Raw genomic sequence first — 72089 nt, forward strand, 5'->3', positions numbered from 1 at the left:
GCCTGGGATGTGTAAGTCTGTACCTTGGATGGAAACCTCAGGAACTTCAGGTAAAATCTGAAACTGGCCCCTGTACAGAGAGCAAGGAGAGACCACAGAAAGAGGCAGCCATACCAGATTGGCAGGTAGCCACTTTAATTAGTAAGGACACTTACATCTGAGGCTTGTTTTGGGGGGCCATAAGATGAGCAGACCTCACCATCACCCACCAGAATCTAAAGTTTATGTAGAAGCTTTATATATCGCTATGTCCTTGAAATGGCTTCAGCTGTGGAAACAGTCGGCACATTCCAAGGACAGGGGAGGTATGAGGAGCCTCTGATAGCCTAAGTCCACTTCTTGGGTCATCCAGCAGTCACGTCCTCTTGATGATCACCCCCAGCAACTTTTTAAAAATCTATTGGGGAAAAAAACATACACACACACACAAACACCAAAAGACTCCAACACTTTGTATACTAATTCCATGTTTAGGAATCTACCCTAAGGAATAATCTGAAATAGAGATAAAATATTATGGGTAAGAAACATCAAAAATCATGTCATTAAAAATCATATTTACAAAGAGTTTTAAAAGCACAGTATTTTCATTATATCCTGAAGTCAAAAAGGCAATAAACAAAACATGTTTATCATATGACTGACTGAAAAATTATGTAGGTAGAGAAACTAATGGAAAATTAAACCAATGTTCACAGTGACTATCCCTGGGAGATGGGGTAATATTTATTTTCCTCTTAATACATTTCTGAATTTTCAAATTGCCTATAATAAATATAATCTTGATAATCAAAGGAAAAGTTTTAAATTCTTTTTAATAAGTTACTTGCCCCTTTGTTGTATTTTTCTCAGAAGTATCTGGATGCTTGAAGAGCGCAGAATGCCACAAATTCAAAGGGTACTATTATTGGAAGGGCTTCAGAGGTGATGCAGATGAATATCTCTACCACAGCTGTCACATCCACAGCCTCTCTGGCAAGCATTCCTTTCCTATTGGAAGACCTGCAGTGAGAGTGGGAGGGATGAGGCACACAGCTCACTCACATTCAAGAGGGCTCCTAGCCCTACGCAATAGAGAGTTCTTCCGTATATTGACCCAGCATATCATGCTGAATTTCCTTATGTGGACTAGCCTCTTAGTAACTTCAAATCATTAACTGCAGTTTTACTCTCCGCAATAATAAAAATCATACCATGGGAAGATCACATCTTTACCGTAAGACAGACCAAAGTTTGAATCTCAGCTATACCACTGTACTAGTGTTATGATCCTGGGCAACAACACTGAGCCTCTGTTTTCTCAACTGTAACATGGAGATGATGACACACATCTCTCAGACAAGTAAATGAAATCCTGTAAATACGGGAAGGAACCTGCAGTTCGGTGAGACTGAGAGAAGAGGCGGCCACGCAGCTATCTGCCCATTACCTGACATGCCATGGATGGATGGCTTTCCCAAGGCTCAGCAGACACAGCCAAAAGCTGCTGGGTGCTATACCTCTTCCCAAAGAAGGTTGACCACCAAGAAAGAGGATCTCAGTGTTGGGGTGGACAACTTTTGGAGGGGCTAAGAGGGTGGAAATGGTAAAGCCAGATTATCTCGCATAGGGAACTAGGCATTAGAAAGGGAAGGACTTTGGCGATGGAGTCACATATGAGAGGACCAACAACTGAACACCTGCCACACTGAAGGCACTGATGATTACCTTGAGCCACACAAATGAGGACAATTAACCAAGCAGAGAACTCAACCTCACCATGAGAAGTTAAATACGGAGATGTTTGCCCTTGTCTTGGTTCTACATCACATGAACAAGGTAGAGAAACTCCTGGGCAGAAAATAGAGGAGGGAGAAGTCAACTCTTTGTAGAATGAAGGGAGGGAAAGAGCTTTGAATTTAATTTAAAAATAAAATTTTGAAACAACAGCACAAGACTATTCGAACAATTATGAGAGATGGGGCCTTCTCTAATCTAGTCTATTTATTATTAAGGCACCTGTTATTAATTGTCTACAAGAGAAGAGTAATAATTGGAAAGTTATACCCAAATGAATGGAAATTCTTCAACAAAAATGTATTTAATTATATCTTCCCATGCACTGATCTTCTTTTAGATGAGGACAGTAGATTGTCACTATTTGATATTCTCTCCCTTTTTCTCCCTTGTCTGGATTACACTGTAGTTACACACTCAGGATACTTAATGCCTTTTGGTTATCCCTTATGGCAGCACAATAAAAGTGACTTGAAAAAAATAATCTGAAGTAAGAGTCCTTAAAGGGTGCCTATTCTACATTTGCAATGCAAGAATTCAGATACACCAAAGGACCTCTGTGTAGACTACCCAGGATAACTGCAGGGCCTTCCTCAACAAGCAATGACTGGTTCAAGTAGAGATGTGATTACATACACATTTAGAGAGAACAGCTTGGAACTCCTCAGCAGTATGAAATGTGGAGGGAATTCATCCCAACTGGAGGTTCAAGATGCCTTTTTCAGTAGAGGACCAAGGGGTTGATTTTACACAGAGCACCATGGGCCAAATCATTTGTCATATTTCCCATAATAACTTGTACCAAATTCCACTACACAGAATAATGTATAGGAAGCAAACAAGGTGAGAAAAGGATTATTCAATCAAAATGAATTAAGAAATCAATAGAACATCCTTAGAAAACAAAAACTCAAAATCAGATTATTACATCAAAATGAATTAGGAAATCAATAGACATACTTAGAAAATAAAGACCAAAATCATATTATTGTAAAAAAGAAAAATAGTTGTACCTGGTAGAAAAACAGTTCTTCCCCACCTCTCCAGAGTAACACCAACAGCCCTATAGGGTGACATACTCTTCAAGAGCTGTGCCACTGTAAGGCAACAATGAATCCTGCAGCCTGCATGAAAGTTAGCCCATCTTACCAGGAATGTCAGCCTAAAGAAGAGATGCTAGAGGGCAACAGAACACAGACTGGCACAGAAAAACATGCTTCATAAATAGCTGTTAAAATGAGACTGAATCATGGAATAGGAAGACTTTTAGAGACATCAAAGAGAACACGAACTACAGCGAAGACCCTGCCAAGAAGAGAGATCTCATAGATTACAGTGGTAGGGATTTATAAAAAAGAATACTTCCATAATGCTTCCCTTTGTTATTTATTAATCTTACTGTTTTGATTATAGTGGATCCCCAAGTTAATTGTGGTCTGGATAATTTAATTATTCAAAATTAAGGTAAATATCACTGGTTGAAAACAGCACTTGTATTTTAACTGGACTTTCAATATCTTAGATCAAAGTCATAAGTTAACAGGAATTTGAGGCACTACTTCAGGGAGGAGATGAGCCTTTTGAGGATAGACTGGGTATTTATAAAATTCATGATATTGTCAGCCTAGTACTATACATTGATATGCCATTCCTCTACAAAGCTGATATTTCTGGCCAATGTTATCAAGGGAAATGTTTTTGAGTTTTTCTTTTTTTTTTCATCATTGGTGATAAATTTGAGCTGATCCAACACATGGCTCAAACCTCCTTGGGACTACAGACTAAATGAAACAATAGCCTCATAATGCTTAGGTCATACTGTTCTAATTTTTTTAAAGTCTTACATGAAATTTTCTATAGCCAACAAATAAAATTAATTTGGCAAGTTCTGTTTCAGAATACTCCAGCTGAATATTTCATATCCAACTCTTTGTTATGAAGCCCTAAAGTGATATTGGAAACTCTAAAGTAATAACTTTTCCATTTTGAATGTTTTGCTTTAAAAAAGAGAGGAAGGTGGATCTGCTACTACAGGACTAATAAAAAGTTGAAATTTACTGATTCAAAGCTGAACATTACTTATTAGTTAGGAATTCAAAATATCTGTAGATGATAGTACTTTTCGGAAACTAAACAAAAGAATTGGACTGGGACACCATATCTAGCTTGACTAGAAACAGCACAACTGCAAAGCAAATAATGTGCACTTTCACCCCTAACAACCTGGGAAATAAGCACAGACAAAATATTCAAGGGCTTAAAATTTAGCTATGGGAAATATACTGCAGCTAAACAGAGAAGAAAACGGCTGATCCCAGGAGAAGCAAGTAGATGGCAATGTAGGATGCAATTAAGAGCAGTGCAAAGTCAGTCACCAATACCATTTGTTTAATTCAGTCACTCTGAGCAAAGGGAGCTACAATGAAGGGATGGGTCTCTCTACTCAGGTATCTAGGGAATTCAGAGATTTCTAGCACAAAGACCCATCAGTTGAAGGGCGATGTGACAGAGGATTCAGGGATGCTGGCTGGCTAATGGACAGGGGAATAAATTCTCCCAGAACGCTCCCTGTTCAAACCATTGGAAATGGAGTCGCCCTTCAGATCATCTGTATGCCTGTTTCTTTTTTCCATTTTCAATTTATAATAACAATAATGACCTAGACATAGGACATTTCCTGGGCTTTAATGACTGTCTGAGGTTAATGGCCCTCAACTACACCTCAGGCCATCAACCCCTCCCACCTGGTCATTAATCTCCAGGAAATATCCTGTTCCAGGGTCATTATTGTTTCAATATCAACTATACCTTAAAAGCTTTATGGATCCTGCAAATACAGATCACTTGCCAATAGACGTTATAAAACCTGTTTAGAATTTCAAAACTATCTTGAGTTTGACCTCTTAGAGATGTTTTGTTCAAAACTAAAATTGGCTTAAGAAAACATTCGACTTTATCTTTACTTATTTACATTTCCTCTATTAAATATCACAAGGACCCAAACAAAAATCAATAAATATTGGAAGAAAAAGATCAGTTTTAAAGGGGAACACCCTCTCTCCTGAACAGTAGCATAACTCAGTCTTTGAAAACAGTTATTTGTGAAAAGAATTCCCTAAAATGATTTACATGTTTAAATGTCACCAGACTATACCACTTGCACAGAATTTTCAAAACATACCCTAATTCTAAAATCTCATTTTTAACTTGCCTAAAAGTACTCCAATTTAGACATTAGAATTATTACAACAAGCATTCTATCCACAGTAAAATATTCCATATGAGGAAGCATTGCTGGGTGAAACACACCTTCTAGAAAGGGCAACTATTAGATTCTGAGTCATCAGCAACAGGGAGGAGAGATGCTCAAGAAGCATTTGAGACCTAGAGAGCTGGTAGAGACAAAGGAGGGGGCAGGGTCAGTGCTTAGAACCAAGAAAATACAACAAACGATAATAGGGCATGCCCCAATGAACCATAGAAACACATGGACTTGGGCAGGCAGGACCTTGGTGAAATGAAGAAGCACTGAATGGGCCCCAGCTCTGGGGAAAAATTTAGGGTCAGAGAGCCATGCATGGAGGTTCTGACAAGAACAGAGTCTAACTGCAGAATTTGCCAGAACTGAATTCCCAGATAGCCTTGTGACAATCAAGACCCTGAAACTGAGGAATAAAATAGTATACCGGTCACAGGAATGAAGTACAAGCTCAGGTGCTAGACTGAGAGCACAGAGTCAGAGAAAACAGGAGGTGGGCTGACTGGATTCTACCTGAGTTAGATTTCCATGATAATGAGGGAGTGATTCCAGAGCTTCGCACAGAGCTGAATCTTGGAGCTGTCAGGCCACGGGGCAAGAAACAAGTCACACAGAGCTATCCACTCATACTACATTTTTAAAAAGGAAAAGAAACAAACCTTTTCTTTGAAAGTCCACTTTAAGATTTTACTCTACATCATATAAATGTGAAAACTGCAAGGTATCAGGACTCAAAGAGGGTAGTAAACGAAAACAGTAACTTCCTAGAATTTTCAAAATTAACACCTCATCACAAGGAAATGAATTATTTAACTCAGAAGATGAAATGACATATTATTGTTTTCCTACCTGACTGCTATTACAGTACTTTCTGTAAGCACCAAAATTGGCATATTAATTGCTACTGGAATATTTTAACAGCGAAATCAAGAAAGCATAAGATGAAAGATGAATTTGAAACAGACCCTGAGATAAGGACTTGAATGTAAATAGTTTCTTTGGAGAACTTCTTAGATGATTCTTAAACTTCTCACCTACTTTTAGAGTTAATGTTGAGCCAAGTTGGAGGAAAGATTTGTTCAAAGGGCTATGCTGAAAGCCTATACCCACAAGGCGGACAGTGTATAACCTAGTGAGACCTGAAGTCCAAAGGGAAAGATGGGAGAGCTGTCTCTCTCTCTCTGCATCAAGATAAGTGAGGTAGGCTAAATATGGACCCCCCAACCCATGCCCCACCAAACACGACCATGTGCTGACTCCCTGTGAATATGTTACATCACATGGCAAAGGGGCTTTGTAGATGTGATTATGGATCTTGAAATGGGGGTATTATCCTGGAGTATTTAGAGATAATCATTAAGTGTCCTTGTAAGAATGAGGCAGGAGGCTTCAGAGTAAGAGAAGGCAATGTGACCAGGGAAGGCCAGAAAATCACAAAGAGATTTAAGGTTCTACATTCCTGGCTTTGAAGGTAAAGGAACAGGCTACGAGCCTAGGAAAGCAGGTGTCCTTTAGAAGCTGGAAAAGGCAAGGAAACTAATTCTTTCTTGGGGCCTCCAGAAGGAATGCATCTCTGTTAACAATTTGATTTTACCCAGTGAGAGCCATGTCAGACTCTGACCTCCAGAACCATAGGACAATAAATTAGTGCTATGTTAAGCCACAAAGTTTGTGGTAATTTATTATAGCAGCACATAGAAAACTAATACAACAAAAGAAAGGTTTTAGAGAGTCCAACAGATGTGTCCCCTAAATTTTAGAGATACTAGGGACTGCTGTATGGCTCCTACCTAGAAAATCTGAGGGCATGATACAGGTTAGCTAACTGCTTTGACAGCAAAGAAGCAGGAATCAGTCTATGTTCCAGAGCCTGTTTAAACAAAGAATACGTGAGATGTCCTGCCTGCATAGGATGTCTTACATCTTATTCACAAGAGCAACCTGCATGGCCAGCTTCATGGACATGGGATGTGTGCAGTCACATGAACCTACACTCAGAAGGAATCTCTGATGAGTTTAATGTCTGCAGTAACTGGCTTGAAATTCTTAGTACTTTTTGAGAGAGGGGCCCCTATCTTCTGTGAGTTCTACACTGAGGGAAGTCAGTACATGGAGGTCTACAAATTATGTGGCCACTTAAAAGGGCAAGAGACCAGCAAAGAGAAGCTGACAGGATAACAGAAGTCTAACTTGCTGAGGGGGAAGCAAACAAACAACTGGATTTGAAAGGTCAGGGCTAGAGATTCCAGTGATATTCTGACAGTGGTTGTGCAACTTTCAAAAACTTATTAACAGCATCTGCAAGAGAAAGAATCAGGTGTGAACACAAACCAGGCCCTAGAGGACAGGGTGCTAGGGCACAACAGAATTAAAGAAGGCCTTTAACATTCCCCTTATCTCCTTCCCAGTAGGTGTCTGAAAGGGTAGCCAGTAGAGTGGGAAGGAGAAGTAGATAAGCTCAGTGTGGAAAGAGGTGAGTCAACAAGCCCTTGCTCAGATGCAGCCTGAGGCCCACTGTGGCCTCAGCTGCCAGAGGGCAGAAATCTCAACTCCATACCAAGTGAAGAGTTCTGATTATGGGATGGGACTGGATCCTTTGACTCCTGAACTAGACACTGCTTTGTGGCAAATGCAACCAGAAAATATGGGACTGCCAAATACCTACTTGGAAGAAGAATTATCCCAATGAAAATCATTTAAAAGAACAGGGGAGGCCAGATAATCTATGGATTTCAGTTGTTCTAGGCAATTGTTTCATAGGAAAGGAGGAGAAGTTAGGGATAAAAACTCTCATTGCCAAGAGAGGATTAAAGATGGTGGCATGAGAGGTGAGACAAAGACCTCCCCCTAAAACCATGTATAATACAAAAGTATAATTAATACAACTAATCCTGAAAAAGAAACAGGAAAGAGGACTGCACCAGACTGCATATACCTGGAGAAAAGAACAAATCTCACAGAACAGAGTAACATAACAAAGCCATGACCCAAGGGGACCCAAGCCCTTCCCCAATTCCAATTCACCAATGGGAGGAAGAGAAATGGAGTGGGAAGAGGGTAAAGGCCTGGACTGCTGAAAACCCAACTCTGGAGATCTGCTTTGGGAGTATGAACCTACATTGCATGATGCTCTGGTGATTAGTGGGGTTAGAAAACTAAGACAGGCAGAATACCTAGAGAGACTCAGACTCCAGCTACTGGAAAACAGGGATCCATATGCGGCTGCTTTGGACAGGCAGTCTGAGAGACTTCCTAACAGTGAGAGGGCTGGTAAAGGGGAAAGGACTGACAAAATTGTATGGGTACACTGCCCAGCAGGTTGGGAACTTTCATGATCTTCAGGTACTCCATTCCTCTGGCTGGCTATGAAGCTCCAAGGCCCCTCACTGTGATATGCAGCCTGCTGTGCCTTCCTCCTGGCCAGCCCACACCTGGCTCATAAACTGGCAGTCCATGCCCTGATGTCAGACAAGCCACAGGGAAGCCCTGTCTACATCAGCTACAAACACAAAGCATAGATGCTTACACCTCTGTGTTCAGTCCACTGGCTCTGGCAGTGGAGACAGGCATAGCAGCCGGAAAGCAGGAAACAGCTCTTTCCTTCACCCAGCCACCAGCACCGGTCCCCTGTGACCCCCGACATCACTCCAGGGACTGAGAAGCTCCAGAGAGTAGAGCTTCTGGGCACTACAAGGCACCACATACAATTATGAAACATCAAAGGAACCTGGTACAGACCAAAATCTCACAAACCCCAGAAAAAGGGCCAAAAGAAACTGAACTCTCCTATCTTCCTGAAAGAGAGTTCAAAATAAAAATCATAAACATGCTCCTGGAGGTACAGAAAAATATTCAAGAACTCGGGAATGAATTTAGGGTGGTGATCCAATTGTTAAGGAACACAATGAAGGGTTTTAAAAGAACATTAGATATGGTAGAAGAGACAATAAATAAAATAGAAATTAGAGAAGAGGAATACAAAGAAGCTGAGGCACAGAGAGAAAAAAGGATCTCTAGGAATGAAAGAATATTGAGAGAACTGTGTGACCAATCCAAATGGAACAATATTCATATTATAGGGGTACCAGAAGAAGAATAGAGAGAAAAAGGGATAGAAAGTGTCTTTGGGGAGGTAATTGCTGAAAACTTCCCCAATCTGGTGAAGCAGATAGTCTCTTAGGCCATGGAGGTGCACAGATCTCCCAACACAAGGGACCCAGGAAGAGAACACCAAGACACATAATAATTAAAATGGCAACAAGGATCAAGGATAAGGACAGACTATTAAAAGCAGCTAGAGAGAGAAAAAGATCACATACAAAGAAAAACCCACCAGGCTATCATCAGACTTCTCAGAAGAAACCTTACAGGCCAGAAGTGAGTGGCATGATATGTTTACTGCACTGAAACAGAAGGGCCTTGAACCAAGAATACTCTATCCAGCAAACTATCATTTAAATTTGAAGGAGGGATTAAATAATTTTCAGATAAGCAAAAGCTGAGAGAATTTACCTCTCACAAACCATCTCTACAGTCTATTTTGGAGGGAATGCTATAGATGGAAGTGTTCCTAAGGCTAAATAGCTGTCACCAGAGGTAATAAAGCCACAGTAAAGAAAGTAGAACAATTAATTACTAAGCAAATGCAAAATTAAATCAACTAACCCCAAAGTCAGTCAAGAGATAGACAAAGAGTACAGAATATGATACCTAATATACAAAGAATGGAGGAGGAAGAAAAAACAGGAGGACAAAGAAAAGGACCTTTAGATTGTTTTTTTATTAGCATACTAAGTAAGTTATGTAAAACACTTAGATAGTAAGGTAGTTACTCTTGAACCTTTGGTAACCACGAACCTAAAGCCTCCAATGGCAATAAGTACATACCTATCCATAATCACCCTAAAAGTAAATGGTCTGGATGCACCAATCAAAAGACATAAAGTCACTGAACGGATTAAGAAAAAAGACCCATCTATATGCTGCCTACAAAAGACTCACTTCAAACCCAAATACATGCACAGACTAAAAGTGAAGGGATGGAAAGAGATATTTCATGCACCTACTAGGGATAAAAAAGCAGGAGTTGCAGTACTTCTATCTGACAAAATAGACTTCAAAACAAAAAAAGTCACAAGAGACAGAGTAAGACATTACATAATGATAAAAGGGTCAATCCAACAAAAGGATATAATCATTATAAATATATATGTACCCAACATAGGAGCACCTACATAAGTGAAACAAATACTAACAGAATTAAAAGGGGAAATAGAATGCAATGCATTCATTCTAGGAGACTTCAACACTCTACTCACTCTGAAGGACAGATCATACCAGACAGAAAATAAGTAAGGAGACAGAGGCACTGAACAACACTTTAGAACAGATGGACCTAACAGACATCTACAGAACTCTGCACCCAAAAGCAGCAAGATACATATTCTTCTCAAGTGCACATGGAACATTTTCAAGAACAGATCATATACTAGGCCACAAAAGGAGCCTCATTAAATTCAAAAAGATTGAAGTTGCACCAACCAGCTTCTCAGACCACAAAGGTCTGAAACTAGAAATATATTATGTAAAGAAAATATAAAAGCCCACAAACACATGGAGGCTTCACAGCATGCTTCTAAATTACCAGTGGATCAATAACCAAATAAAAACAGATCAAGCAATATATGGAGACAAATGACAACAATAATTCCACACAGCAAAAATCTGTGGGATGCAGTGAACGCCGTGCTAAGAGGGAAGTATATTTCAATACAGACCTACCTCAGGAAAGAAGAACAATCCCATATGAACAGTCTAAACTCACAATTAATGAAACTAGAAAAAGAAAAATGAGTCCCAAAGTCAGTAGGAGGAACATAAAAAATATTAGAGCAGAAGTAAATAAAATCAAGAAGAATAAAACAATAAAAAGAATCAATGAAGGCAGGAGCTGGTTCTTTGAGAAAATAAACACAATAAATAGGCCCCTAGCCAGACTTATCAAGAAAAAAAGAGAGTCTATATACATAAACAGAATCAGAAAAGAGAAAGGAAAAAACCACTATGGACACCACAGAAATACAAAGAATTATTACAGAGAACTGTGAAAAATTATATGCTAACAAACTGGATAACCTAGAGGAAATGGACAACTTTCTATAAAAATACAACTTCCCAAGGCTGACTGACCCAGAAAGAAACAGAAAATCTGAACAGACCAATTACTAGCAACAAAATTGAATTGGTAATCAAAAAATAACCAAGAACAAAATCCCTGTACCAGATGGCATCACCACTGAATTTTATCAAACATTTAGTGAAGACCTAATGCCCATCCTCCTTAAAGTTTTCCAACGAGTAGAAGAAGAGGGAATACTTCCAAACTCATTCTATGAGGCCAGCATCACTCTAATACCAAAACCAGGCAAAAATACCACAAAAAAACAAAACTACAGACCAATATCCCTGATGAACACAGATGCAAACATACTCAACAAAATATTAGCAAACTGAATTCAAAAATACATCAAAAAGATCATCCATCATGATCAAGTAGGATTGATTCCAGGCATGCAAGGATGGTACAACATTCAAAAATCCATCAACATCATCCACCACATCAACAAAAAGGACAAAAACCACATGATCATCTCCATAGATGCTGAAAAAGCACTTGACAAAATTCAACATCCATTCATGATAAAAACTCTCCAGAAAATGGGTATAGAGGGCAAGTACTTCAATATAATAAAGGCCATATATGACAAACACACAACCAACATTACACTTAACAGTGAGAAGCTGAAAACTTTTCCTTTAAGATCGGGAACAAGACAAGGATGCCCACTCTCCCCACCTCTATTCAACATAGTACTGGAGGTCCTAGCCATGGCAATCAAACAACACAAAAAAATAGAAGGCATCCATATTGGCAAGGAAGAAATTGAACTGTCCCTATTTGCAGATGACATGATATTGTACATAAAAAACCCTAATGAATCCACCCCAAAACTACTAGATCTAATATCTGAATTCAGCAAAGTTGCAGGATACAAAATTAATACACAGAAATCTGTTGCATTCCTATACAGTAAAGATGAACTAGCAGAAAAGAGAAATCAGGAAAACAATTCCATTCACAATAGCATCAAAAAGAATAAAATACCTAGGAATAAACCTAACCAAGGAAGTGAAAGACCTACACTCTGAAAACTACAAGATACTCATGAGAGAAATTAAAAAAGGTACCAATAAATGGAAACACATCCCCTGCTCATGGATAGGAAGAATTAGTATTGTCCAAGTGGCCATCCTGCCTAAAGCAATCTACAGACTCAATGCAATTCCTATCAAAATACAAACAGCATTCTTCAATGAACTTGAGCAAATCATTCTAAAATACATATGGAACCACAAAAGACCCGAAATAGCCAAAGCAATCCTCAGAAGGAAGAATGAAGCTAAGGGGATTATGCTCCCCAACTTCAAGATCTACTACAAAGCCACAGTAATAAAGACAATTTGGTACTGCCACAAGATCAGACCCATAGACCAATGGAACAGACTAAAGAGCCCTGATATAAACCCAAGCATACATGGCAAATTAATTAGGATAAAGGAGCCATGGACATACAATGGAGAAATGACAGTCTCTTCAACAGTTGGTGTTGGGAAAACTGGACAGCTATATGCAAGAGAATGAAACTGGATTATTATCTAACCCCATACACAAAAGTAAACTCAAAATGGATCAAAGACCTGAATGTAAGTCATGAAACCATGAAACTCTTAGAAGAAAACATAGGCAAAAATCTCTTGAATATAAACATGAGCAACTTTTTCCTGAACACATCTCCTCAGGCAAGGGAAACAAAATAAAAAATGAACAAATAGGACTACACCATACTAAAAACCTTCTGTACAGCAAAGCACACCATCAGCAGAACAAAAAGGCATCCTACAGCATGAGAGAATATATTTGTAAATGACATATCTGACAAGGGGTTAACATCCAAAATGCCTAAAGAACTCACACGACTCAACACCCAAAATGCAAATAACCCTATTAAAAAATGTGTGGTGGATATGAACAGACACTTCTCCAAAGAAGAAATTCAGGTGGTCAACAGGCACATGAAAAGATGCTCCACATCACTAATCATCAGGGAAAAATGCAAACTAAAACCACAATGAGGTATCACCTCACACCAGTTAGGATGGCCAGCACAGAAAAGACTAAAAACAACAAATGCTGGTGAGGATGCGGAGAAAGGGGAACCCTCCTACACTGCTGGTGGGAATGTAAGCTAGTTCAACCATTGAGGAAAGCAATATGGAGGTTCCTCAAAAAACTAAATATAGAAATACCATTTGATCCAGGAATTCCACCCCTAGGAATTTACCCAAAGAATATAATTTCTCAGTTTCAAAAAGACATATGCACCCCTATGTTTATTGCAGCACTATTTGCAATAGCCAAGAAATGGAAGCAACCTAAGTGTCCATCAGTAGATGAATGGATAAAGAAGATGTGGTACATATACACAATGGAATATCATTCAGCCATAAGAAGAAAACAAATCCTACCATTTGCAACAACATGGATGGAGCTAGAGGGTATTATTCTCAGTGAAATAAGCCAGGCGAAGAATGACAAGTACCAAATGATTTCACTCATTTGTGGAGTATAACAACGAAGCAAAACTGAAGGAACAAAACAGCAACAGACTTACAGACTCCAAGCAGGGACTAGTGATAATCAAGGGGAGGAGTGAGGAAGGCGGGTGGGAATGGAGGGAGAAGGGGATTGAGGGGTATTATGACTGGCACACATGGTGTAGGGGGGATCATGAGGAAGACAGTTGAGCACAGAGAAGATGAGTAGTGACTCTGTGGCATCTTACTACACTGATGGGCAGTGACTTCAATGGGGTATATGGGGGACACGATAATATGGGTGAATGTAATAACCACATTGTTTTATCATGTGAAACCTTTAAAAGAGTGTATATCAATAATACCTTAATAAAAAATTAAAAACCTCTCAATGGCAAGTTTGGCAGAAATTGTTCACCAAGAAGGTTTAATATTGCCTTTATAAGCCCAAGAGAGAATAAATAATATGAAAGGGGAAAATATTCCAATGTATAATTTCCAGTAGGGAAAAAAAATTCATGATAAAAACTTGAGCCTCATAAGGAAAGGGAAAAAGAAAGGGGGCATTACAATTAGTATGAATAATATGTGTGGGGAGCATGGGGAGGGCTGTACAACACAGAGAAGACAAGTAGTGATTCTACAGCATCTTACTAAGCTGATGGACAGTGACAGTAATGGGGATTGTGGAGGGGACATGGTGAACGGGGGAGCCTAGTAAACATAATGTTCTGCATGTAATTATAGATTAATGATAACAAAATAAAAACAAACAAACAAACAAAAAAGATAAGCAAATGTGCATTGAGGTTCCAGGAAATAAAGGAACGAATAAATTGTGAAAAAAAAAAAACCTTGAGCCTCCATTCCAAATGGAAACATAATAGCAGCAAAACATTTATTGTCTCTCTTGTCTTTATATTCCTCACATGTAAAATTAAAAGCTGATATATTAAAAGACATTCAAAAATGGTAAAAATATAAATACATATCTGACAGTTTGCTTGTATCTAAAAAATGTAATGACTATATAAATCTATTCTTTTAAGTGCTTTTACTTGGGGGAAAGGTGGGGAAATAGCCTGAATGCTCATCACAGGTAAACATTTGTTGAACACCTCTTGTAGGCTGAGTTGTGTCCTACTAAAATTCCTATACTGCAGTCCTCATTCCTAGTACCTCAGAATGTGACTGTATTTAGAGATAAGGTCTTTAAAGAGGTAATTAATTTAAAATGAGGTCATGAAGGAGGGCCCTAATCCTCTATGACGGTGTCATTTTTTTTTTGTTTGATTTTTATACTTGATTTATATGTGAATCCCACATTTCTCCCTTATTATTATTATTTTTTTTAATAAACTGTTGAAGTGGTAGGTAGATACAAGATAAAGGTAGAAAATATAATTTAGTGCTATAAGAGGGCAAATGTAGATGATCAGGTCTGTGCCTATAGACTAAGTATTAATCCAAGCTAGACAAGGGCAACAAAACATCCACGGATGCAGAAGATTTCTCTCAAAACAGGGGGGCTGAGGTTCTAAGCCTCACCTCTGTTGATCCCAAATTTCTATGATGGGTGTCATTTTAAGAGGAGGAATAAGGACACAGACACACACAGGGATGCCTCTGTGAGGACACAGGGGAGAACACGGCCATCTGCAAGCCAAGGAAAGGGGCCTCAGGGGAAACCAGCTTTGCCAGCACCTTGCTATTATAACAGCAATACAATGAATTATAAAAGAAAATGCATACACATTTTGCCAGCTCAAACTACCATAGTTGTTTATTGGATATTAAATAATGGCAGAATGAACTAATGGTACGTTCCTTATTTTTCTTAACATTTCAGTCCAGTTCAAAGTTCTGCTTTTGAGAAAGCTATTCTGAGTATTTTAAAAGGGAATTCAAAGAGGTTTTATGAGCCTAAAGATTGCACAAAAATAGTAACTAAAAAGTAAGGACATAAGGAAAATCATGTATTTGATTTGTATTCGAAAAACAATGATCTACAATGACGTTCTAGAGTCTTGCGTAGTTGTGAGCCTCAAAACCAGGCTCATCTATAAACATACACAAGCAGAATCTGCAGAAGTGAAATGACAGGTGAGTCAGCAGGAAGGGCCGGGGCCCAGAAAGCCGTGTCCAGGGCTCGGGGACCTGGCCTGCCCCCTCACAGCAGCAGGGAGAGGGCCAGGCAAACAGATCCTGAGTGCCCAGCCTGGAAGAGGAGGGGATGTGTTCACAGCAGACTGCCACGCCAAGGCCAGAGTTCCCGGCCACAATGCAGCACAGTCTGATGTGTCTCAGTGACTCTTCTGCACAGGGCCCAGCAAGGCTTGAAAAAGTTACAAGGTGAGAACAGCTGCTCTAATGCTGCACTCGGTGTTAATCAAGCCACCTCTTGAATAGCAGCAATGCTCACCATCAACGACCTTCATTTGCCCCCAAGACCCTGTTTCTACCTTGATTCAGCAATTCTCAGTAATAGCAGTCTGTTGTCCTCGTCCCACACAAGGTCCCAAGCTGTGGGGTTCTGCTGCCCCTACAGGTTTGCCTTTTGTAGCCCCTCCAGGAGAAAAGCTCCCCAGGAAGGAGACAGAGCTTTATTTTTATCCCAGTTAAAGTCCCTATCCAATCCAATGCCTTGGTCCAGGGCATTTCCTGGAAAAGCTATATAACCAGCTGGGATGAATGAACTCTCCCTACTATTAAATCCTGGGAGAGGCCATTGGCCTGAATTGTTACTTAATTACTCTTCTGTGTACAGCTTCATAAAGGGAGATGGTAATGGGGGTCATCAGAGGCCGTTAATTTTACAAATAGTTTGTTAGAAACTACAGTATGTTAAGAAGTCACTCTGGTCCACAAATCAACTCAATACAGTCCTGAAGTAGAGATTCAAAACTTCCCAGGTTTCCTTGACTTAGGTGAAAAGTTACAAATTGTACAGAATGTGGCCAAAGTGTACAGACTCATGTATGCAGGAACATATTCTTTACATAGTGCAATTGATTTTATCTTCCCCTCTCCCTGCTCTGACTGAAATTGGCAGAAAATACAATGGGGCCAACTCGAGATATCATGGACTTCTCCCAGTTAAAAATCTCTATGGGCAATTTCTCAGTATTTCGGACAGATTCTCCCTCTCCAGAGTTCTCTTTTTTCCCAGAATAGCGGCAGCTGCAGGAAAAGCTACATATCCTCAAAGCATCAAAGGAGGAGCTTTGCGTCCTCACGCCTCCTGCTGGTGCCCTGGGCCTGCTGGCCCTTCGGCTGCGTGCTGGCCCATGCTTCTGGTGGCCATGGGCCTTGTTTGCTACTGCCCTTGGTCATGAGGCCTGAGGATTCTGTGCTCACCTCAGCACAACCTAAGGTTTCCTTCCCATTGATTAGGCCTCTTGACACATCTACACCACACTTCTGGGTCTGGCAATGCTCAGTGCGTTCTCTCCACCACCCTATTTAAAACTTCAATTCCCTCCCACGTAAACAGTACTCACTGAATTTCCTCTCACCCTCTTCACCTATGTTTCTTCATACCATTCTTCTTTTTTATCATACCAAATAAAATAAATGTACTCATTTATTGCGTTGTGTTACCCCTCCCACCCTCACATGCACACCCTGTAATGTAAACTCCGTGATGGCAGGTGTTTGGGCTGTTCTGTTCACTCTGTCTCCCTCATGCTTAGAACAGTGCCTGGCATCCATAAGCGCTCTTCTGATGTGTCAGTGTGTGTCAGATGAATGAGCGGTTATGGGATCAGACTGCTGCCTTAGGACCCAGGTTCCCATAGCCGCACTCGGGCAGAGAGGAAGCTCAATCTGCAAGAAAAATAAAACACAGGGACTACCCCTTCATACTACCCAGAAATCACAACCATTGAACTGACTACCACCAAACGGAAGACTCTGCCATAAAACACACACACCCATCTAGCCTTGGAACTCTGCATGAATGACCATTGTCACCCACCCCACTGTGACATGCTGCCCCACCCATCCTGTCAATAGCAGAGTCCTGACTCTTTGGAAGGTTCTGACACTCTACTGGTTGGTTCCAGTGGGGAAAGACTAGACTTCAGAAGCTGAGCGACTAAGGTAGAATCACGAAGCCATTTACAGAAGGGAGACAGAGTTTACTGAAGAATTGGAGAAAAAAAGGAATCTAAGGTACAGAATGAACCAAATTATCTACTTCTGCTTGGTTTTTCTGAGCCCTATTTAATACTGAAGATCTTAAAATCTGAAGGTCCTTACAGAGACCTGCCTAGAGGTCAGAAAGATTACTTTTCAGGGTGGTCATGCACCTACATTCATGCCCATGGGGCCTTAAGGAAAGCAGCTGGGCACAGAGCAAAAAGGGACTTCAGAGGAATGGATGACCTTTATTGATTCTAATTATCTGGAGCAAAGTTTGAAAGGGTTCTTGTTCTAGAGAACCATCTCCGCATATACCCATCTAGCCTTGGAACTCTGCATGAATGACCATTGTCACCCACCCCACTATGACATGCTGCCCCACCCATCCTATGTCAGTAGCAGAGTCCTGACCCTTTGGAAGGTTCTGACACTCTACTGGTTGGTTCCAGTGGGGAAAGACTAGACTTCAGAAGCTGAGCGACTAAGGTAGAATCACAAAGCCATTTACAGAAGGGGGACAGAGTTTACTGAAGAATTGGAGAATAAAAGGAATCTAAGGTACAGAATGAACCAAATTATCTACTTCTGCTTGGTTTTTCTGAGCCCTATTTAATACTAAATATCTTAATATCTGAAGATCCTTACAGAGTCCCGGCTAGAGGTCAGAAAGATTACTTTTCAGGGCAGTTATGCACCAACATTCATGCCCATGCGGCCTTAAGGAAAGCAGCTGAGCACGGAGCAAAAAGGGACTTCAGAGGAATAGATGACCTTTATTGATTCTAAGTACCTGGAGCAAAGTTTGAAAGGGTTCTTGTTCTAGAGAACCATCTCCGCATGTACCCACTAGAAGGACACACATTGAATTTTCCAGCATTATCCCTGTATCCTCACTGTATCCTTACCTGAGGTACAGTCAGATCAGGGACAGAAGAATCAAAGGGCTGGGTTTTGTCATGGCCAAAACCTGGGGAGTTGGAGGGAGGAAATCAGTTGACTTAATTTTGTCCCTATCCTTTGGGACTCTTGGCTAGTTACTCTGTGTTTAACAAATGGACCTATTTCCCCAATTCATCCAATACATGTCTGCTGGTATTTTAGGGAATCTACAATGGAAGAACCCAAGGAGGATCAGCTAGATCATGGGTAAGTATCATGATTACGCAAAGCCACATCCAAGGACCAAGGTGTGAAGCAGGTCTGCTCTTCATGACTTCCCTCATCTTCCCCCTGCTTCCTCCTACGCTCCTGTCTATCCAACCCCCTGCTGACACCACCCCAAACACTCCATGTCCTCCTGAAGTGACAACTATTGTAAGTAAGTCCTGCATCCAATCAGCCCTTCCAAGGAAGGACTTACTTTGTCAAAATCATCCCTCATTCCTACTCAAAACAAAAGACCTCTCCCTCACACTTTATTTCCAGTGAATCATTTCAAAGAGAAACCAATTAACTAACACACAACAAAAAGAAAAAGTTATTGAGAGCTTCCCATTTGCCAGGTACCCTTTCTAAACCACTGAGGTGTTACCATTATTACATTCAAATTTACTTCATAAAAGATGTTTGTATTCTTGAAAGTGAATGCCTGGATCATATCTGTGTGTGTACTCGGTGGAGTATCTCCCATGGTAGATTCTCAAGCTTTGTAGCAGGCAATGGAGAAGTTTTGAGATGGGAGGAGGGAGGGAGAAACAGAAGTCCCGTCTGCTGGTGGAGAGCTCTTGCGGCATAAGGCAGGCACCAACTCTAAGTGATGTGCCAGGTGCCTGGATGAAAATACTCAACGGAAGTGTATTTCATGAGCAGATTTTGTGCACCATTTGCCTGAGAAACCATTCTCTCCAATACAAGAGGCTATTAAGGAAACAAACTTCTCCTGGAACCAGGGAGGAGGTGTACTATTATATTGAGCACTTTGATCAAGAAAGCCTGGGAAAATCCTCTCTTGCTCACTGAGTTGAGAATTACTGAAACAAACTGTAAGGGCATGATTAAGAAATACAATTTCCTATGAAAAAGGAAAGGTGTGCTCCCAGAAACAGCCAGGTTGTTGAATTACATGTCTCCTAGATATCCCTTCTGGCCCAAAGATCACTGACCCTGAGATAACTGGCCCTTGTTCCTTTCGTGGGCTGAATCTATAGGTCAGAGGAGGTGGAGATCTTAAGACTGACCCAGTCAAACAGGAACCTAGAAAGTTTGAACACAGACCTTGAAAGAGACTTGCAAAGAATAGATGAAGCAAATCAGGAACTTCTTCTCCAAATCCACCAGAAAGATGATGAAATACAGAGGTGAGTGCTGGGTTTTCTTGAGGGAAGTTCCCAATCCAAGGGATGGGATAGAGGAGAAGAGACAAACCTGAATTTTCCTACTTGCTCTAGAGACCTATATCTTATGTAGCAGTTTCTTCTTCATTCTTTGGCATTTTCTGTGGCTCAAACCCTGAATTACAGCAAGTTTCAAAGAGATTCTTAAAGATTGGATGATATTCACCTGAGCTGAAAGAACACTAGGGTGTTTGACTTAGGACTCAGGTCAAACTTTGAAGGGATTTTTTTTCCTGCCTTTGAAGTGATTATGATGGGAAGGACCCAGGAAAAATGGGTTTCCAACTTGAGAGCCATATTTACTGACACTGAAGTAACCCTTAAAACTGATAGATGTGTTTTTCCAGTTCTGAAGCGGTCTGTTCCTCACACTATGTGCTTGTGTCATTCAGGCTGGAAAGTGAGATCACTCAGACTCAAGACCTGACAGAAGATGAGGAGTGGGAGAAGGAGAACAGTACCACCGTGGAAAGGGAAAGAACTTTGCAAGACCTGGAAGAAGAAATAGCCAGACTTGTAAGCAAGAAGCTGGGAAGAGCCATCTGATAGGTTTTATTCCTCAGCTTGTCTTTCATTAGTCATCAGATAAGCTAGTCTCCTCTTTTTTACATGCAAAGAATAGTCAAAAGTCATGGTAAAATATGTGTCAGTGGCACAGTTTCTTTGGTAATATTTAATATTGGGAAGCCCTGCATGTGGGCATGTCTGTCCTGGTGAGTTGGTATATACATATATATGTGGAAATCAAACCACAGGTCCTTTACCTGACAGTATGCAGTGAGGTAGAGTTACTGCAGGGAAAAAGGCACCAGGTGAAAGGGAGAACAATCAGCTGAATAAAGACGGGTGGTAGCAGGGAGCTCCACACCTATGCTCTGCTTCTTTCTCTCAACAGGAAAGGAAAAATGAGACTCTGGTGCACGGTATAAGAGAACTTCAAAAAAAGGTGGGTTGGGGCTCTAGTTTTCCCCACGTTCCCTGCAGCGGCTCCAGTTGTCAAAGACACAAGGGAGGGAAAATGATCATAGAGCATCCCACGTGTCAGAAAAGTTAGTGCTGGGGAAGGGTTCTACCCCTGCCACCCCTCTCCCGAGGCTGAGCCTTGTACCTGAATGCCATGGACTTTCCCTGTAAGCATCAGGTGAAGGGAGTGGGGGCAACATTTGGGCTATTTGGTGACCCCGTGGGTTTTTCATTCTATCACAAGAAAATGGAATCCACTGACAGTTTGTTGGAAGGTGAAAGGTTAATTTTATTTTCAACAGAGACTTTTTAAAATACTTAAATCCCAAGGGCTTCCCCTTTCCTTATACAGGCATTCACTCTACCTCAACTCCTGCTCAAAATACAGCGGGTTTCCTATGATCGCCCTACTTTCTGACCCATGCCTGCAACCCTCTGTAGCCCGGAATGGCATAGGGTTCAGGGAAGTACTCCTGCTTGTGCAGACTCTAGCTTTGGTGGCCAAGACTAGTGAGAAGAAGACGGAGGTAGAATAAAGATGTTTCCAAGGGCACCAAGTATCCATTAAGGGACAATCTCCTGGCAGCTTTATCAAGGCCATGTTATTGGCTCTACACACCAAACAGTGTGTTTGTCTTGTAGTATTTTTTGTTTGATGCATTTTTATTTGAAATACGTATTTATTTAAAATCATAGCTTACGAGGAAATCACAAAAGGCAACCAAGTGCGAACAAGGCCATCTAACGGGACCACTAGAAGAGACAAAGGTAAATGAAAAAGCAATCTTGAGTGGGTTTGGGTTACATAACCAGGAAGCAAGCTTTTAAGTGGAAACAACTATCAAAACTGGGATAAATTCTTTGTAGGTTTAGCCCATGTCAGACTTAAGCCTAGACTACTGAGTTCTGAATTCTTTTCTGCCCTTGGTAAGGAATTTCACTCTGAAGCCATATATTTTGTTTCTCTTCCTTTAGGAAGAGCAGAACACAATTGCACAATGCACATATAACACTGAAGTTCCTAGTTTATATCCTGGTCCCAGCACTTAGTGAGGTATATGAAGTTGGGCAATTTAATCAGCCCCTTCCAGCCTAAGTTTGAAAACTGAATGAAATTGTGTATTTTTAAAACTCTTTCCTTTTTTTGAAGAGTAAAACCTTGAAACATCACATATTTAACGTGATTATTTAAAAGTCTAGCTGAGGCAAATGTATGATTCATAGAGCAGAGCTAGGATTTGTCAATCTACTGTGTGCTAGGTAATTTACACACTCTATCACTGACTCCCATCCAGAAAAGGATTCATTCAATTTATCACTCAAATATTTAGTGACCTCTGCCTGCTGAGTGCATCATCATACATTGCTTAGCATTTCTCTAATTGTGTTCCAAAGATAAAAACCCGGCCACAACCACAATTCATCTGATCAAAGATGCAAAAAGGTGGACTTATTTTTTTATTCAGAAAGCAGGTAAAATTCTTACTTGATACTTTCTGTAGAATTCCATCTTGCCTTTGCCTTATTTCTCTTTAGCTTCTTAAGCTCACACTTAAGCTCATACTACGTCTGCGCAGCCCCTGCAGATATGGACACACTGAAAATAGAAATAGAAAGTGAAAAATAGAGAATTACTTCCCTATTTCCTGTCAGCCAAATTAGTACTGATGGCCACAAACAGGAAGTCCAAAGCCACCAAAACAGCTTGCTTGGCCATGCCTGTCCAGGAAATGTATCTGGAAAGGAAGAAATGTAGAGCCTGCATGTGCTTCAGGATAAATTTGGGGCTCAGGTTAGAAAGGCTTATGAAGCCCCTTGACTAGCCTTGCATTATAACTAACTGCATTTGCTTCCTTCTGCTCAAAACAAGTTTTCTTGACAGCAGCCCAGCAGAGCCCACGGCAAGGCTTTAAGTCTCGTGATGCTGTGTCACCTCAGCTGAGCAGAAAGACTATAGGTTTCCACGTATTGTCAGAACAATGGCCATTATTTTCCCAGAAGCTATTAGCCCACCTCCAAAGAACTCTAAAGCATTATTGACCCTTTAAATTACTCCCATTTGCCTACATGTGTTGTAGAAGTCTCATGTGATTTCTCTAATTCTATGAAATAAATAGCATCTCTTGCTTCTGTTCTTACATCCTGGCAATCAGCTCATCAGTTTAATGGTAGGCCTGCTGCACCTCTTTGTGTCTCAGACCACCGTCCTGAAAATATAGCCCTTAGCACGTTTGGCTCTTTGGCCCTCGGTATAATTGACTGAAGAGGAAAGGAACTGTTAGAAGTCTTCACATGTGAAACGATGGTACTAGATCAAAGTAGGAACAGAAGAGCTAAAAGTGGAAGGAAGGAAAAATGCAGGCTTGTCTGCTCTAACGAGGGAATATACCACGAGCACGTCTATTCCTCTGCTACATTACCCTTCTGCAAGCCACCATAAGCCCTTGCCTGGATGCCAAATCAGCCTCTTAGTCTTCCTGCTTCTGCTCTTACCCTTAATCTACTTTTCACACATAGAAAAGACTTATTCTTTAAAGACACAAATCAGTTTATGTCCTTACTACTTCGAGTTCACACCTGGCTTCTCACCGCAATTAAAATAAAGAACCAAACTCTAGAAGCAACAAGGCCCTACATAATCTCATCCATGTCAACCTTTCCCCACCTCATCTTCTCCTTCCCAGGTGTGTCCCCATGCTCCAGCCACATAACTTCCGCATACACACTAAATATGTGCTCTTCAACAGTCTTGGCTCTTGCTGCAACCCTGCATGGGACATATTTCTTCCAGATCTCCATTTGGCTAATATTTACCATTTAGATTTCAACCCAGTATCATCTCATCAGACAGGACTTCACCTATGATAGCTCTCATGCCATTGCTATCACTACATTTCTCTGTTTGTATTTCTTTCATAGTATTTATCATTATCATGGTGACTTATCTGTTAATGTCCCCAACTAGAATGTCAGCTCTGTGAGGCAGAGACTCTGCCTGTCAATCCTGTTCACCACTGTATCCTTTCTACTCTCATGGCCCTCTGCCCATCACTCCAACATAGCCACCAATATAGAATAGGCTTTCATCAAATAAGGAAGGAAAAGAAAGAAGAAGGAATACGGGGAGCAAAAAAGGAGTGAGCAGTAAGTATATAAAAGGAAAAAGAAGAGTGAAGTTTTTCAAGATTGATGTTTTCCCTAAGAGAAAGAGCTAAGAAGGAAGGAAGCTAAGAATTGTAGTTTAAGTGTGAGTGGAGCACTGATAAATGCTAAGGGCTTGGGAGTGTAGAAGGGCAGGTGCACCAGAAGGACGCTGCATGGTTTGACTCTCCTCCATTAAAAAGACATCTGATACCATACGTGATGCACGTCAACCATCTGTAAGATAACCTTTGAGACAGCATTTCAGAATGGAATCCTGCTTGCACCTTGAGTTATCCATCTCCTTCCCTTTCTGTAGGTTAAGTTACAACAGCTGGAAGCTTCCTGTGCTGACCAAGAGAAGGAACTGGCCAAGGTGATGGTAGTAATTTCAGTATTACTTCTCCTAGAGGAAGGAAAAGTTGATGTTCAGTTAGACGATGCAATATATTCTGCAAATGATTGAGTTATATATAATAAGGCTCCAGATCCAGAAGCATTATGGGGTTGAGGAGGGGATGAAGGAAAGGAAAATAAATGCAGTCTCCTAGGTTTCCTTCTTTTCAATAATTTTTACAGGATACATTTCATATCTGTATCTTCAACAAATTAGTATCTATTCTTCTCCCAACTGTCCCAAAATAAAATCCCCCCCAAAATAAAGCTTATCTATCCTCAAAAAAAAATCAGTTCATATAAACAGCAAAAACATATTTAGAACAATTAGAAAACTACATTTAGGGTCTGGGATTTAGGAGGAAACAAGTATACTCTTGTTCTTAGAGAAATTTCCTGAAAGAAATTTAAGACTGAATTTTGGTTTCCCAGATAATGGAAGACTATGCACCTGTGGCCCAGCTCTGCAAAGATCAGGTCTTCTGCATTAAGGTACAGTTTCTCAGTAATGGGACAGAAAAAGGTTTGTAAGGTACAGGATAATATGAAACCAGGCTTTTCAAAGAACACTTTCTAGGACAATATTAACTCTTCAAAGTGACATTACAAAGGGACTTTGGGTCCCTGACAACCCACCACCAATATCATTCTGTTACAGCCCTGGTCTCCTGACCTCTGTGCTCTTAAATTCATAATAAGCACTTCTCCTTTCATGATGCCAATCACCCAGGGACCTGCCTGGGAAGGTAGGAAGTGTAGCGAGTGATCCAGAGTGATGGTGGGTGTGGGGGCTGGAAAAGGAGACCAAACATTCATGTTACCATGTAATAATACATGCTTCTTACGATTAGAAAAAGTGTAAGGCTTCTAATTAGTAACTGTGGTTTCTTTTATTTCTCTTGGAAGAAGTACCAGGAAACTTGGAGGAAAATAGAAGAAGAAGCAGAGACTCAGCTCCTTGAGAGAGAAGTGTGAGTTTTGGCAAAAAAAAGGAACTTCTTGGTTTTAGTGGTAACTCCATCTCAGCCTGGGTCAGAGTAAACATTCCTCTGACCAATTCCTACTTGGGACTGACTGAGCCCCAACACCACATCTCTCTCCCTTCTGTTAGTGATTGTTTGACTCCCACTAAACCACATCAACTTTAAAATGCAGGTCCTTCTTCCATCCTTCCCCAAAAAACCACAGAAACACATCTCCCTTCATGCTTTTATCACATTTTCAATTATTCAGGTTTATATTAAGGGCAGGAACATCTGATTTTAAAAGGGCTGGTGGTCAGGCACTCTGATGAGTAGGACATTCCTACTTTCACAGAAAAGCCCTTTAAACTAATACCACCCTCATTTCCCCAAAAACATAGAGACTAAGCCATATAAGACAGGCATGAAACTAACCTCTAGACACACGAAGGCCATCATATTACAAAACTCAAACGGTATGCTATATTAACTACTAAACTATGACCATTAAAGGTTAGAAATGGTAAGACAAAAGCCCCTCCTTTCTGAGTTTGTCTAGAATTGAAATGGTGAGAAAACAAAGTCAAAAATCTCACTCCCATTTCTTGGCCCCTTTTTAGAAGTTGCATCTTAACTTAGTCAAGAAGTACTTACATTTATTACATATTTGAGAATCTTGGGATCGAGGAAAGAGACCCAAACTTCATACCGCCTCTAAATAGCCCTGGTATGCATTGTGGCCTGGGAGGGCCACAGGGTACCAGCTCTTGGAATTCTGAAGGATACCTTCAAGTTTCCTGAGAGCCTTCTTGAACATTAAGAATGGCTTCAGTGCTAAGCTAAACTAAGTTTCTAGAACAGAGCTGCCCAATAAATAAATAGCCAATGGCCACCTACTGAGTACCTGAAACATGGTTAGTGTGACTGAGGAACTGATTTTTTTATTTTAATTAATTTTAATGTTCATAGGTACATGTAGCCACTGGCTTCCATACTGGACAGCACAGCTTTAGAATATAAAACTTTTTAAATAATCATTATGCAGTATGAATATTTGAGTGTACTTTATTCAATCCCTATCTTGGTTCATTTCCCCCTAGATCAAAAGTCTTGACCATGAACTCTGCAAAAAAATATAACAGCCAAAATAATAAGGTGAGTGCTCCAACCTGTGTCCTCTCACTCAGTGCCAAAACACTATAAGCCACGAAACATACACAAATCTTCCCATGTGCATTTCCCAAGAACAGTACTAGATGTAATTTCAAAGCATTCCAACCTGAAACAAAGAAGACAACTGTCTTCCCTCTCTTACAGCCATGTAAATGGCCAGATGACCCCAACATGGTCCCGAATCTTTCAAAACACAGAGCACCAGGGTTATCTGTCACTATCTGATCAGAGTTGCCCCATGAGTTAACATAAGAAGTCATCACTTCTTTATGACAAAGCTCCAAGACTGTTCATATTTAATATCGTGATGTCACTAGCACATATGCAAAGGTCAGAAGGACATAGAATTGGATACAGAGCATCACGGCTCTTTGCCTGTTTGGCATTTTGGGGCAGCAAGTTCACTGGGATAAAAGATAAACTTATATTTAACTTTATTTTTGTAACGTATATTGGTTTTACAGGCAAGGTTGACATTCACCAGAAATTTTTTGGCATGAAATATATGGTCTTGATAACCTCAGAAAAAAAAGAAGTCTTCTTTTCCTAAAAAGCAAACATCAATAATCCACCATTGTCCCTGGGGTCATCCAGATGTTTGGGTATATGTCAGACATGCCCACAGTGACCATGACTCCAATTGTCCTGAGCAAGTTATTCTGGCCCCTCTCTTGCATATTCCACTCAGCAAAAACATTAACTGGACCCTGAAATTAACTGGACTCCCCCTCTCTAGGATGAAGCTTAGCACTTTCTGATATGTCCCATCATCTATCCCCAATGGTTCATCAAAGTATTCATCTGACTACCCATCAGAGGAAAAACGGAGTGTGTTCATCAATGTTACCAGAGTCCCATGACGGTCCCGCGCCCTGAGTCTGAGCCATCACAGAGGCGCTCCCTGAGCACTGATCAGAGGGCACTTCCCCTCATCGGACTCAAGCTATAGAACCAAATGTGTAAAACACAAAGTTTCTCATGATTCCAATTCTATGAGCCTTATTTACACAATTTTAAAATATTATCTTAATTCCTCCGTCTTTTTATCTCCCAAGGAAGTTAAAAGGAAAATGAAATAACTAAGGAAATATTTTATCACAGAAATTCAGGATATATCTTCATCTTTACATTTCTATACCTTTTAAAACTTATCTCAGAATATATTTGTGTGGTTTCCATAGCTTGTTCATTCAAAGAGTTATGAGAGCCCAGAATGTGGATTCCCAGAGGTCCAGGCTTCAGGCCTGGCCCTACCACTTACCAGCTATACAACCCTGGGCAACATACTTTACGTTTCTATGCCTTCCTTTATTCCTATCAGTATATAAGGAGTTGATACAAAATTATATATAAATATATAAGTGTATATACATATATATGTGTGTGTGTGTGTGTATAAATAATGCACACATATATGCATATATATGTATATACACTGTTTTTGAAAATTTCATGTTTATGCTTATGAAAAAAATTAGTATGGTATCTAAACATAACATGTAACTAATGGCTCACTGAATATTACTTGACAGTGATGAAATTGCTTACTTCTCAATGTCCTTTCTTCTTCTCCCAGGACAATTCTCTCCAAAAGAAGGGAATATGGCTCTGTAAAAGGCAAGTAAATATCTTTGACCAAACTTCCTGAAAACTGGGAGATCTACTAGCCATCCTGCAGACGACAAGGAGAACCTTGTATACACATTCACACATTCTCACACACACACACACAGAGTCAACAAACTAGTGTCATCAGTGACCACATTTCTCAGTTCTAATGCTATGACTTTTTGCTGAAAGGCAATTACTAATCTCATTTTCCAGTACTAGCAGCCAACAGCCTAGTAGAAATCAGAAATGGGAATCTTATCACCTAAAAGAGATGTGGCAAATCTCATACTTACTCCCTCGTCCCTTAACAATCTGAATTCATTTGATGTATCTGTATCCCCAGTAGAATCAGTAGATTAGAAATGGCGTTCATAAGCATAGTGATTGGGTTTTCACCCTATTGTATGAAACATGCCTCCCTCAAACCTTGTCACAATGTCAGCTCTTTACCCCCGACATGAAAAATATATACATACATAGGGAGAGAACTTCTAAATGCAAGTATACTGCTACCTAATAACAGATAAAAGAGGAAATGATTGTGAAAAAGAGATAAAGCACCTAACAGTATCCAGCACATCATAATTGCTCAAAAATATTTGTTAACCTGAGTAAGAACTCAAGATTCAAACAACTGAGTGCATATTAGTTCTGAAGGAATCACTGTGACAGCAAAAATCTGTATTCATGAAGTCCTTGCATTTTCAAGAAAAGGTCAAATTATGTTCAATATAATCTGTTTAAGAAGGCATAGAGAAATATATTCAAAGTGGTACAACATATGATTTAGAAAGAGTTCCATCAAAATGATTAACATAAAATTATTAGTGTTTAAAGGTAATTTCCAATTGCCTACAATATTGGCTTAAGGGGGATATCCCTTCATACAAGATAAATGAAGTACTACATATTTTGGTATCCCTAAATACAGTGTTCTGGAACAACTAGTAGAATTTTTCCTAGAAATCCTAGGACTGCCTTCACCTATACTTTTAATACCAGTGACCAGCATGGAATTGCCCATGTGGACTCCCAAGGACTGTCTGCCTTGAGTTGGTAATCTGCAGGAGAATGTACAAGTTCAGATCATCAAACTACAAATATCTTTCCTCTTGTTTTACTAGACCATTCTGTGGGGCACTGGTAGGCTGGTCATTAACTCAAGAGATTAAAAAGTTGGTTATTCCTAAGATTTTCCCTGGGAATGTCATTCAGAACCTCCTTATGAATATTGTATCCAGCTTCAAAGAGATTTGTAGGAAGGAGGAAGGAGGTTTGTAAAGGGCTTCTGATTCTAATTCTAAGATACTTCACTAGAATGGATCCTGGATCTGGGCTCTAAAATCAACTCTAGAGAAAAACTTAAGAGAACTGGTGAGGAAGGGTTCTCTTTGGCTAGTGAGTGCAGGTGGTAGTGAACTTGTCCTGGGGCTGGAGGCAGCCCAGAACAGCTGGATAAGGTTAACGTAGGAAGGAAACAGTGGAGGTTTGCTCATGCGAATCATAGTAACACAGCAAGGGCAAAAAAATTCATCATTTAAAGAAGAAATCAAGACCACTACAGGGAAATTTAGAGAAATGTATTAAGAAATATTAAAAGTATCATGAATGAAAGAAGAGAAATACCATGATCATGAATAGGAAGCCTTAATATCAGAAATATATCAGTTGTCTCCAGTTGATAGTCAATTCAATTCCAATCAAACTCCCCAAAAGATTTTTCATGGAATTGAATGAAATGATTCTAAAATATACTATATTTGGAGGAGTAAAGGGTCAGAGATAACCTAGAAATTTTAAAGAAAAGCAAGAGGTGGGAAATATGCCATTTCAGATATCAGAACTTACTATGAAGCTACAATAATTATAATAGTGTGCTATTGGGACCAGACTAGGAAAACTGAACAATGAAATGGAACAAAAAAGAGCTTAGAAACAGTGCACATTTAGACTTTTGATATGCAACACTAATGATATGTCATAGGGGAAGAATTGTTCAAAAATATGGTAGGGAAAAACGTTATCCAAATAAGACAAAAAATAGAATCAGATCACTAACATTCAGCATATATAAAAAGCAAGTCCAATGTGTTAAAGACTTAAATGTCCACAAAAGGAAAGGAATCTTTAAAATTCAACATGAGTTATCTATTCCCACTTAACAAATTACCCCAAAACTTACTAGTTTCAAATAATAAGCATTTATCATCCCATAGTTTCTATGAGTCAGGAATCTTTGAGTCATTTAGCTGGGTACTTCTAGCTCAAGGTCTGTTGTGCGCTACAGATAAGATGTTGGCCAAAGTTACAATAATTAGAAGGCTTGCCTGGGGCTAGAGGATCTATTTTCACACTGGCTTTTTTGCTGGATTTTGGCAAGAGGTTCAGTTCCTCATCACATGGACATCTCCACAGGGCTGGTTGTGTATCCTCGCAATATGACAGCTGGTTTTCTCCTGAGAGTAAGGAAAAAGCTGTAGTGTCTTTAGTACCTAGTCGAGGAAGTTATACACTGTCACGTCACTTCCACAATATTGTATTCTTTAGAAATGAGCCATTAAGTCCAGTCCACATCCCAATGAAGGGAAATCTCATAATGAGAGGAGTATCAAAGAATTTGTGAACATATTTTTAAAATGCTACAAACTCTCAATGAAGATAGAAGTATCTTTCAGGCCTTGGTGTAGGATATGGATTTTTAACACGACATAAAAAGGATTGATTCTAATTAAAGGAAAGGTTGATAAACTAGACTTGATTAAAAATTATTAACTTTTGCTCTTCAACACTTAGAGCAAGTGAAAGTTAGAAAGTAGAGGGAAGTTATTCATAGTACAGATGGAAAAGGATTCATATCAAGAACATATAAAGAATTTTTACCATTTAGTAAGAAAAGCTCAAACAACCTAGTAGATAAATGGGCAAAAGGAACACAGAAGACCAATAAACCTATGCACAGATATTCAGCATCACTGTTCATCAGGGAAATACAAATCAAGACCATAAAGAGAAATTACACCCTTTTGATTAGTGAAACTTTAAAAATCTGATGGTAAGTGTTGGAGAGAGTGTAGATCCATAGAAATGTATAGTCTTGCTAGTGGGGTATAAATTGGTGTGACTACTTCACAAGATAATTTCAGATAATGATAAATACTAAAAGAAAATAAAACACAGTGATGGAAGACAGTAACTAGCAAGCCAGCACTAGGGAAGGACCACATTTACAAGGGGCTACTGGGAACGGAGACAAGATTTAGTGGGAGACATTTGAATATCAAGAAGGAACCAGGTGTGCATTTAGGTATGACTTACTGTTTTGTTCCTGGTTTTCTAACATCTGGCTAACAGTTTCTTGGCTTTCTCTTTTCAGGATTTTTCAGTTTCTCTTTTTCATCACCCTATTTTTTATCACACTGCTGGGCTACTTGTTTTTCCACATAAGCTTCATAAATCCAGATCTCCTAATCGACATACTACCCAAGATACTGAACAGGAGCACCTTGTGGAGGCTAAGAAGCTTCCTCTCTGCATCTCTCACACTTCACACTGAGGTGTTGTTGCCCCACTAATCCCCAAAAAGCATCCTTGGAAAAAGAAGGCAAGTGGTACCTGACTATGTACACTAGGAGATGGTGGAACTTGTAGAGGGAAGATGTTTTCTTCAGTTTTTCCCTTGAGGTTTTGCCTACGGATTACCTTTCCTCCCAGGTTGCCTTTCCAAGATCGACCATGCCCAGTAAACAGCTCTGTCAATAGATTTCAGTGGCTATAGGATAAGCTAAATAGTATGAAATAGTAAGCAAAGTAGACCATTTTCAGAATAATGTCACCGATGCTAAACAAAGTTAGAGTCCATCAATACTTCTAGTTATCTTAAAAATGTAAGAGACTGGATCTCTGCAGTGCAGATGGCTCACTACTGATAATTAGGACTCTATAGCAGCAAGTGACCTTAACTTAAGCTAACTTACAAATTACAGCAAATAAAAAAAGATATTGCCTTATGGAACTAAAAATCTGAGGTTTCAGGCATGGCTGAATCCAGAAGTTTCACCAGTCCTCAGGGCTTCATCTCTCTTCCTCCTTTCTCTGAATGGGCATTGCTCCTTTAAGTGGCAATATTCTGCCAATCACCTAAATCCTATACTACCAGATTAGCAACTTCAGCACAATCAGTCTTTTCCAATAGCTACAGCAGGAAAGACCAAAGAATCTGTATTGGCTGAAGTCAATCACCTATCCCTGTCCCATAATCAGCTGATCATCCTTTAATGAAAGGCTTAAAGGCATCTTGTACCACAGATAAATATTTCAAACAGAAGTAACCAAATGGAAAGAAAAAATTAAGCAACCTTCTTAATCTGGTAAATTGCCTAGAATGAGTAAATTCTTTCTTAACCCCAGGCCTCAGAGAAAAAAAATCCTTTCCTCCTGGCAATTACGTCAAGTGGAATCTGGCAGTTTCTGCCCAGTAGGTGTGGCCTCAGTAGGTGTTTCATTAAACCAGACTCCGTTCTTGGCACAAGGGGAGGATAAGGTATGGCCAGCTCCCATGTACCACTGTCCTGCCACATGATAGAGCAAGAAATCCACTCCTCTGCACTCATGAATTTGAGACTTAGAATTATGAAAGAAAAAGAATTTTCAAACATTTTGATTTCAGAGTCACTTAAGAAAAGTTAAAAAAATTTTTCCCTTATGCATCTTTCATTATTCATCACTATGTTTTCTCTGCTCTAGCTATGTGAAATAATGCTGAGAAAACAGTTCAAAAGTTGTTAGGAAGGACACAAATCCCTAATAACATCTTTAAGTCCATAATTGCCCTTGTTGTTGGTTAAAGTAAAGGTAAGTGTTGACTATATCATTCAGGGTCACACCCAGAATACAAAATGAGAATTCAGAGTGGAGAGAACCAGCAAAAACAGTGGTTCCCAGAATGCTAAGTGAGTCAGCAAAAAAAAGTTTCCACTGTGTGCAATCATTCCTGTAGATGGAGATTCTGGCAACTTCAGATGGTTGTATTAAAAAGATGATGATGATGGAGGGGGGAGCAGGGAAGGGAGGAAGGAAGGAAGGAAGGAGAAAAAGAAAGAAAGGAAATGAGGCTGATCCCTTAGCAGTGTAAACTTCCAACAGTGAACTGCTGTTCTCTTCTACATGACTACTTCACTGCAGCCATTGACTCTGCTTCCTTTAATTTTATAATACTGAGAAGCAGAAGTTTTCTAAAGACAAGCTTCAATGGTTAAAATCACTGTTGTAAAAATTCCTTCTGCTAAGGAGCAAAACTAATGGAAGCTCTTCTGTGTTTGCAGCGAAAATAGGGAAGGAGCATTCACATGCAGTGTGGGATTAGAGCCTAGGAACAGATGTAGGGGAGGTAGGCTGCTGTGGCTGGGCTGTCTTGATTCTCCTGCTGAACATTTACAGTTGAGACTGGCAGCAGGTGCCAGGAGTTGGCATCCCAGTACCTGGACCATTGCAAACAAGGAGCAGCTTGCTTTGTGTCTGGAGCAGGGCACTTTTCCCTCATGATCTGACTATGGCTGAATGGCTCCTTCAGAAACAGCAGAGGGCACTGTTCCATGGTAAATGCAGGCTCTCCTCAGAAGCTGTTTCTTTACCATAGGTATATATTGTACCCCTGCAAAGTGCCAACCAGATGGGGACAGGTCTGTGCTAACAGCAAAACTGTCCCATTTTTCACAGGGTCATCGGCCAGATCTGGGTTTGAACATCAAGAGCACAGATGATAAAGTCTCCTACCCCAGGTGCTGAGTCACTACCTACAATGATCATCTGCCTAATATCTTCAGAATATGTGTTCTAAGTGGAAGGATTTCCTCACATGGTCTCTGCCCTTATATGTATGTCCACCATGGAGCAGAATTCCACAGTTTGATAAATTCCAAAAAGAGATATCACTCCACAGTGCTATTTATATTGTTTTATAAATAAATAAATTTAAGATTCATGGAGACAGAAAAAGGATGTATGTTGCTATTTGCTGTACAGACACTGAATCACACCCCCCTTGGTCATGTTTGTAGTTTCAAAATCCCCTTTCCTCCTGACTCTGGAATCCATCTGCCTTCCTCTTCCTGCACACAGCTTTTAAAAAAAATTGCTGCTAACGCCAGTTAGCTCTCCCTCTCAGGCTGTATTTTCCACTCAACAAAACCAATAAACTGTAAAATAAACTGAGTTCATCTGACCACACACACTAAGATGTCTCAGCAGACCCAGATATAGTTTGCCATGACACTTAGCCAGCCCTTTTATAACAAACATGGTGTTAATGACCATCAATTACATTTATTGAGCACTTATTATGTGCCAGACACACCACTAAGTGTGTTTCACTTGCATTATTATATTAAATGCTCAGAGTCTTCCAAGGTAGATACTATTATGCCAGTTTACAAACAAGGAAGCCAATTCAGAAAGCAAATAAACGGAAGTCATGAGTTGAAAGAACCAGGATTGGCTCCAAAGCAATAAAAAACCTCTATTGCTTTTTGATGGCAGACGTTGACTGAATACTTGGCCAGGGAGAGGTTGGTATACAGTCTGGAGTGGTGAGATGTTCACCCACCTGTGAAGAGGGGAATCCCAGCCATAGCTGCATTTATAGAATTACCCACCAGAGAAACTCCCAGACAAATCATTGAGTTGCAGGATTGACAGGGAATTTAGAGACTGTTCGTTCATTCAGGCCCAGTAAGATACTTATTTACCCCCCAAATCATATAACTTGCTAGTGACAGAATCAGGATAAGAACCTGGTCTCCTGAGTCTTTTTTCAGTAGCCCTTCTAGTAAACTAGCATTACCCAACTCTTTATGCTGGGGCACTAACATAATGGAGATTTTGTTGCAATTGTTAATTAAGCCCAAACCAATTGTACCCTCCTGTCTGCTAAGGTAAAGTCATAATTCTTACCTCTGGGGAAATGAACTACATTCCTCTCCCTGCTCCTATAGAAACTAACTGGGGATGGAGAAAAAAGAAAAGGTGACACTTGGAATACATGAACCTTTTTTTAGCAAAGCACATTAATAAATCTTGAGTTATGCAAAGTGTGAACTGTGGGGGAGGATAAGTGCTAGAACACTTTATAATAATAAAAGCTAGAGCTCTTTATAATAATAAAATACAAGGAATTTTTGTCACACCTGGGAAGAGGAGAAGCAGGAGAGAAAGCTGAATAACAAGATGAAACACTGAGATCCAAGTTGGTAGCATGGACAAGAGAATTTTTGGACACCAGGAAGCCAATATTCAACTTTAGATTATTTTCTAAGTAGCACTGCAATGTATGCTCCCACACACTTACTTCAGTCAATAGTAAAATCTACCACATACAGTTGTAGATATTTGAGCCTACAAGTTGCCTTTTGTTGACTCTTACAATTGAATTTTGGGAGAAAAGAAGCAGTCATGCTTCAAGTTTGAATGAATGTTGGATTGGATTAGAAATAAACAACCCTAAATTATTTAATGGAAAGGTAATTAGGAGAAAAGATTTGCAGAAATAGGAAAAGAACAAAAGGCAATCTTAGCTAGAATTCAAGAGTGTGGAGGCTCCTGGTGACACCTAGATTATAGAAGAATCTTCTACATTTCTTCTTTCCTCCTAATTCTCTCTAAAGAGACCAATGACAAGGAGCTTTCCCTAAGTTTTCTTCTAAAAGCTTTATGATTTCAAGTCTTACATCTAAGTCTTTTGAGTTGATCCATTTTGAGATTATTTTTGTGTATGGTGTAAGATAAGGGTCCAATTTCATTCTCTGGCATGTGGATCCCATAGTTATTGGCAATACTATTTCATTCACATTGTGCATTATTAGGGCCTTTGTCAAAAATTAGTTGACCATATATGTATGGGCTTAATTCTGAGTCCTCTATTCTGTTCCATTGATCTGTGTGTGTTTTTATGCCAATAACTTATGGTCTTGATTATTACAGCTTTATAAGACTGCTTGAAATCAGGATGTGTGATGCCTCCAGCTTTGTTCTTGCTCAAGATTGCTTGAGGTATTTGGTGTCTTATGTGGCTCCATATGAATTTCAGGACTGTTTGTTTCTTTTTCTGTAAAAAATGTCATTGGAATTTTGAATAGAGATTGCACTGAATCTGTAGATTGTTTTGAGTATTAATTCTCTAACCCATAAACATGAGTTTACTTCCATTTAATTGTGTCTTCTTCAAGTTCTTTTATTGGTGTTTCAGTCTTCAGTGTATAGGTCTCTCTCCTCCTTGGTTAAATTCATTCCTAAATAGTTTATCCTTTTTGATGCTATTATAAATGGGGCTGTTTTTAAAATTTATTTCTCAGATAGTTCATTGTTAGTGCATAAAAATGTAATTGATTTTTATATATTGATTTTGTATAATGCAACTTTACTGAACTTAGTTTAACAGTTTTTTTTGGTGACATTTTTAGGGTTTTGTATATATAAGATCTTGTCACCTACAAATAAAGACAATATTACTTCCACTGTTCTGATTCAGATTCCTTTATTTCTTTTTCTTGCCTGACTGCTCTGGCTAGGACTTCGAGTACTATGTTGAATAAACGTGGTGAGAGTGGGCACATTTGTCTTGTTACTGATCTTTAAAGAAAATCTTTCAGCTCATCACCCTTGAATATAATATTAGCTGTGGGCTTGTCATATTGGCCTTTATTATGTTGAGGTACATTTCTTTCATACCTAATTTGTTGAAAATTGTCATGAAAGGATGTTGAATTCCATTAAATGCTTTTTCTCCATCAATTGAGTTAATCATATGATTTATCCTTCATTTTGTTAATGTGGTATATCATATTTATTGATTGGCATATGTTGACCCATCCTTCTATCTCTGGAATAAATTCCATTTGATCATGGTGTATGATCCCTTTAATGTGCTGTTGAATTTGATTTGCTAATATTTTATCAAGGATTTTTGCATCTATGTTCAGCAGGGATATTGGCCTATAATTTTCTTTTCTTGTAGTGTCCTTTTCTGACTTTGGTATCAAGATAACGTTGACCTTGTAAAATGAGAAGAGTCCTCTTCTCTTCAATTTTATAAGAGTTTAAGTTGATATTCATTCTTCTTTAAATGTAAATGGTTGGTAGCATTTGCCAGTGAAGCCATCAGATTCTAGGCTTTTCTTCATTGTGAAAGTTCTAATTACTGACACAATCTCCTTATTTTTTATTGATCTATTCAGATTTTCCATTTCTTCTTGATTTAGTTTTGGTAGATTGTATGTTTTTAGGAATTTATCCATTTCTTCTAAGTTATCCAATTTGTTGGTATATAATTATTCATAGTAGTCCCTTTGATCCTCTATGTTTCTATGGTATCACATAGTTTTAATGTCCTGTCTTTCATTTCTGGTTTTATTCTAGTCTTCTCTCTTCTTAGTCTAGCTAAAGGTCTGTCAGTTTTGCTTATCTTTTCAAAAACCAACTCTTAGTTTTGTTGGTCTTTTCTATTGTCTTTCTAATCTCTTATTTCATTTATTTCTGCTATTTGTAATTTATTTCCTTCATTCTACAAACTGTGGGTTTTGTTTATTCTTTTCATAGTTCCTTGAGACACTAAAAGCGCAGAGAGCAAAAGCAAAAATAAACAATTGGGACTACACCAAACTCAAAAATGTGCATAGAAAGGGAAACAATCAACCAAATGAAATGGTAACCTACAGAATGGAATTACTTTTGCAAAACATATATATGATAAAGAGTTAATGTCCAGAAATTTTTCTAAATTTAAAAATGGGCAAAGGACCTGAATAGACATTTCTTCAAAAAAGACATAAATGGCCAACAGATATATGAAAAGATGTTCAACAACACAAATTATCAGGGAACTGTAAATCAAAAACTTCATACCTGTTAGGATGGCTATTAGCACAAAATCAAAAGTACTGGTGAGGATGTGGAGGAAATAGAACACTTGTGCACTGTTGATGGGAATATAAATTGACACAGCCATTATGGAAAACAGTATGGAGATTCTTAAAAAAAAACTAGAACTACCATATGATCCAGCAAACTGACTTCTGCTTACATATCCAAAGGAAATAAAATCATTATTCGAAATAGATTAGCTGAACTCCCATGTTCATTGCATGGTATTCACAATAGCTAAGATATGGAAACAAAACCTAAATGTCAGCCAACAGCTGAATGGATCAAGAAAACGTGGTATATACATAGAATATTATTCAGCCTTTCTAAAGAAAGAAAATCCTGCCACTTGAGACGACATGGATGAACCTGGAGGGCACTGTGATAGGTGAAATAAGCCAAACACGGGCAAATATTGCATAATCTCATGTGCACATGGACTCTAAAAAAAGAAAAAGAAGAAAGTTGAACTCATAGTAACAGAATAGGACGGTGGCTGCCAGGAGCTGGGGTACAGGGAAAGAAGGGAGATTTTTTTAATTCGGAAAGTGTCCTCTCTCACATCCCCCACATACACAGCAAGTGAATCATATGGATGGTTATAGAATTCCACCAGACATTAACTGTGAGGTTGGAAGGGACAGTAGTGTTCATTTTTCTTCTAAATTTAGAATGATTTTCCCTGGTTTTTATTATTGGGTTCCAATAATAAATACAATGCTCCTGTAAAAATATTTTAATGCAAATATTTTCTTTCATCCAAAGCCCATAATATTCATAAATATCTACTGGAGTTCTAGCAATACATCATAATTTTTAAGTTCTGTGGATAACTATAAGAAATGTTGTGCTCTACCATGACATAGAAATACTTTTTAGAAACTTGAAAATTCCTTTCATTCTATTTTTTAAGAAAAAATTAAGTAGGTTGACTTTTTCACCTCTAGAGACATCACAGAGAACCACACAATTTCAAGGCAGAATAGTGATCCATATTACCTTGGGTCCCTTTAAATACAGAACCTGTGTTCATTCAGATGTGTGTAGACTAAAGTACTGCCTTGCCCATCCCCATCTATTCATTGAAACATGGCTTCAACTCAGCTACCCTGTTATCCTCTCTAAAATCTAAGTTTTTGAAATTGCATTTATCTAAAATATATCCTGAAAATCAATTTCTTATGAATTTATATTAGGCTTCAATGTTAATCCAAATTTTACTACCTTCTCTGTAGAAAGAGTATGTATTGTCTGGAGCGTCTTCTACTCAAGACATTGATTATTCAGGAAGAAAGCAATACACCTTTATCATCCTTCAGCATCCAAAATGTGTAGGATTTTGGAACTAGAAAAAAACCAGGACAATTGAATCCCAGAGAAGTTATGTGATTTACTTTAGTTTACATAGATAACTGGTACTGGAAGGTAGAACTCACAGAATCATAGAAATTCAGCTATAAAAAGCAAAACATTTTTTATTATAGTAAAATACACATAACATAAAATTTACTATCATCCATTTTTAAATGTACAATTCAGTGGTATTAAGTACATTCTTGTGCAGCCACCTACACCATCAGAACATTTTCTTTCTCCACCAAGATTTTCAGAATTCTTTTGATCTTGAAAAACTGAAACACTATGCCCAATAAACAACGATTCTCTATTCTCCCTCCTCTCTAGACCCTGGCAATTCTAGGTGCCTTATATAACTGGAATCATACCACTTTTATCATTTTGTGACTGGTTTATTTCACTTAGCATAATGCTCTCAAAGTTCATCCATATTGTAGCATTTGTCAAAATGTCCTTCCTTTTCAAGACTAAATAACATTCCTTCTTATGGATATACCACATTTGCTTATCTATTCATCCATCAATAGATACTTGAGTTGTTTCCACATTTTAGCTATTGTAAACAATGCTACTGTGAACATGGGTGTACAAATACCTCTTCAAGACCCTGCTTTCAATTATTTTGGATATATGCACAAAAGTGGAATTGCTACATTATATGGTAATTCTATTTTTAATTTTAAGGACCTATCACATTGTTTTCCACAGCAGTTACACCATTTTGCATTCCCACCAAGAGTGCACAAGTTTTCCAATTTCTCCACATCCTTGTCAGCACTTGTATCTTCTGTTAGTATTTTTTACATAGTAGCCATCTTAATGGATGTGAGGTGGCATCATTTTGTGGTTTTGATTTGCATTTCCCTAAAAATAAGTGATGTTGACCATCTTTTCATGTGCTTATTGGTCATTTGTATAACTTCTTTTAAAAGTATCTTTTCAAGTCTTTCATCCATTTTTTGAATTAGGTTATTTGCTTTTCTGTTGTTGAGTTTTAGGATTCTCCATATATTCTAGGTATTAATCCTCTTTCAGAAATATGATTTGCAATTTTTTTTCCATTCTGTGGGTTGCCTTTTATTCTATTAACAGTGTCTTTGATGATAAAAATCTTAAAATTTCCTGAGGTCCAATTTCTCTCTTTTTTCTTTTGCTACCTGTGCCTTTGGTGTAATATCCAATGAATCATTACCAAATCCAGTGCATTGAAGCTTTTTTAGTACATTTTATTCTAAGAGTTTTACAGTCTTAACTTTCATGTTCAGGTCTCTGATACACTTTGAGTTAATTCTTGTATATGATGTTAGATAATGGTACAACTTCATTCTTTTGCATGTGTGTAATTGGTTTTCCAGGCATCATTTGTTAAAAAGACTGGCCATTCCCCATTGAATGATCTTGACATTCTGATGAAAATTATTTGTGTATATATTCACAGATTTCTGGGATCTCTCTTCTGATCCATTGGTTTATATGCATGTCTTTATGCCAGGACCACACTGTTTTCATTGCCATAGCTTTGTAGTAAATCTTGACATCAGGAAGTGTAAGTCCTTCAACTGTGTTGAAGATTTCTCAAGATTATTTTGGCTATCCACTGTCCCTTGAGATTCCTTATAAATTTTAGGATGGATTTTTGTATTTCTCAAAAACAAATCATTGGGATTTTGGCAGAGACTGCATTGAAGATATATCTCCTTTGGGCAATATTGGCATCTTAACAGAATTTATGAACATGAGATGTCTTCCCATTTATTTATACCTTCTTTAATTTCTTTCAGCAATGTTTTGTAGTTTTCACTGTATAAGTTATTCACCCCCTCCATTAATTCCTAAGTATTTTGTTCTTCTTGAAGCTATTGTAAATGGATTTTCCTCATTTCCTTTTCAGATTGCTTTATTGTTAGTGTTTAGAAATGCAACTTATTTTTGTGTGTTAATTTGATATTCTGCTACTTTGCTGAATTTATTAGCTCTAGCATGTCTTGTATGCATGTATGTGTGTGTGTGTCTGTGTGTGTAATCCTTAAGATTTTATAATCTATAAGATCATATAATTTGTGAACACAGATAATCTTACTCCTTCCTTTCCCATTTGGATGATTTTTATTTCTTCTTCTTGCCTATTTCTCTGGCTAAAATTTCCATTACTATATTGAATGGAAGTGGTGAAAGCACATCCTTGCCTTGTTTCTGATTTTAGAGGAAAAGCTTTCTGTCCTTTACCACTGAGAATGATGTTCTTTGTAGGGTTTTCGTATATTGCTTTTAATTCTGTTGAGATAGTTTCTATTCCTAGTTTGTTGAGTGTGTCTATCATGAAGGGATATTGAATTTTGTCAAATGCTTTTTCTGTGTCAAGTGAGATGACCATGTTTTCTTCCTCCATCCTGTTAATGTAGTATATTATAGTGATTAATTTTTGTATGTTGAGTCATGTTTGTATTCCAGGAATAAATCTCACTTGGTCATGACATATAATTCTTTTAATATGCTGCTGGATTTAATTTGACAGCATTTTGTTGAGAATTTTTGCATAACTTTTCATAAGGGAAATTGGGCTATAGTTTCCTTATAGTGTCTTTGGTTTTGATATCAGGTAAATGGTAGCCTCAAAGAATGAGTTAGGAGTGTTTCCTTCTCTTCAATTTTTGGAAAAGTTTAAAAAGGATTAGTGTTAGTTCTTTCAATGTTTGTTAAAATTCACCAGTGAAGCCATCAGGTTCCATGCTTTACTTTGTTGGGACCTTTTTATTACTGATTCAGTCTCCTGTTACAGATCTATTCTGTAGAAGTTTTTCTATTTCTTCATGATCTAGTCTTGGCAGGTTTTGTGTTTCTACGGTTTATTCATTTCATTTGGGTTATCCAGTTTGTTGGCATACAATTGTCTGTAGTATTTTTTCATAATACTTGTTATTTATGTAACATTGGTAGCAATGCCCCCACTTTCATATTTTAATTTTTGATTCTCTTTTTTTCAGTCATCTAGCTAAAAGTTTGTCAATTTTGTTGACCTTTATGAAGAACTTTTGATTTCATTATTTTTCTCTATTTTTCTATTTTCTGTTTATCTCTCCTCTAATCCGAAATCTGTGTTTCACATATCAACTGGCTCACCAAGCTTCCTGTCACACTTAAGTTTGATAAATAATCTTCTACAGAGGAGAGCTCCACAGCATATCCCTGAAAACTCCTTCAAGATTGGCAATGGCCCATATTCATCCACAAGAAGCTCTTTCAATCTGAATTTCCAAATATATTAATGTCTACAGCTGTAGGAGCCAATCTGGTTATGGGAAGGAGTAAAGTGGATGTATAAAGGCAATAGTGACTGGTGGGTGGCAATGACTGTTCTGTACATTTTCTTATCACTTTAGTAGCTCATCAAAGAGAAGAAATGTTAGCATATTTTGATTCTTCTTTTTTTTACTTCCCCAAATTTCAACAGGCAAAGCTTCCTCTTTTAAGCATTAATAAGTTTTTTTTTTCTTTTGGAGTTAGGGGACTAGGAAAGGAAAGAATAAGACTGGAAGAGTGGCCTAGGTATTAACACATTAGATATTAAATGGTGCTAGATCTTCATAAGCAAGAGCTCTCCCCACCTCTACCTATTAAAGCCTACTACCAACACATACTATCAGTCACTTTGGAAATGAAGAGTCAACCTCTCCAGGCCTCACCCTTCTCCAGAGATACTGGTGCCAGCTACACAGGAAAGGCTGCTATAGAGGTAAAGATCTTTCTTCTATTTTTGCCAGCCACTCCCTCAACCCTCTTAGGACTTAAAGACATAGTCAAGAGAGCATCTCAACATTGTTCTCTTCTATCCTCTTCATTCTCCCAACAGTCAAAAAAAATTCCACATAATTTTCCCTCCCCACAGGAGGTAAACTATATGGTTTGGTAAAATTCTCCTGAATCTTAAAACCAGATTTTCTTTCTCTTTCCTTCCTCTGATTCAGCTTGCATCCTTAGCAATAAAGGTTAGAAAACTGCCTCAGTAACAGGTCCTGGCATTTCTCACATGTCCAATTCAGTAACCTCCACTTGTGAGCTCAGTAGCTAACGCCAAATGAGATATCTAAGTCATACTCCACTCTGAGAATATTCCACTGTTGTTTTCCTGCATGCAGTGCAGACATTTTGTAGAAGCACAAGATCCTTGAAAGGCCAGCAGCGTGTGACACTGCTACAAAAAGTATTTTTATCACTATGCTGCTCTGTGATGACTCAGAGAACACATAAGAAATAGGTGAGAGATGGTAGTTAGATTTATCATGGAGATCACCTCGTAACATATATAAGTATGGAATCACTATATGGTACACCAGAAATTGATATAATATTGTATGTCCACTTCAGTTAAAAAAAATAAGAAATAGCCAAAGAGATAGCAAAGGCACATTTCCAGAGACACAATACTGGACTGTTACGCAAGCAGAAGAAAAGTCTGTTTCCACTTTATCCACAGGGTGGTGCTATCCTCAAAAAAATTGCCCAAAGGGAAACAAAACCAGTTCCACTTTCCTCTCCTGAATGACAAAGCTGCACACTGCTGAAGCCACCCCTTGTCTGGGCTATACATTAATTGTGCAAACAAGCATCTGAAATAGATGAGTTTGTCATAATCTTCATCCCCACCCTACTTCCCAGGGGAAATAAAAGGAATCAAATCACCATTCATTTGACCTCACTGATTCAATCTTTATGAAACTGGGGTCAAAAGAGTGACTCACACTGGGCTGCTGGATGTGTGCAACTCCTGGCATAGAACCTTATCACTCCTGAGGAGCTAGTGTGGCCAGGGAGAGCCAGTCAGCTAGTCATCTAAGGCTCTTCACTGGGTTCGTTTAAGTGCTGCTGGAGGAGGATGGAGGCAGCAGACGTTGATTAGTGTCCCTGGATAAAAGCAGGTGGGTTCAACATGGGTGCCTTCCAGGCCAAAAGGCAGAGAAAACCAGCAAGTCTGTTTTTGGCTTCTAAATGCAACAAATCTACTCTCCACTTGTCATATGACCAAGGCTCACCAGCTGTCTCTTCTTGTGGAATCTAAATCTTTCATTTAAATGTTTTAAATCCTCAGGGAAATCTCATTAAGTATGCTAAATAGTGCTTAGGCAACACAGTAGATGCCAAACGGCACCAATTCTCAGGTGTACAAACAATTTTTTAAAACATGCTACCTGATGACACCAAAGAGCACTCTCCACTTTAGAAAGGGAGAACCAACAGAAATTCATTATTGCTCCTCTGTAAGTCCGGGCTTAGCTGACGCTGCTGCTGCTAACAATGACCAGCGCGAGTACAAGGATGCCACTGGCCATTATGCCCAAATATTCCCCCCTGGCCTCTCCTGGAATTTTGACCCTTTTATATGTTTAAAATCCCCAACTTTAGACAAGTGCTGCTAAGAATATTATCCCTATAACTTTTCTCATAAAAATACACATCTTAACAAAGAAAGAAGGAAAGATCCAAGAAAAAATTCCCACTAAAATGAATAGTTCATTAGATTGGTTAATTTACCCTCAGGATAGCCAGGAGCTAGATCCTGAGAAGATGACATACGAGACAACTAATCATCAACAAAGGCCAAAGAGTGTGGCAGTCATCAATTCTGGGGCCAAGGAATGATTTGAGGTACACACAAGAATGGGTACAGAAAAGTGTGCCCATTTATCACAGATCAAACATGCAGGGATGGCTCACTGGTACAATCAAATCCACAGCTGTGTTCTGTTTGGCTCATACTGTGTGTGTTGGTTTTTTTATTTGCATTTGTCACAAATATTTAAAAATTCTGGAGATGCTATCTAAAGGTCTAGATTTGGGGCTTCTCTTTTAAAAATGAAAAGGTTTGCCACCACTGAACAGAATTCTCATGTAACAATAATTGCTCCAAGCTGAGAAATAATAGCAAAATCAACAGAGCACGTGGCTATTTGTTCACCATAGTCCCCGTCTCTCTACTGTGTCATGCCTGGCTTACCATCAGTGCCACCACCATGCCCCATAAGTCCTAACTGACCTTGATCCCTAAGGGGCACATACAGAGAAATCCCTAAAAGGAAGATAATGATGCCAACGGTGTGCAGATATACCAAAAAAACAACTTTCTAAAAAGAACATGGTCATACCAGACAGAACTAAAGGAAACACCTACAGAAAAATTACTACAGCACAGCTCATACTGGGAGCTACGGAGAAAGCACGAAGGGTTCCAGGGACTCAAAGCAGATTGAGGAGAGACAACTGAAAACCCATATGATGTGATGAGAAAGCTTTCCTGAATCTCAGCTTCTGATTTATGAGGAGGCAAACCACAAGACTTACTAACAAGTCATAGCAACCTAAGAAATAGTCAAAAGTTTCCTGTGTAGCAAGGATACAGCCCATTTGCTCACTTTCCTGCAGCTCAGGGATGCACAGAGATGGAGTTGGACTGCAATAAAGGGGGTTTCGCAATAAGCTGAACAGGAACAAATCACATTCTAGAAGTACATACATTCAACTCTGAGATAGTTACACAGAATGATAAATTACTTGTGCTTCAGAAATTTATTCGTGAGTCAATTTGTAAAGGCGACTGAGTGAAATGAAGTCAATGCCACTGAATAAAAGTTTATTGTTACTCATGCATGGTTCCCCTAGAAATGAAAAACATGGCACACCACATAGGGTGACATGGGGAAGGAGCACAGTGGATCAGGAGGCAGAAGCAGCAGGGAGGGCAGAGCATCACCTACAGCCTTAATTTTGTTTCTAAGGGAAAATAGCTTAGGACATGAAAATTAATGTGAAATTCTAATTTCTGTCTGTCTGAATAATGGTGGCAGCCTCTGGGCTAGACAGAGTGGTCTTCCTTTGTCTGGTACCTGGCCCTCGGAGATTAGGACTAAGGAAATATTGGCCTGGTTTGTGAAAGCTAGATAAAAGAGGTGGTCGGGGATTGAAGAGATCATAATATGATTTTGCACACCTGTAAAAGCTGGATCACAGGGGAGATGTCAACACCTCTGACCATTCGTTTGGCCCTGTGATTAATGGATGCTAAGAGGATAAATATAGAATCTAAGAAAACACAGATCATGAAGGGACTTTAAGAAGGCTTCATTTAATCCCTCCATTTTATAAATGAGGAAATTGATATTAAAAGATGTTATGTCATTTGTCAAAAATTCAATGAAGCTTGTTAGCAGTGCCTCATGGCAATTCCCATGCACTATACCAATGCTGTGTCTTCTCTGCTATACTCTATTGGCTTATGCTAATGTGCATATTGACTTATGCAATTCCCTTCTTCATGTCTCAAGAATCTAACACCAGAATTGGCACATTTTTTTTCTTAAAGGATCAGACAGTAAATATCTTAGGCTTGTGGATCATACATTCTGTTTCATGACCACTCAATTCTGACACTGCAGTACTAAAGCAGCTGGAGAGAAAATACATAAACAAATGTTTGTGTGTTCTAATAAAATTTTACTTATGGACACTGAAATTAGAATTTCATATTAATTTTCACATCATTAAGTATTCTTCAAAAATTTTCTTTCAACCATTTAAGTATATAGTAACTATTCTTAGCTTGGGGGCTGTACAGAAAATAGGCAACAGGCTTTCTGGTAAACTATGGAGTCAAAAGTTTACCAACCCTTGGACTAAAGAGTATGAACACTTTCTATGACATCTCAGATAACTGAACCAGGTGGCAGTTCCCCACTCTACATCTTAGTTTCTTCACTGATAAAATGAGGCAACTAGATTCAAAGGTTCCTTGCAGGTCTGTGACCTTGAGGTATTTGCCAAGGGTATCCAAAGACAAATATAGGCTATGAAAGGGAATCTGTGAGATCATTTATGGAACACTATTAAGAAATAACCTCTCTCAGTATCTCCAGGAACCAAAGTAATCCAGGAATTATATTGTGAAAAACATTAGCTACATAAAATTTAAAGTAAAAAGAGATTCACGGAAAGATAAGCTTAAGGAACAGATCAAATGAATTTCTCTATTCCAGGGTTAAACTGATTAAGGTACAGGATTGAATTAATTCACTGAATTAAATTAATTCCAGAACTTATCAAGCCTAATATGCACAGGGACTATCCAAAGGAGGACTCTTCAAAAAGCAGACTCTCAGATGAGGACTTGGGAGCAGGCACTTTAAGTCAGAAGCGAAAGTAAGAAACACAGATGAGACAGGGAAAATTGAGATAGGGACATGAGAAAACCTTATGCTAGTGAACAAGTTACTGCTGTGAGCAACAGAAGCTCAATTCTAATGGAAACTCTCAGAAAAATATGAAGTGGCTTCAGAATATTCCACAGAGGGTGGGGAGGGTTAAGCATTTACCTATCAAGTCCAACCTCCCAGTGGTTGAAGGTTATCCTGAGGGTGTGAGCACTCTCACACTTCCAGATTGCCCCTGCAGGGAGCCCAGAAGCTCCCAGAGTGCTGAAAAAAGCCCTTGGGCAATGAAGAGAGACTGCCAAGCATAGGATGCTATCAATATGCCAGAAACATCTACTGCTATCTATATTCAGAGAGGGCTGAAGAGGTAAGGTGTGGGTGTCAACTCATTGGCTACTGAGGTGATGGTGTGGGGGGAAGGGAATCTGTATTTTCGAACCTCATTTGCCCTCAATGACGTTTCTTCCTTGAAGTATCTCAGCTAATTTGACTGTAGAACTCCTTTATTCATGCAGCATCTGTCCTTGGGAGAGATACTGCTTTAACATAAATAGAATACCGCCAGTGATTGGGTAAACTTGGTAAAATTAGAAGATCTCCTCAGGCTTTATTTTCTAAAATCGATACGACAAAGCATACACTAATTACCAATAAGCCTCTGTCCTCTCTGGAGCAGGACTTAGGCCAATACATTTCACACAGTGCCAGGCATGAGGTCAACTCCAACATGAAAAAAAAAACAGCAAAGAACAATTCAACTCCAAATGAGGTTGCCATCTGAAGTGGTGCAGGCAGAGGAGAGACAGAATGTTCAAAGTGTGGCTGGAAGCATGACAAGGCTTCACCATCTGCCATCTGAGCCCCATCTCCCTAGCCCTTTAACCATCTGCACACCTGCTTGGGCATGTCATATTGGCGAAGGGATGGCCATGCCATCATTAAAGCAGTGGCAGTAAAAAACAAAAGCTCAAGAAATAGCTCTAACCCTGTGACACTGTTACTTCCTTAAATTTGGAATCTGCTTCCATGAACAAACATATGGAAAAAGAGATTCATAAGCCTAAAGCTTAAATCCACACAGGGCTGAAGTTTCTGTGTGAGCTGAATTTTTAGACTACCAAGTCATACGTAGAAAATCAGCAAATTGTTAAAGGAATAGCATAGCAAATGCTAAGCAGAACCTAATCTGGAATCTATTACACATATTCTCATTTTGAACTTCGATCAACACAAGAATCACTTTGTACCTTCATTCAGATTTCATCTCTAGACCACTTTTCCCAGGAAAGCTAAAATAAATCCATCCAAAACTAATTATGGAGAAGTACCTCTAAGTGCTCACAGCAATCAGTTCACTTAGAGAGCCTTGCACACGAAAAAAGTTTGGCTATTTCAGTTCTTAGACCCTCCACACCAGCAACTGGGTTTAAACTGTAAATGCAGCACATCCAAAGAAGAATGGACCTTGTCCAGAGTCCATTCTGTAAGAAAAGTTATTTACTTAGTGTATCTTCTCTAGACAATAGGGCTCTGATTCTAAATGCTAGATAAGCTCCTCCTAGTTCAAGTGTCTTCTCTCTAAAAATAACTGAGTGGATTTTTTTTAACTTGGGAATTATAAAGATACCAAAATGCACACTATTAATAAGTGCTCACTGAATATACTATATGTGGTGACACAGATTCACCTTTTCTCTTCAGTTAAGCTAAGCATACAGACCTAGAGGGAAACGAAGCAGCAGAGCAGTTAGACGTCCAAGCTCTAGGCCAGGCTACACGGGTCCACCCTGGCTTCACAGCTTATTGGCTATGGGACCCAAGTCAAGTTTCTTAAGCTCTCTGAGACTCAGTTTCTTTGTATATAAATGAGGAATTATAATACATGTGAATGAAATGCATGTAAATTAAAATACATGTAAAGTGTTTACCATGGCATCTAGAGCATAGTAAGAGTTCTTTCAATGCTAGCTATTTGTGGTAAAGGCTCCCCAAAAGATATACACATTTGAAAATCTGTAACTATAAATGTTACGTTATATGGAACAAGCATCTCTGCATATGTGATTAAGCTTACAAGTCTTGAAATGGGGAGATTATCTGGGTTACCTCAGCAGCCCCTAAACACACAGGGAAAACCAGTGTGCAGATGAAGCAGAGAAAGATTTAAAGGTGCTGGCCTTGATTGAAGTGATATGGTCACAAGCCAAAGAGTGTCATAAGCCACCAGAAGCTTAAAGTGATAAGGAAAGGGTTCTCCCCTAAGAGCCTCCAGCAGGAGTACAGCCCTGCCAATGCCTTTAGCTTTACCCAGTGAGAAAGATGTTGGATTTCTGGCCTCCAGAATTATGGGAGAATAAATTTCTATTGTTTTAAGCCACCAAGTTTGTGGTAATTTGTTACAGCAGCCACAGGAAACTAATACACTATTATTATGTATGTATATCGATCTTCTATTGCTGCATAACACAATGTAGTAGCTTAAAACAACAATATTTATTATCTCATTATTTCTGTGGGTCAGGAATCTGGGCACAGCCTAGCTAGATATCTGCCTCAAAAGTCTCTCACAAGGCTATAATCAAGGTGTGGCCTGTCTTCTTAAGGGTTACATGAGGAAAGAGCCATGCAAGACTCAGCTCTTTGCAAGCTACTAGACTGAAAGCCTCAGATTCTCTCTGCAGGTCAGTCAGAGGCTGCCTCAGTCACATGTGCCTCTCCACGGGGTAGCTCACGATGTGCCAGCTAACTTTATCAGTAGCAAGAGAGACATGGAGAGGGCAGCAAAGACGGAAATCTACATCTTTTTTAACCTAATCTCAGAAGTGATATCCCATCACTTTTGCTGCATTGTATTTATTAGAAGTGCTTCACTGGGTCTAAGACCATTAACTGCCCAGAATAATTCCTGCACACAACTTTTCATTTGACAGCTGTTCAGGCTCTTCAGCATCAGCTGACCTTTTTTGAATACCAAACTAATCTAATTCACATTGATTGTATAATGCAGGACTGTTAACAAAAAATTTTCCCAATTTTTCGATCTGTAAATCATCGACACAGACTTTAAAATAAAAGGTATAAAACGTAAAACAGACTTGACATTTGTTTCCATGTATTCCTTTGTAACTCCTCCAACTCTGAAAATGTTTGCTATGGAGTTGCTCAGGAATAGCTTCTACCTGCCAATCTTGGGGTGAGAGGCTTTTTCTAGCCTTCCCTGCATTTGCCACAAGGAGAGAAGCTCCCAGCCCAGAACACTGCTTCTCTTTCTCAGTGGGTATTCCCTGTCCTCACATTTTCTGTTTGACTTGTCTTTTTGCCTCCCTTTTACAAGGACCCTTGTGATTACATTGTAACTACTAGAATAAACTCCCTACCTGAAAATTTTTAATTTAATCACATCTGCAAAGTCTCTCACCAGGGAAGGTAATATATTCATAGGTTCTGGAGATTAAGGCATAGAAATCTTCATTATTCTATCATACAATCCTTTCTAAATCTTGAATATTATCTCAAGTATATTTTACTTGAGTTTTACTTCATGTATATTTTCTCAGATAAAAGGGTGTCAAAACCTATCTACTCAGTTTTTTAAAGTGCATGCACAGTGAGTCACCCTTGTTTTCGTAGTTTCTCTTCAGTGCCCCTGTTCTTAATCTTCCTAAGAAGCTTTTGCTTATTCAACTTTCACACTCCTTAGAATTCTTTTTCATTAAACAATAAAATAGATACTTTTTGTATGAATTTACTAGATATAGTGGCACAAGCTTCCCCACAAACCATTAATTATTCCATCAACCTCTCTACACTTACACAAATTGTCTTCCAGGAGTTGGAGAGATTTCTGAAATCATTGACAGAATGAAGATGGCCATCCAACATGTGCACACCATGTCCTACCCAGTAAGCCTAACGCTGCTTACTGCATTTCCCTCTCTGTTCCTTCTCTTTACTCTCATTCTGTTTCTCAGTATATGGCAGTAGGGAAAGTAGAATACATTATCAGTTCTAGGGCATTTAAAGATTCTCAAAGCATAACAGTTTTCAGTTAGAATACAGCATGTCAAACTGGGATTAGGAAACAATAAGATACCACTACACACCTATTAGAATGGTCCAAATCCAAAACACTAACACCACCAAACACTGGTGAAGATGGGAAGCACCAGGAACTCTCATTTGTTGGTGTTAGAAATGCAAAATGGTACAGCCACTTTGGAAGATAATTCGGCAGTTTCTTACAAAACTAAACACGTTCTTATTAGATGATATGATTATCTACCTAGAAAACCAAAGCATTAGTGAGAGCAGGTTAAGCTGCCATAACAAATAAACACCAAAATTTTGGTTGCTTATAGGACAAGAAGTTTATTTTTGTTTAGAGGAAGTGCTGCAGATCAGTAGGCAGCTCTCTATGATGTAATACACGAACTCAGGATACTACTTTGTGCTTCCACGAGCCCCTGGGGACTTAACATTATTTGCATGGGAACACTTGCCTACAGACCACTGACCGGGACACAAACAACAAATATCATCTTGTCCCAGACACCACCAGGGCCTAATTAATGCTTCTGCCAGTCTAAAAGAGATTTGATGGCAGAAATCCAGTCAGCATCTTGAAACCAGTTAATTCAGCCTTGCCTGCCATCGACTGTCACCCTCCACTGGTCGTGTGTCCTTTCTTCTATTCTCACCAGGGTTCAGTTCTGTTCCTCTTCCACCAAAATCCACCTATCACCCTCCCATTATTGACAAATCCATCAGCCCTTCTCATGTTACTCTCTGCATTCCCCATTCTTTGTAAACTATCCCTGGTTTTCTACTTTTCCCTTAAACTCTCAAAACTACGTTATAGAATCCTTTCTGCAATCAAAATGGTCACCTCATCTCCAGAATCTCCTACCTTGTATTTCTATCTACTATTCTGGAGGACAATGTGAGTAGAAGTATCTTATCTCACATCTGATCTCCACGTTTTCTAGGAACTTTTTTCTAACCACCCTGACATGCTTCATAGTATTTGTGCACTAGAACCATGTCTGACATACACTGATTCATTCTATTTCTTTCTAAGTACATCATTACCCCCAGGATCTTCATACCTACAAGTCCACATAAGTAGGATTTATGTGTTTTGTCCTTAACCTACGGCAAAATAGTTTGTATCTCTTGCAAATAGGTACTCAATGGACATTTGTTTTTGAAGAAAAAGAAAAATCTGGAATATTTTAGGAGGGTCTAATATTAAGCCACAAATTAAGAAAATTGATTTCTCCATCTAGCTTAGCTCCTTGCTCAGTTTAACATAATAATGAGATCCAGTCACTTAACCCCCTATTCCTTACTTTCTTCATCAGTAAAATATGAATAAAACTTGATCATACATAGAGACCCTAAAAGATATTTGAAGATGGTAGTGATTATGACCAAGTAGTATTTAACAAAATTGTTTCTGTCCCTGCATTTGTTAAATATAGCTCAAATAACCAGTTTCATAGGTAAAAGGCTGAGCATAAGTTCAAGAATTCAGAAGTGAGCTGCTAGCTCCACATTAAATCAGCGTGTTTCAAGCTTCATTATACGGCAGCTGCCCCATGGGATAAGCCTCTGACACGTGACTGGCTCAGCCAGTGGCGATGTTCCATTCAACAAAGATACAGCAAATGTAACTACCTGTACAAACTCGCTTTTTCTCACAGATTAATTTCTCTATGAAATGTTCCAAACACAAATGTTTTGGAGAGTGCAGAGTCTATTTGCAGAGTCACTTCTTGAAAAAATAAAATAAAACATAGTCAAGATAACCATGATTGCATAGAGTTTCCTCCGAAAGGGCAGAGAGTCAGCTATTAACCATCAGTGGGAGACTCAGTCTACAGAACAGCAATGGTAGAAGGTCAGAGGCAAGGGACTGGGCAGCAGATAGCTCAAGAAAACCGCATTTGCTGCCTGGGATAGGGCTCCAGCTTACTATATGCAAAATAAAAAGTCCCACTGGACTCGGAAAACTTCTTCCATAAGATCACAGAATGGATCACAAAGGACTTCTTTACACAAACAAGAAAGTCATAAAAACCATTCAAAATGAAGATTAATCTTTGAACCTTTACTCAATGGAACCTACAGGTGGAGCTTGGGATTCTAGAGAAATACTGTTATAATTCAATAGAAAATAATTTTAGCAGTGTCTGTAGGAGGAAAGTAGGAAAGAGAAGCAGATGAATCAGACTAGCTTGAGCATATAAAAGGACCAGTGGGAGTAATAATGATCTAGGATAAAGTGGAGAGAGGAGGGAGCCAAATGGAAAGTTATTTGGCTCTCTGTGCTTGACATAAGTTTAACTCTTGACCCCCAATATCAATTAGGTCTCAATTAGGGCTGCTATTATGTATATAGTATCCACACAAATATGTACACAGAGTGGTTGCCTGCTGATAGTTCACTATTCCAGGAACTCTAATTTGGGAAATTGGTATTCTACAGTAGATTTCATCACTAATTCAACTCTCTCAGAACTAAGAAGCTTTAAGAGAAAGTATTGAACAACTGATGTGCACTTACAAATAGGAGGCTTTTATGCCAGTAAAAAGGATGTAGTTTCTTACTGGAGGTAAATTTGCTGTCATAGAATGTTTTTTGGTAAAATATCTCAGATAAGATTTTTACTTTGCTACCCTATAAAATCTTATGGGGATTCATTCTGCTGCTTTCTGGAGTGTATGAGTTCATACTGCTTTGCCCTTGAGTTGGAGAAAATCTTTATAAACTTAGGAACTATTTTATTTCGGCCCTCCAACTTCCATGGTAGGGAGGAGCTACCACACATTTGTAGGCTCCCTCCTTCCCAAGGTCTACAGCATAACTTTTATAAAACTTAGAACAAGGCCAACCTTACTGATAATCTCTTTCTATCCCTGTAGCTGAAGCACAGTAACTACATCAGGGAGACTCAGCCCAATTCTTATACCTCAGTTCCAATCATCACATCCCTTTCTGCCTCTTTTGTGCCAGTCTTGGTCACTGCCTGGAACTCAGAAGATTAAGCCATGATTAGGGGCATTACCTTAGACTTCCTCTTCCTCACCTCCAACTAAATAGTCATCAGATTCTAGCAACTTACCTCCTAAAAATCTCTTGAATCCAGTTCTTGCTCTGCCCAAATTAGGCCACCACTAATTTACATCTGTGTTATTATCTTGGCCTCCACATTTGCCACTCTCAAACCATCCTACATGTTGCAGCTGGAGTAAGCATTCTGAAGTGTCCATTCTCTTCTTAAAGCCCTTTAGTAGTAACTTCCTCTTACTCCCCAAAGAAGAATAAGGTGTTCATCCTGAAGTGAATTCAGTTACCACACTAACTCCATATTGCTCACCCTTCCACCATACCTACCTTCAATCTACACTGCAGACACACTTAACTACTTTTGGTTCCCTAAACAAGATATTCTCTTTCATCTCCTGGACATTGTTCATGCACAGAACATTACCCATTGCCTACTTGTCCTTTAGGTCCCTGCTTAGATGGCACCTCCTCCAGGAGTCCCTTCTGGACTCCCCCAAATGAGTTAAGTGCTCTCATAGAAACCCACACTTCACCCTACTATAGAAGGTATTGTGCTAGAGTGTAACTGCCTACTCACTGACTTCTATTTGCCCTTGGACTGTAAGTCCCAGGAGGTCAGGAAATGAGTAGGTCTTATTACCTCTGCATTCTCACATCTGATATACATCCTGGCTTAACCTAGCTCTACAATATTAGCAGAATGAACTAAAGCATACCAAGGCCCTAGGAATGAGGTCATGCCTCCATCTTGCCACTCTATTATACCCTTCAGGGACAGGAGTCTTGGCCCTAAATCTCCAGTCCTGTGGCTAGACCCTGCTTAACCTTCCAAGTATCATTGTTCCTAAAGCCTAAAATCCTTCATATGGCCTAAAAACCATACTCCATATAGGCTCTGTTTCATTGCCACTTGCGGTAGCCAGCCTCCAAGATGGCCCCAATGACCACAGCTCCCTGGTATTCACATCCTTGTGTAGTCGGCCCCATATTGCATCAGTGTGAGTCTGTACGACCAGTAAAAGTGATGACATACCACTTTTTAGCTAGCTCATAAAAGTCATTGCACCTTCTGCATCTCTCTATCTCTCCTGCAGATTTCTTAATCTGGAAAAAGTTAGCTACCATGTTGTAAGCAACACTACGGACCCATGTGGTGAGAAACCAAGGTCCCTAGACTAAAGTCAGTGATGAACTGAAGACTCCAGCCAAGAGTCTATGTGTAAGACCCTTCTTGGAAGCAAAGGCTCCATCCCAGGCCAATCCTTCGGATGACTGCTACCCCCATCAAAACTTTTATTACAACCCCATGAGAGACCCTGAATTGCCATATAAGGTACCCCTGGATATGGACTCACAGAAACTATGAGCTAATAAATATTTGTTGCTTCAAGCCACTAAGTTCTAGAGTCATTCACCAGGCAGCAACAGATAACATGACACTCCAGGCCCACCATTGCCCACAGATCCTTACTAGAGTTCTCTCAATTCCAGAACCATGCCAGGCTCCTTCTTGACTGTGGGCCTTCTCACATGCTGTTCCTTTGCCCTTTGTACCATTACAACTGCTTTATATGTCAGTCTAAAGAGCATTTCCTCCAGAGCTTTCCCTGATTCCCAGACCAGCATAGGCCTTATTTCATATGCTTTCAGGATAGCAGGCATTTTACCTTTGTAGCCCTTTTCACAGCCATTATATCATTTAGTAAGTATCATGGAACACCAACTATCCACCAAATTCTATATCACAAGGGTAAAAACAAGAATCCTGCCTTCATAAAGGTCATAATCTAGAGTAATTTTTCACTTCATTGTTCACAGTTAATCATTTACTTGATTGCTCACATTTGATATTTACAATTTCTTGTTTGTTTCAACCTAGCTTCCCCTCTCTCATTCTTCTCACCCCACCAGTCACAACATCTTGACAATTCTGCCTCTGAAATGTTTCTCAGCTGGAACCCTTCCTCTGCACTTCCCTCCCCTTAACTTAAATGCCAGCTCAACTGCAAAAGCCTCATACCCAGATTTACTAGTGGAGGATTCCATGGCAGCTGCCTCAAGTAGGCAGCATTATCTGACTTTTTATAGAGCCTTTCTCTGACCCATCTCTCCCAACTCTTTTCTCAGCAACACATTTCTGTGCATACTATCTCCCTATCATGTAACTGTTCTGTTTTAGGACTTCTGCCCTCCATTGCTACAGAATGAAGTTATAATTCCATACCCAGCCTATGTCCTCCTCTTTCCAAACATCCCCCACCTCCAGTTCATCTTCATCTTCAAAAGCCATCTCACACACACACATACTCACACATGTGCACACACACATACACACCCCCTACACTCCAGTCACACCCAACTTCTCACTATTCTCTAAGACTACCAGGTCTTGTCATGCCTCCAATCTGTTGTTTGTGCTATTTCCTTAGTCTAGAAATCATTTCTGCAGCCACCAACCTCTCATACCTACAATCTACTCAATTCTTAAACATCTGTTGGGACCCAACTGAAACATCACTTTCTCTGACTCCTTCAGACTGATTCAGGACTCCTAGTCCTGCTGGAACACTTAAATCATGTCATAATGATGTTCTTGCATGATACTCTCTCCCTCTTTGGAAGTTCTTCCAGGTCAGAGAATAATGTTTCATTCATCTCTGTATTCTGAGCACCCAGAACAGTGGTGGGTACAAAACAAACACAAAGTGACATGACTGTTAGAGGAATGTAAGAGTGAGCAACTCTGAGTAAAACGAGGGCAACTGGGGTGTGTACTCCCTTGCATACCTCTAGTTTAAGAGACACTTGAGCAGAGACACTTAAAGGGGAAATTTAGAAGGGAAACAGCTAAATCATTGGTGTTTTTTGTGGAAGTAGCAAGGAGGTGTTAAAGTGATATTTAACACATGAACAACAAGTAACAGCAAAGAATGAAGTGGAATAGGCAGGGCATACACTATGAAAATTACCTATCACAGCTTATATTTAGAAGGAAGAGAAAAACAGCAAAATGTTTAAAATCAGCTCTATCTCACTTTGATCCTCATGATGATGTATGCCCTTTACACTTATTTAAAATTGGCTTTACAGATCACTTTACAATTTATAACTGTAATGTAACATTGCCAATTTCTGTTTGGATCCAAATTAACAAGTATTGCCTTTGTATAAGAGATCTAGGAAGTATTTGGAACTAAAATGACAGAGCTGGGGGTGGGCAGAGTGATATTCTCAACTCAAGAGGGCCAAGCACCCAGACACTACAAAGAGCAGCAAAGACATCCAAAGACTTGCCATCCAAAAACTTCCCACCGTTGCCAAGAAGAGTAAGCACAGACCAGCAGACAGAGACTCAAAGACTTCTGATGTGGACCAGGAGATATGGGTGATGGAATGGGATTAGGGTACTATCACAACACAATGTCCGAGCAATGCAGAGATGTGATACTTTTTTGACAACCAACAAATGACAGATGAAAATTACTGTCAAAAGTAAATGAAAACCAAAAAAATTAATTAATTAAAAAAAAAGTAAATGAAATCATGCCTCAACACCTAAAAAGCAAATAACCCTATTAAAAAATGGGTGGAGAATATGAACAGACAATTTTCCAAAGAAGAAATTCAGATGGCCAATAGGCACATAAACAGATGCTCCACATCGCTAATTATCAGAGAAATGCAAATTAAAACCACAATGAGCTATCACCTCACACTAGTTAGGATGGCCAACATAGAAAAGACTAGGAACAACAAGTGCTGGTGAGGATGTGGAGAAAGGGGATCCCTCCTACACTGCTGGTGGGAATGTAAACTAGTTCAACCATTGTGGAAAGCAATATGGAGGTTCCTCAAAAAACTAAAAATAGAAATACCATTTGACCCAGGAATTCCACTCCTAGGAATTTACCCAAAGAAAACAAGTTCTCAGATTCAGAAAGACATAGGCACCCCTATGTTTATTGCAGCACTATTTACAATAGCCAAGATATGGAAGCAACCTAAGTGTCCATCAGTAGATGAATGGATAAAGAAGATGTATATTCCATACATACAATGGAATATTATTCAGCCTAAGAAAGAAACATATCCTACCATTTGCAACAACATGAATGGAGCTAGAGGGAATTATGCTCAGTGAAATAAGTTAGGCAGAGAAAGACAAATACCAAATGATTTCCCTCATTTGTAGCATATAACAATGAAGCAAAACTGAAGGAAGAAAATAGCAGTAGACTCACAGACTCCAAGAAGGGACTAGTGGTTAACAAAGGGGAGTGGTGGGGAATGGCAGGTGTGGAGAGAAGGAGAAGGGGATTGTGGGGTATCATGATTGGTGAACATGGTGTATTTGGGGTCATGGGGAAGACAGTGTAGCTTAGAGAAGACAAATAGGGACTCTGTGGCATCTTACTGCACTGATGGACAGTGACTGCAATGGAATATGGAGGGGACTCGATAGATAATACGGGTGAATGTAATAACCACATTGTTTTTCTTGTGAAACCTTTAAAGGAGTGTATATCAATGATACCTTAATAAAAAAAAAGTAAATGAAATCAGTTATGCACATGTAAACATCATCCTATTTGCTCTGTAAGAAAATAAAAACAAAGAAAAATGATGTGACCCTGTTCATGGAAAGAACTACCCCTACCATATCCAAGTAATCATTGCTTCTTTCCTAGTAAACTTGCTCTGTGATGGAGATCATCTTAAAAATTATTCCACCCATTTTATCTCTGTTGCCTATGGCTAGAATATGGACGGCACTGTTGTGAATATAGGAGAAACACAACTGATTTCATCCTTAGCAAACCAATGTTTGGTTTTTATGGTATGACTGGTGCGAGATATGAAAAGATGGAAATTTCAGTAATGACTGAATCTTCCACTCTACTGGGTATCAGACATTCATTTCCCATGAGTTTTAACTGCGTCATTCCCCTAACCAGGATACTTCCAAGTTACCTGAGGTAAGTCTGGTTGGTTATTCAGCTATATGTTGTAAGCAGCATGACTTTTCCTATTAGTTACTGCACACTGAGTCCTCTATACAAGCATTTGAAATTAAAGTCAGATCATAGAGGATTTAAAAAGGCATTCCACATGTGTCTCCATGTGACAGGATGAAATCCAGCTCACTCTCCTCACTTGGGTCAGTCAGGAATTAAGTGTAACGAAACAAAATGGTATGACAAAGACAGTCACGAGTCACATAATCACCTGTCTCCATCTGTTTGGGGGCAGGTATGAGAGAACACAGGCTTTAATTGAAAGATAAGGAATTTATGTGAGCTATAAGTTAAAAATTCTGAGTATAAGAGTTGTTAAATATAGAAACGGATGACTAAGAAAGAAGCAATAGTCCTAGGTGGGTTCTAAAAATGGAAGTGGTACTCACCAGGTTGGGATTGTTTGGTTATTATGTGGCCAATGAAATACAAGGGAAAGATAGTATCAAGTTCAAGTTTATGTCTGCATAGAGGACTAAGCAACTATTCCATAACTCTATGACAGCATGGCCTCAAGTACATGCTTACACTCCCACCCCTACAGTCCCTAATAATTAGTAGTATTCATCATATAAACTACTATTATTCTGATTACTGTTTCTTCCTTGAATACAGTTTCTAGAGATGCACGTGTCCCATATGAGCCAAGGAAGCAAAGAGTAACTCTTTCTTACTTCTGCAGTGCTCCTTTTCCCATTCTGGAAATCATATCCCATGTATAGATCACTTCACAGCCAGCCACCAAACACATACCTGAACTTCTGTGGCAGTTTATCCTTTAATGATAATCATAGTGATAAATAAAGAGGATATTTGCCTTGACAACTAAACTCAGCGGCACCCAGCTCAGATTATATAACAGAACAAAATCCTAGACTTCTAAATTGGTGTTCTAAAGCTGCATAACAAATTATCACAAATTTAGCTGTCTGAAACACCATATGTTTATTATTTCAGTTTTCATGAACCAGGAGTCTGGGCACAAATTAGCTGGATCCTCTGCTCAGCATCTCACAAGGGTGCAATCAAGAGATTAGCTGGGCTACATTCTCATCAAAGGCTCAACTGGAGAAGAATTTACTTCCAAGTTCATTCCAATTGTTAGCACAATTCATCTTCTTGCAGTTGTATGACTTGGGCCCCTGCTGTTTGCTGATTGCTGTCCTCAGTTCCCAGGGGCCACCTACAGTTCTTTGTTACATGGATTTCTCAAGCACAGCTGCTTAGTTCAGCCAGTCCTCAAGAGGAGGCTCCAGGCTGCTAAAGCCTGATATAAATAACATTGTCACCACTACTGGTGACAGGAACATACCATCACTACTGTCATATTCTGTTGGTTAGAATCAAGTCAGCTCAAAGGGAGGACATTACACAAAGAGATTAACACCAAGAAGCTAAGATAACTAGAATAATTAGGATAATGGACCTTAGGATCTGTCCGCCACAACTTCTTTAATGATGTCTCGAGAACAAGGGCTACGTAACCACTGAAGAAATCACCAGGCTGCATATTTTGGTGCTCTCTAGGAATCACAACCTTCCTCCTCTGGAAACAAATGGAGTTACCATCTGATCCAGCAAATCCACTCCTAGGTATATTCCCAAGAGAAATAAAAACATATGTCCACATAAAATCTTATACATGAATACTCACAGCAGCATTATTCATAATAGCCAAGAACTGGAAACAACCCAAATGTGCTTCAACTGATCTGGGATATCCACAGAATGGAATATTATTCATAAATAAAAAGAAATGAAGTATTGAGACACTCTGCAACAGGGAGGAACCTCAAAAACATTATGCTTAAAGAAGCCAGCCACAAAAGATCACATACTGTATGATTCTACTTACATGAAATGTCCAGAATAGACAAGCTTATAGAGAGAAAAAGTAGATCAGTGGTTATCAGGGGCTAGAGGGAAGGGATAATGGTGAATGACTGCTAATGGATTTCTTTATAGAATAGTGAAATGTCCTAAATTAAGATTTCAATAATGGTTGCATGACTGTGAATATACTTAACCCTTTAAATGGGTGAATATTATGGGATGCATATTGTATCTCAATAAAGTTTTTTTAAAAAAGGCCCAGAAGAGTGTCATAAAAAAAAGCAATCTAAGTCATATTATTCAGATATTAAAGTATGAAAATTTTGGTAATTTGTTGCATTTAAATGAGTTATTGGTACTATATTCAAAATTGGGACCATCACAGAAAATCTATGCTGCAATAAGATCTTTCCACAGTGTCGACGTGGAAATGTGAAAACAAGGCACATACACAGCAAGTAGTTTTCCCAAGAGCCCAGCAAAAGTTTTTCCAGAGCTATGCCACAGTCCTTTTTTACATTCTTTGGAGAGTATCCTCTTTCTCCCTCATTGACTCAACTATTAAACAGATACCAACACAATTTAAGAAAAATAGTAATTTCCCAAAAGATATTTCTCTGTGTTCTAGGATATGGAAATTCAAGAAAGTATTCATATATCAAAACATCAAGTTTTACACCTTATATAAACAATTTTTATTCTTTAATTTTTATTTTATACCTAAAAAAGATGGGGACAAAAAGAAAATTCAAGAGAACAGGCAAAAGACAGTATTACGATTATCCTCTCCTCATGCAGAACAATAGGCACCAGCTCCAGACACCCTCAAGCTGCTTTTCAAGGTGACAGTTTCAGCCAGGATCCAGAGAACTAACAATGCCAGAAAACTGAGCCAGGCACACCTGCTCGTACCTGTTTGGATATCAGTGTAAACTGGTAGTAATTTACAGATGCATTTCACACAGCTAGTGACTTGCACATTCACAAGCTCCTGCTTCATGCAACCCACCTAGCACTTCCTCTGCCCTTTGTTCAGATCCACATTGGGGAACGACCTGATCCTGAGGCCTAGGAGTCAATCAGGCTCTCCGCTCTGGAGTGGCCCAACTGCTGCAACTGTGCTGCAGCTTCACAGAGCCCAGGTATTTCCTGTGAATTCTTTAGTGTTCTAACTGATGCCTGCCCTCTCTCCCTTCCCTGATTACCTTAGGGAAGTAGGAGAAAAAATAAAAGTATGTTATAAATCTTGAAGTAATCTAGCCATTCAAAGGTAACAATATAGCTTTCCATACAGAGCTGTTACCTGCTGTCTTGGTGGCTTTCTAAGGTTGATCCAGAGAAAAAGTAGTACCTTTTTCTTAGATGCAGAAAATCCTTTAGAGAACATCACCATTTTAAGGAACACCTGTATCCAGAGGACCAGGAAATGTGTTCACCCTAAGTCAAGGCTTCAGCACTTGATGACTCCCAGCAGTCATCCAAATATGGCATTTCATCCATCCTCTTAGCCCTTTGCACAAAAATTAAAAGGTAAGTCATTTTGTCCCCTGTCTCTAGCAAGGACTGCCACCTTTGGTGTGTCTTGATCTATTTTCTAAGAAAATGTATGGCAAATGGGGTTTCTCCAACCATACACCTCACCAAGGTCCCTCAGTGCCATCACTTGAATGTATGAGGTCTCCTCCTACCCCTACCTGGTCTTTAGACGGGTAGAAAGAGTATTCTTTCCAGATCTCACCAACCACTTGGAATCTTGACAATCTTCAGGGGTTTTTAAAATTCCAGAAGATAAAATCAGATTTTTGCGGATCCTCTTTATAATCCTGTATATAATCTCATTATTTAGCCTCACCAAAAAAAAAAAAGATAGTTTCCTGAATAGATTATCTCCTCATTAGCAAAGGCCTACTGCCCTTATTTGACACATGGGAGGAAACAGTGAGGGGTAGGGGAGAAGCTGAGGCCCAGAGAAGGTAAAAGCTTAGAAATCAAAATTGCAAAGCACAGCTCAACGGAGCTCCCTGAAGTGATCACTGCCACCCCTGCTGCTCTAACAGCCCCCACATTCCCACTCCTCGGTGGCCGCATGCTCAGAGGATGTTGGCGTGAAACAGTCTCAGGGAATCTCAGCCCCGACATGCTGTCTCCAGTTCCCCTTTAGTGTTCCTCTCAGGCTGGCTGCTTACAAAATTATGTTTGTTCTCCCACTTCCTTTGTCAATACTTCCTCCAGCAGCCAAAACAAACAGTCAGCAATAGGCTACACACCAATCCCAGAACCGGAAAAAAAGAAAGAAAATGAAAACCTCACAGAACACACGTGGCCGAGGAACACAAAAAGCTCAATTTCTAGGAGAAAAGAAAACAGCTATGCTCTGTATCCCTGTTTTTCTCTCCTACTTCCCCACCCTCATCCCCCTTCCCCATCACACAGCAAGAAACCCAGAGTGTTTCTCCAGCCTGGGATCCTTGCCAAGGGGTCAAGGACACTAGCTGCTCCAAATCACAGCCCTTCCGGCCCTGCTCCGACTTCATGTTTGTTCCGGAGAGGCCAGGCAGCTGAGCTCACGGTCAGCCACACTGCAGCTCGTGTGTGCGCCAGGCCTGGAAGCACTGCAGGGAGGCTCCAGAAGCCTCTCTCATTGAGGTCTGACCTTTCTTCACAATGGCTCCACTGACTGGGCTTCCAGCACTGTGGTATGCTGTTTGGGAAGGAACACACCGTGCTAGGAAAAGGCCCTTCAGTGAGAGGGAGTTGACCTTAATTCTGGTCAGTCTCCTCCATTGCTGGGTCCCTCTTCACTCCAGTGTGGGGGAGGCTGGACAGATATTCAAACCAGGAGCGTTTTGCTTTAAATGGGGAAATCAAATTTCAGCCTGACTAAAAGCAAAGCCAGGGCTCAATGACATCTTGAGTCTCTTCTGGCTTTAGGATCAATGATTCCTTGATAGTCTAGACCAGGGAGGGCAAACTCCATTGCCAATGGGCAGGTAACACAAATAGGTAATACTGGCTGGAAAATGTATGCCACATCTAAAGGGGCAGCCACTATTTAGCTCCCAGCTGAACTGTAGCATTCAAGAAAGCAGAGTTGGTTTTATCAAATATTCTGTATTTTAAGAGAAGGTAGAAATATGATATTTTTTTCATGTGAAGTCTGATTTAAAAACTTAGACACCTAATTAATAACCTCTACAATTCTGTGGAAGCCAAACCAAGCATATCTTTCAGCGTTTTCTACCCTCCACCAGTTTGTCACCTCATTTGGAAAGTGAATCAACTAGATATGATCCAGTTGGGGATGAAATAGAGGGTAGCCTTGTGTCAGAATCTCCATGAAGGGCTTTTTCAACTAATCAAGCTCCCACTCACAATATACTTTTAGGCACATATTTCTGTTCCACAATGCTTGCTTTTACCCCTGAAACTGACATAATGGGAGTGTATTATACATGTGAATGCTGTGGCAATGAGAAAAGATTGACAATGCCTAGAAAGGTTGTGCTTGTGTTAATTTGGACTGTACAGTTTTGCAAAGTGTTTTAATGTACATTTTCACATCATAATCTTTTTTTTTTAAAAGGGAAGAACAGGGAGTTGGAGCCAAGATGGCAGCCTGAGTAGAGCAGCGGAAATCACCTCCCAAAACCATATATATTTTTGAAAATACAACAAATACAACTATTCCTAAAAGAGAGAACAGAAGACACAGGACAACAGCCAGACTACATCTATACCTGCAAGAACCCAGGACCTCACGAAGGGGGTAAGATACAAGCCCCAGCCCTGTGGGACCCAAGCGCCCCTCACCCCAGCTCCAGGCAGGAGGAGAGGAGTCGGAGCGGGGAGGGAGAGGGAGCCCAGTCCTGGGCTAAACACCCATCCCTGGCCATCCACACTGGATTGCAGACACACAGCGCGTGCATGGGATGCTGGAAACTAGGGAAACAGGACAGTAAGACCTGTGAGTGGGTCCCCACAGCCGGCGCCCCTGGGACAAAGAAAAGTGAGTGCTCTTTGAAAGTCTCAAAGGGACAGGGACCCCACAGCTGGACATAAATGTCCCAGGACACTTAGCCGAGTAGGTGACAATCCCAGGGAACTCCGGGCGCCCTAACCCCCTGGGCAGCAGCACAGGTCGGAGGCCTGTCACGGAGATAAACAGCCTCCCGCCCATTTCCCCTCTGACGCGGATCCGCCATAGTGGAGAAGCAAGCCTGAGGCAGCAGAGCAGAGCTTCTTTCACAGCAGCCAGGCAAGAATTAGAAACCCCATCTGCACGCAGCTGCCCAGCACAAGCCGCTAGGAGTCGCTGTTCTCCCAGGAGAGGAAGGCCACAAGCCAGCAAGAAGGGACATTCTCCCAGCCAACACATGTGACAGCTCCCCACAAATACCTTTATCGCCATGAAAAGGCAAAAGAATTTGATACAGACCAGACTAACCCAGACATCCTCCCCTGACAAGGAATCTGGGGAGATAGCCCTAAACAATCTCAGTGAAAAAAAATTCAAAATAAATGTCATAACCATGCTGATGGAGCTGCAGAGAAATATGCAAGAGCTAAGGAATGACATCTGGAAGAAGATTACAGAAATGAAACATTCTCTGGAAGGATTTATAAGCAGAAAATGGATAAGATGCAAGAGGCCACTGATCGAATAGAAACCAGAAAACAGGAAGAACGCATAGGAGCTGACACAGAGAGAGATAAAAGAATCTCCAGGAATGAATCAATATTAAGAGAACTGTGTGACCAATCCAAATGGAACAATATTCGCATTATAGGGGTACCAGAAGAAGAAGAGAGAGAAAAAGGGATAGAATGTGTATTTGAAGAAATAATTGCTGAAAACTTCCCCAAAGTGGGGGAGGAAATAATCGTTCAGACCACGGAAGTATACAGAACTCCCAACAGAAGGGACCCACAGAGGACAACAACAAGACACATAATAATTAAAATGGCAAAGATCAAGGACAGGACAGAAGTTTAAAGGAAGCTAGAGAGAAAACCCATCAGGCTATCATCAGACTTCTCAACAGAAACCCCACAGGCCAGAAGAGAATGGCATGATATATTTAATGCAATGAAACAGAAGAGCCTTAAACCAAGAATACTGCATCCAGCACGATTATCATTTAAATATGAAGGAGGGATTAAACAATTCCCAGACAAGCAAAAGTTGAAGGAATTTGCCTCCCACAAACCACCTCTACAGGGTATTTTAGAGGGACTGCTCTAGATGGGAGCACTCCCAAGGCTAAACAGATGTCACCAGAGAAAATAAAATCACAGCAAAGACAGCAGACCAACCAAATACTAACTAAAGGCAAAAAATAAAATCAACAACCCACAAAAGGAGTTAAAGGAAACACAAAAGAACACAGAATAAAACACCCAACATATAAAGAATGGAGGAGGAGGAATAAGGAGAAAAAAAGAATCGCCAGACAGTGATCATAATAGCTCAATAAGTGAGTTATGTTAGGCAGTAAGATACTAAAGAAGCCAACCTTGAACCTTTGGTAACCATGAATCTAAAGCCTGCAATGGCAATAAGTACATACCTTTCAATAATCACCCTAAATGTAAATGGGCTGACTGCATCAATCAAAAGACACAGAGTAATAGAATGGATAAAAAAGTAAGATCCATCCATATGCTGCTTACAAGCGACTCATCTCAAACCCAAAGACATGCACAGACTAAAAGTCAACGGATGGAAAAAGATATTTCATGCAAACAACAAGGAGAAAAAAGCAGGTGTTGCAGACTAGTATCAAACAAAGAAAGTAACAAGAGATAAAGGACATTACATAATAATAAAGGGCTCAATCCAACAAGAGGATATAACCATTATAAATATATATGCACCCAACACAGGAGCACCAGCATATGTGAAACAAATACTAACAGAACTAAAGGAGGAAATAAAATGCAATGCATTCATTTTAGGAGACTTCAACACACCACTCACTCCAAAGGACAGATCCACCAGACAGAAAATAAGTAAGGACACAGAGGCACTGAACAACACACTAGAACAGATGAACCTAGTAGACATCTACAGAACTCTATACCCAAAAGCAGCAGGATACACATTCTTTTCAAGTGCACATGGAACATTTTCTAGAATACACCACATACTAGAACACAAAAAGAGCCTCAGTAAATTCAAAAAGACTGGAATCCTACCAACCAACTTTTCAGACCACAAAGGTATAAAACTAGAAATAAATTGCACAAAGAAAGCAAAAAGGCTCACAAACACATGGAGACTTAACAACATGCTCCTAAATAATCAATGGATCAACAACCAAATTAAAATGGAGATCCAGCAATATATGGAAACAAATGAAAACAACAACACAAAGCCCCAACTTCTGTGGGACGCAGTGAAAGCAGTCTTAAGAGGAAAGTATATAGCAATCCAGGCATATTTAAAGAAGGAAGAACAATCCCAAATGAATAGTCTAATGTCACAATTATCGAAATTGGAAAAAGAAGAACAATGAGGCCTAAAGTCAGCAGAAGGAGGGACATAATAAAGATCAGAGAAGAAATAAATAAAATTGAGAAGAATAAAACAATAGAAAAAAATCAATGAAACCAAGAGTTGGTTCTCTGAGAAAATAAACAAAATAGATAAGCCTCTAGCGAGGCTTATTAAGAGAAAAAGGGAATCAACACACATCAACAGAATCAGAAATGAGAAAGGAAACATCAGGACGGACCCAACAGAAATACAAAGAATTATTAGAGACTACTATGAAACCTATATGCTAACAAACTGGAAAACCTAGAAGAAATGGACAACTTCTTAGAAAAATACAACCTTCCAAGACTGACCAAGGAAGAAACACAAAATCTAAACAAACCAATTACCAGCAAAGAAATTGAAGTGGTAATCGAAAAACTACCCAGGGAACAAAACCCGTGGGCCAGATGGATTTACCTCGGAATTTTATCAGACATGCAGAGAAGACATAATACCCATTCTCCTTAAAGTTTTCCAAAAAATAGAAGAGGAGGGAATACTCCCAAACTCATTCTATGAAGCCAACATCACCCTAATACCAAAACCAGGCAAAGACCCCACCAAAAAAGAAAATTACAGACCAATATCCCTGATGAACCAAGATGCAGAAATACTCAACAAAATATTAGCAAACAGAATTCAAAAATACATGAAAAGGATCATACACCATGACCAAGTGGAATTCAGCCGAGGGATGCAAGGATGGTACGACATTCAAAAATCCATCAACATCATCCACCATATAAACAAAAAGAAAGATAAAAACCACATGATCATCTCCATAGATGCTGAAAAAGCATTAGACAAAATTCAACATCCATTCATGATAAAAACTCTTAGCAAAATGGGTATACAGGGAAAGTACCTCAACATAATAAAGGCCATATATGATAAACCCACAGCCAACATCATACCGAACAGTGAGAAGCTGAAAGCTTTTCCTCTGAGATCGGTAACAAGACAGGGATGCCCACTCTCCCCACTGTTATTCAACATAGTACTGGAGGTCCTAGCCATGGCAATTAGGCAAAACAAAGAAATACAAAATATATAAAGAGCTCACACACCTCAACAAACAAACAGCAAATGATCCAATTAAAAAATGGGCAGAGGAGGTGAACAGACAGTTCACCAAAGAAGAAATTCAGATGGCCAACAGACACATGAAAAGATGTTCCACATCGCTAGTCATCAGAGAAATGCAAATTAAAACCACAGTGAGATATCACCTCACAACAGTAAGGATCGCTACCATCCAAAAGACAAACAACAACAAATGTTGGTGAGGTTATGGAGAAAGGGGAACCCTCCTACACTGCTGGTGGGAATGTAAATTAGTTCAACCATTGTGGAAAGCAGTATGGAGGTTCCTCAAAAAGCTCAAAATAGACATACCATTCAACCCAGGAATTCCACTTCTAGGAATTTACCCTAAGAATGCAGTAGCCCAATTTGAAAAAGACAGATGCACCCCTATGTTTATCGCAGCACTATTTACAATAGCCAAGAAATGGAAGCAACCTAAATGTCCATCAGGAGATGAATGGATAAAGAAGATGTGGAACATATACACAATGGAATATTCAGCCATAAGAAGAACACAAATCCTACCATTTGCCGCAAAATGGATGGAGCTAGAGGGTATTATGCTCAGTGAAATAAGCCAGGTGGAGAAGGACAAGTATCAAATGATTTCACTCATATGTGGAGTATAAGAATAAAGAAAAACTGAAGGAACAAAGCAGCAGACTCACAGAACCCAAAAATGGACTAACAGTTACCAAAGGGAGAGGGACTGGGGAGGATGGGTGGGAAGGGAGGGATAAGGGGGGGGAAAGCAAAGGGGTATTATGATCAGCATGTATAATTAGCATGTAGAGGGGGGCATGGGAAGGGCTGTGCAACACAGGGAAGACATGTAGTGATTTTACGTTTATGGATAGTGACTGTAATGAGGTGTGTGGGGGGTACTTGGTGAACGGGGAGCCTAGTTAACATAATGTTCTTCATGTAATTACAGATTAATGATAAAAAAGTAGAAAAATAATAACAAAAAAAAGGGAAGAACATAGAAAATGTACCTCAGAATAATTAAGTCACTTGCTCAAAGTCACACAGCTGGCAAGTGATAAATATGTGATTTGATCTGAGGTCTTCCAACTTGGCACTCTATAGAGAGGCCCTGAGCACCCATGTGCAGACCTCGGTGACAGTCCGGCCCCCACTCCCTTCCTCCAGGCCCTGGCCTGGCCGCTGTACTCGTGCTCTTTCCAACCCTGACACAACTCCTCATCTCCCAGAGCTTTATGTGCTCATTATACTCCCACTCTGACAACAACTGAGTGGGAGAATATATACCATGGCTAGACTGTTACCTGTAGAATATGGTTTCAAGTGAAATGATACTCCCACTAGTATCATCCTAGATAAGGAAAAAAGCAAGAAAGAAATGGGAGGTATCTCCCTCTCTTTAGGGGTTTGGGAGAGCAGGATCGGACTTTGGGCATAGAGGAGGAGGTCAAGGAAACCACCACTGGGGTGAGAGGGACTGGCCCCTTCAGTAGGACATGGCCAGAGCTGAGGACAGTGAGGCATGGCCAAGGGGCTCAGGGGCTTGGAAAGCTCTTTTGAGGTTTCAAATTTGCTTTTCCTTCATTATAAAACCCCTCTGTTATCCTCAAGCTTTAAGAAAAATATTTTAAATGCCATAATTTTGCTTTACATACATTTTAAAGAATTACAAAAGGGGCACTGTCCACACCTGAAATGAAGTAATTCAAGAAAAATTAAAAACATGATGCTGGATATCATCTGATTGCCCCTCGAGACCTCACCATCCTTCTCTCCTATATTCTGTGCCCTGTGAGCCTGAGCTGTATGAACTATATCTACGGGCTTCCTTGCTTATAGGCTTCTGGTTGGGTTTGTCCATGGAGGAGATCAGAGGGAGGGATGAATCTGAAATTATTTATTCCCCCAGTTCCTTCACCGTAAGATTGAGATATATGGCTATATCCTCTGACCAAAGATCCCAGCTTCTGCCAAAATGGTCTCCACAGGACACATTCGGCTCCAGTACAATTTGACACACTGCATTCTGATGACTGATGCCTTCATTTGCCTCTTCATTATAGGACTGTTAATGGGAATTCAGTTTCCAGCCCTGGGGTGCTATATCCTATTGACTTTTTTGTAAGTTGGCCTTCTATTAAACTCTCTTCAAATTACCAAATTGAATGCTTTTCTTCTTCCTGTTGGGACCCTGACTGAACTAACCACTTTGTTCTTGCTAATTAATCATATTAGAATAATTTCCATAAATAAAAACACACAGATTTTAAGAGTACACTTCAGTAACTACTGACAAGGTACACACACCACACACCACACCCATGACGGTAAATGAAAGTTTCATCACCCCAAAAATACCCTACACCAAAGAGGCAACCATTAGATGGAATCGCTTTTCACAAAATGGAAAGAGGGAGACCAAGAACTAGTTTGAGCTAATTAAAATTGAGATGAAACAAATAGAAATGATCCATAGACTAAAAGTATTCTTCACATAGGTCCAGAAAAACTGAGGGGCATGTGATAAATATCTCCACTTCTTAAGGTCACCTGGAAAGCCAGGCCCAGACTTATTTTCAGTCAGGCATTATAGGTTAGAGTAATCAAGGGCTGGAGAGCTTTAAGATACCTGACATATACACAGATCATATGTTGTTTACCACCAGATTTAGTCATTCTGGAAAT

At 39.5% G+C, this 72089-nt stretch overlaps 1 protein-coding gene and 1 non-coding gene across 2 annotated transcripts; both read left to right on the forward strand.

The window, feature by feature from the left end:
* The first annotated feature begins 18285 nt into the window (after window positions 1–18285).
* On the forward strand, window positions 18286–35370 carry TMCO5A (transmembrane and coiled-coil domains 5A). The gene is made up of 13 exons (XM_073211597.1): window positions 18286–18391; window positions 18935–18979; window positions 19981–20130; window positions 20559–20682; window positions 21062–21112; window positions 21826–21897; window positions 24590–24646; window positions 25099–25158; window positions 25573–25637; window positions 26729–26783; window positions 28378–28418; window positions 31786–32013; window positions 34128–35370. The coding sequence occupies exons 2-12, from the start codon at window positions 18945–18947 to the stop codon at window positions 31982–31984; spliced, it is 909 nt and encodes a 302-aa protein (XP_073067698.1). The 5' UTR covers window positions 18286–18391; window positions 18935–18944; the 3' UTR covers window positions 31985–32013; window positions 34128–35370.
* On the forward strand, window positions 28760–28870 carry LOC140843316 (small nucleolar RNA U13). The gene has a single exon (XR_012120935.1). It is a non-coding gene; the product is annotated as a small nucleolar RNA U13 (small nucleolar RNA).
* Window positions 35371–72089: the final 36719 nt, after the last annotated feature.

Source organism: Manis javanica, chromosome 8, assembly GCF_040802235.1.
Source record: "Manis javanica isolate MJ-LG chromosome 8, MJ_LKY, whole genome shotgun sequence".
Lineage (NCBI taxonomy): Eukaryota > Metazoa > Chordata > Mammalia > Pholidota > Manidae > Manis > Manis javanica.

What these genes read in the sequence shown, in the direction of transcription:
- TMCO5A (XM_073211597.1), top strand. Translation starts at nt 18,945, where the DNA reads ATGGAAGAACCCAAGGAGGATCAGCTAGATCATGG. An exon ending in AAGAAGAAATAGCCAGACTT is followed by an intron (nt 20,683 to 21,061) that starts GTAAGCAAGAAG and finishes TTCTCTCAACAG; the next exon opens with GAAAGGAAAAATGAGACTCT. An exon ending in GACCACTAGAAGAGACAAAG is followed by an intron (nt 21,898 to 24,589) that starts GTAAATGAAAAA and finishes CCCTTTCTGTAG; the next exon opens with GTTAAGTTACAACAGCTGGA.